The 72089-nt window shown below is 39.9% G+C and overlaps 3 protein-coding genes across 4 annotated transcripts; 2 read left to right on the top strand and 1 right to left on the bottom strand.

Moving 5' to 3' along the window:
- Window positions 1–18929: 18929 nt before the first annotated feature.
- On the bottom strand, window positions 18930–26410 carry LOC119655453 (geranylgeranyl transferase type-2 subunit alpha). Its single transcript, XM_038061356.1, has 6 exons — window positions 26252–26410; window positions 25949–26193; window positions 25714–25892; window positions 19931–20620; window positions 19444–19772; window positions 18930–19380 (listed from the first exon to the last, which is right to left on the bottom strand). The coding sequence occupies exons 1-6, from the start codon at window positions 26252–26254 to the stop codon at window positions 19240–19242; spliced, it is 1587 nt and encodes a 528-aa protein (XP_037917284.1). The 5' UTR covers window positions 26255–26410; the 3' UTR covers window positions 18930–19239.
- A 184-nt stretch (window positions 26411–26594) lies between these two features.
- LOC119655462 (T-cell activation inhibitor, mitochondrial) lies at window positions 26595–35446 on the top strand. The gene is made up of 9 exons (XM_038061367.1): window positions 26595–26743; window positions 26845–26986; window positions 27141–27267; window positions 33717–34005; window positions 34066–34286; window positions 34344–34435; window positions 34510–34754; window positions 34813–34944; window positions 35003–35446. The coding sequence occupies exons 1-9, from the start codon at window positions 26721–26723 to the stop codon at window positions 35226–35228; spliced, it is 1497 nt and encodes a 498-aa protein (XP_037917295.1). The 5' UTR covers window positions 26595–26720; the 3' UTR covers window positions 35229–35446.
- Window positions 35447–39231: 3785 nt separating this feature from the next.
- Window positions 39232–65642, top strand: LOC119656951 (ATP-dependent RNA helicase me31b). 2 transcript variants are annotated; one of them, XM_038063668.1, is made up of 7 exons: window positions 39232–39406; window positions 47643–47676; window positions 48431–48515; window positions 48599–48704; window positions 51957–52335; window positions 52528–53175; window positions 61034–65642. In XM_038063668.1, the coding sequence occupies exons 3-7, from the start codon at window positions 48445–48447 to the stop codon at window positions 61231–61233; spliced, it is 1404 nt and encodes a 467-aa protein (XP_037919596.1). In that variant the 5' UTR covers window positions 39232–39406; window positions 47643–47676; window positions 48431–48444; the 3' UTR covers window positions 61234–65642. The 2 variants fall into 2 exon arrangements, with proteins under 2 accessions (XP_037919596.1, XP_037919604.1); XM_038063676.1 differs by lacking the exon at window positions 47643–47676.
- Window positions 65643–72089: the final 6447 nt, after the last annotated feature.

Below are 72089 nucleotides of genomic sequence, written 5' to 3'. Positions count from 1 at the left end.
GAAAGGTTTCACTCAACATTACAGGAAAAACTAGTATCTATGAGGAAATTAGATCTAACTTTATTACAGAAAATACATAGGGCAGTAAGTAATTATAATGATAGATATCACTCTTCTATCAAAATGACTCCGAATCAAGCAGTACGGGCTGATCCTGCAATGCTTGAAAAGACTTTGAAGGAGTACAAGAATAAATATATAAATAAGCTTAATAAGAAAAGAGAAGATTATAGGGAGACTAGGAGAATTATTCCAGTTAAGAACTATAAACGTAATTACTATAAGAACGAACCGAGATATAGGATTAAAGAACTAGGTAGAGAACATCCCATTAATATAAAACGTCCTCGTAAATTTGCAGGTGATGACCTCAGTTTGGGTAGTTGCACTGCAACTTCTACTATTAGCAACACCACAGATAGACAGGAAATAGTAGAACATATCCAACTAATAGAAGAGAATTGTGAAAATGAAGTTCAAAACCTTAATAAATAAATTGAACTCAATTCTCATTTTAATAATTCGATTAAATACCTTAAAAATCTGATAGAGTCAGACCGAAACGCAATTAGTAAAACCTTTCAACAACTCACAGAAAACGAAAAATTATTAGTAAAAAAAAAAACAACTGAAAACAGACCAAATTTTAAAAACTCCGAATTTTGGAAGAGAAGTTAAATCAGATTATTGACAACATAGCAATGATGAAACATGGATTGATTCACTCTAGTATGCTAACAGCAACCGAAATTTTGACGACTAAACTGGACTTTTATAAACTCAAAAACGTACGAACCGGACTACTGAAGTATAAGGAAAACACAATAATTTTGGCCCTTAAAATTCCAAATTCTTACAAAATTGAAGAGTACAAATTAATTACATCGTTACCCACTACGAATAATTTACAAGCAATGTTAGAAGATCAGTATTTTATAGAAATAAATGGAACAAAATATGTTTATGATGCAAAATTGAATTATGAAAGGGAGTTGAAACCCTTGAGTAAGAGTATTACAAGAAATAATTGCGTACTTGTAGAAAATAATGGAATAGAAATTGTGAAGGTTGATGATAACACTATAATCTGTAAGAATCTTAAACAAACTAATATTGTTAATTATTGTGACGACAGAAACATACACCTAAATGGTAACTATTTAATCAACATCAATAACTGTACAATCCAGATACTAAATCAAACCGTTGGTAAAACAAATGTAAAATTTATTGACAGGTTCTTTTATAATGAAAATACGGATTATAATGTCACCAAAAACATTGATTTCAAAGAGATAGTTTAGAAAATAAGAGAAACTTGGAACATATCAATATTTTAAAATTTCATAAAAATATAAATTACCTATCTGGTTCAATTGTAAGCGCATTTTTGTTAATACTATTTATCATAATACTTACTCTATATCATGGACACAAAAAAAAAAAAAAAAATTGAAAATTGTTGTAAAAAGCTCGCAATCCAGTAAAATTACGGAGAATTTCAAGTTAAATAGGGGAGAGGTTAAATATCCGCTTGGGTCGCTTATCTCCCATTTACAGTTAATTCCGAAACATTGTAAACATTATTGAGTGCACCTGCATAACGGATGCACAAACGAGCGAGCATCGTAGGTATTAAGGTAGCAGTAAGATAATAAAAGGAGGAGTCTAGTTGGAACTGTGAGAGGATGAAGATCAATAAAATATATTAAATTAATAACTTCAAGTGTTATTAATTTTAGTTATATAGAGCAGAGAAGAAATTAAGGTGGATCCTGAAAATACCACATAGGATAATTTATCGTAATAGTAATGCCAACGATGACATATGACTCGGTAATGCGGACGAATAGAGCCAAACTCAGCACGGCAGCCAGATGATTACACAAATTTCAAATTTGTATATGTTAATCTTAACAAGTAAATGTAAGCAAGAAGACAATCTCTGGACTAACTGGGGGAAGGTGAAGAGCTGCTCAAATGGACTACGGAGTGGCCGCCCTCTCTTAATCCTCGTATGTGGCCTATCCACTGCCACCTCTGACTTCTCATCAATATATCTACCAGTATCTCGAAGCTCTTTGTTCGAAATTGTGCTGTATTGACGAGCACTTGGAGCGTTCAACCTCTGCTGTATAAAGTATTCCAGGTATACTCAATGTTCACGCTGTCAAAAGCCTTGTAGAAATTGACGAAGAGCAAATGAAGCGGGGATCTAAACTCCACACATTGTGCCAGGATGTTCCAAAGAATGTTAATGTGATTGGTGGCAATGGTTCAAGAGCGGAATGCAACCTGCTTACTGTCGATCAAGCTTTTGAGGTGTCCTTTGATGCGCCTCACTATTCTCCTTCTTCTTTAGCCTTTGTCGGTCATGGGCCTCTGCGATCATAGGCCTGATCTGGATGGAGTTGAGACGCGTATCAAACTATCGTTATTTCATCCGACCGTTTGGTCCTTCCCCATCAGCTTCGATGGTCAAACGGGTTTTGGCAAGTGAGTTCTCATCAGTAGGAAAGCGCCAATTGCTTCAAATGTGGGCAGTGCTTGCGGAAACGGAAGATGAGCAAATTCTTTCGTTGAAATCTATTCGAAGTATTCCCACCGTCTGCCCGTTGGAGCTCATCGATCGGTAAGTAAAGTACTGCTCTTGTCATTAACGCCACAGAAGTGTTCAATACCTTGTGTGCGTTGGTGTCGACTTTTGATAAGTCGATGGAGGTCTCTCTCGCCATCCCGACAAACCCAATTTATCATAAAGATCTTTGTAATGGACCGCTCGGGTAACAGCGATCGCTTTCTTTGCTTCGAAGTAAGTCGGCATTCTTGTGAATTTTTCCATTGGCCAATGTTTAATCGACGAGAAACTTATAATAGGAGGCGTTTCTTCTCACGGCCCTTCATCTGTACATCGACATTCCAAAGCCAAGTATTTCTCTTGATGAACCAATTTCCAGGTGTAGTGACCCCAAGGGTTACCTAGGCCATTCTTTGGATCGTATTTTTAGCTTGGTTTCACGATTCTTCGATATTTGTAGTGGTCGACAATCACGTAAGTGAGAAAACTTCTTCTTTTCTCTCACGAAATCATCACCATTTCGTGGTGAATCAGTATGTTCCTCACTTTGTTTTGCCGTCTCATGGGCTCATAGGGAACATCTTTGCAGTCAGTGACGATGATGAAATGCCTGCGTTTTACGAGGATATAGTCGATTTATGTTTTACTGTTCCCACTATAAAGGAAGGAAAGGAAAGGAAGGAAAATGAGACCATCGTTTCATAAATTTTGTATGGAAAAGTACAAGATTGTGAGTGTCGACTATACACTCATCGCACTGAATGTTGCCGTCTGCCTTTTCGCCCACATGACCACTAAGATCACCCGCAATGACAACATAGTCATTGACATGCATGTTACAGTCCTTTGTACCAAGTAATTGGCAAAGGCATCTTTCTCCGCGCCCGCATCCTCCGCGTCTGTAGTGCGTATGCGGTGAAGAAACAAATCGTGAGATCAGTTGTCATAATAGGGACCTTCATCAATCCGTCAAGAATCCGCTCGACTTCTTAGATAGGAGAAATTTTCAACGGTCTCAAAGTTGTAGTCTCCTATCTTCATTGTTTTCATTTGACCAGTGCGATTCGATGTCGTTCGTTCTTTTGGTTTTGGCGCTGACGTTGCCACCACGTACTGCCTTCTTGCCTTCATTAATGTGCAGCCCAAGATCTCGCGCCGCCTGCTCGATTTGGATGAAGGTAGACTGTACATCTCGGGTTGTTCTTCCCATCATGTCCATATCGTTAGCGTAGACCAGTAGTTGAGCGGACTTAAAGAGGATGGTACTCTCGCATTTACATTTGCATCGCGAATCACTTTCTCCAAGGCCAGGTTAAAGAGGATGCATGGTAGGGCATCTCCTTGTCGTAGACCGTTGTTGATGTCGAATGGTCTTGAAAGTGATCCTGCTGCCTTTATCTGGCTTCGTACATTGGTCAAGGTCAGCCTAGTCTGTCTTATTAATTTCGTCGGGATACCGAATTCCCTCATTGCCGTGTACAATTTTACCCTGGCTATGCTATCATTGGGGGCTCTAAAGTCGATGAACAGATGATGCGACTAGTGTCCATATTCCAACAGTTTTTCCATCCTTTGCCGCAGATAGAAAATCTGATCTGTTGTTGATTTGCCTGGAGTGAAGCCTCTTTGGTATGGGCCAATGATGTTGTGGGCGTATGGGGCTATCCAACCTAGTAAGATAGTGGAGAATATCTTATAGATGGTACTCAGCAACGTGATACTTCTATAATTGCTGCACTGCGTGATATCCCCCTTTTTATATGTGGGACAGATAATGCCTGATTGCCAGTCGTCAGGCATTGACGTCATAATAACGGGAATAATTGATAATCCATCTGCCCCTTGCCTCATTTTGCCAAGAAAGTTGCCACTCGGTAAGGATGCGTTGACGTTCTTCACGGGAAACCACCTCCCTTAAGTTCTCGTCCTTACGGCGGTAGATAGCTTTCCGCTCCTTGGCAAGGAAGGCAACGGGGATCACTCCCGCGATCACTATCGCAACCGGTTCGGAGACGGTGCGATAAACAGACGCCCCTCGCACAGCTCCCCGCCTCTGCACTTGAGCAAGACGTTTACGATGCACCTCCTTGTCAAGGGCATTAGCCCATACCTCCGCACCATAAAGCAGAACCGACTGCGTTGCCCCCATCTCTCCTAGTTGATATATGGCCCCCGACATTCGCCATTAGCCGACTCAAGACCGCGACTCCAGCTGCAGCCATGTCCGCTGCTGCTTTGATTTGTTCGAAGAAGCTCAGCTAACCAAGGTATTTAACCGCTGGTTTTGACTCTATAGTCAACTCACCGATCGATATGGGACGTAGGGTCGGCATTTTCCTTCTGGTCAAGATGCATACTTGGGTTTTTTCCAGCGCAAGGCTGAAACCGTGAGCAGTCATCCATCCCCTTACCCGGCGCATCAATATTCCAAATCTGATTTGCGTCTGTTCAACAGTGTGTCCGGCAACAAGTGCCGCAACGTCGTCTTCATAACCGACCAGGTGCGACTCTTCGGGCATATCGAGTCTCAGTAAACTATCGTAGGAAGCGTTCCAGAGGTCCGGCCCTAGGATGGATCCTGTGTGCCTAGCATATCTGCCCATCTTACGAAATTGAAGGCAAGCTTATAACCAAGTCCCCACGGGTCCTCATTCACCTCGTTAACAAGGTTCTACCAGCCGCGAGCTTTACTTTTATTTATAGCGCTGCGGAGTCTTCTTTTGGCTGATCTATACTGTGCTTTTATGACACATGCCTCCTCGTTGGCGTGCAAACGTTGTGCCAAACGGCGGAGCTTGTGACACTCCCTCCGTAGGTCGATAATTTCTGCCGTCCACCAGTACATAGAAGGTTTATCGCGCCTGGGGCCTCTCCGGGGCATGGAAGCCTCACACACCATCGTTATCAGGTTCATCATTGAATTTACGACACTATCAGCTGCGACACTACCACCCCCCGAGCATCTTCTAGCGCGGCCGTGCCTCCTCCAAGAGCTTCGATGAGCTTCCCGATGTTTACCGTCGCGGCATTCCACAGGCAGGGGGAGCGTCGCGTTGGTGCTCCCCGGCAAGTAACGTCAACCAATTCGAACGCGATGTACTAGTGATCACTTGCCGAGAGTTCTGCTAGGACTCGCCACCCGTTCGCCGATGTTGCCAGAGATTCCTACGCAAAAGTGATGTCAGGAATGCTTCCTTCGCAGCTTGGGCGCCGAAACGTTGGCGTGGATCCGGTGTTTAAAACTACGAGCCCGGTTCTCGCCGCCATTTCTGAAGCATGCCCCATTCAAGAGCCCTGTCATTAAAATCACCGTCTACCAGGATTCGTCCCTCAATGCTCGAAACGGCGTCCTCCAGAGCATCAAGCCGGCGTCTAAAGTCGTTCATCATTTCGTTTGGCGTTAGGTAAACACTAAAAAACGTTATCCCTAAACACCGGATCCAGACACACCCGTTCCCCTGGCCTTCAGCAAGAACACGAAGTCGAACGTCGTCTCAATCAGCACTAGATCAGAATTTACTTCCGCAGCGAACTCTCCTAACAACTGGTGAGCGATTGCTCTCCGATGCATGTTAATTTGTAAAATGCGGATTATGCCGTTCGCCCTCTCCAATTCCGCCCTGAAGATCGAATACCGTCCCGAGTCCGCAGTGTCTGCTACGCTCTCACCATACGGCCACGATCCCTGCAACTCTCGCTTTCCATGCAGGGCTTCGCTTGATGACCCACTGGCACTGGCATGCTGTCTTCCTGTCCGGACCCTTGCAATTTGCTGACGTGCGTCCATAGTCCAGACACCTGTAGCACTTAGTGGGGACTATCCACATTCGCACCTTGCATACTACCCATCCGATTTTGATTCTCCCGCTGCTAAGGAGTTTCCTCACATATTGCTCGGGGACTTCCACCACGGCGAACTTTTGGCCTCGAGCATTTACAGAGCTGATACCTACCCGGACGTTGGTTTCCTCTCGACATTCACGGTTCAGTGCCTCCTCTATTCCAACCTTTTCTGTCAGGCAGTCAAGATCCCGCATTTCTAGAGAGCACATGGGCTCTAGGCTCGAAACAAGAGCCTTCTCCCCCAATAGCCCCTTGACCGCTTTGCAGAACGTACTCTTGTTAGTCGTCTTTGGGCCTAGTTCGATGAGAACTCCGCTACTCCTTGTTTTCCGTATGGAAGACACCTCTGCTCCATTGTCTTCGGGTTTCATCCTGGAGCGGGTTTCACTAAGGACTTCCGCAAATGTCTTGCCTTCCGTCGGCTTAATGAGCAGAGCCGACGGTCTAGTCCTTCTTTGCTTCCTCGTCTTTTCTGCTCTTGGCTTTTGGTTAGTAGCCTCTCTGTTTTTGGACAGACGTGTCTCTGGCGGCGGAGTTAGTTGTTTCTTTTTTTCCTTCTTCGCCTTCTTTTTTTTGGGCCCTGGAAACTACTTCGATAAAGCCTCCTTCGGGCACGTTGTCCTCTTTCTCTTTTTTCCTCAGTTCGCTTTACAAGGGGGCTATCTGCTGTTCATTTGGCGCAAGTGACGTTCTCAGCGGGGAATGCGGCGGTTTCTGCTCTCCAATCGTCTTCATCTGCTCTCCACGTTCGCCTATAGAAGGAGATGCGGTCCAATAGTTCCTCCAGTTCCATCAGCCCGTTTTTGACGCCTTTGATGACGTTCCTCTGGAGAAACGTTGCCGACCGCATACGCTTTACCACTGCTGCGCATTTCCTGATGAGCCTTTCCTCTTCGGTTCTAGCTAGGACGGTTGACTGCATTTCCACTCGGTTTGTGTCCGAATCCATCTGCTCAGGACTAGCGATTCTAACTAGGCTTACTTCCGGAACAGGGGCACTACAAGGTATTGGAGTTGCCATCTCCGCACAGTCACGGAACTTGAAAACAAAGAAAAGAAACAAAGGCTTATTTTGACGCATTCGAAACATTTCACTCCCCGAAAGAGCACAAATGTTGAAGGAATGCAACAAAAAGTGTACTGCTTTAACAGTAAATAAAAATCTTCCAAAAGAACTGTTTTCCACTTCGAGTTCGCGGAATTTTCATCCCATGTACAGGGTGCGGCAGCATAACTTCCTTTTTTAAAATGTGCGCCACTCAGTTAGTTGATGTCATAGCGGAGCGCTAGTGGTCTCGTTCAAGAGGGGATACTGTAAAGTTTTGTCCCGATATGGTTCAGTCGCCATCATGCGTTGGAATAGTGAGGAGCGTGCCTTTGCCGTTGAGGTTTGCTTTTCAAGCGGATGTTCGGTTATTGCAACACAGCGTGCATTTCGGAATCGCTTTAATTTAGCCCCGTTGGCTCCCGTCCCAGACCGCAAATCAATTGTTACATGGGTCACTACAATCAGACAAACTGCAAGTGCGACAAAAGGAAGAACTGGAGTCCCTCGGCCCGTTAGATCACCTGAGAACATTGAAGCAGTGAGAGCGTCAATGTTGCGATCGCCACGGCGTTCTGCGCGCAAACACGCATCTGTCCTTGGACTATCCGATCGTTCTGTGAGAAGAATTCTTCGTGATGATCTTCATTTTCATCCCTATAAGATGGCGATAATGCAGGAACTTTCAGAACGTGACTTCAATTCTCGGATGAACGCGTGTGAGCTTCTTCTTGATGTCGTTCCCGAGGGTGATATTGTTTTTTTTAGCGATGAAGCTCATTTTCATTTGTGTGGGTCGGTTAACAAACAAAACATGCGCTACTGGGCTGACACCAACCCTCGAGAATTGCATCAAAAGCCTTTGCATTCACCCAAAGTCACAGTGTGGTGTGCAATTTCCTCAGCTGGAATTATTGGTCCCTGGTTTTTTGAGGAAAATGAGGTTACAGTGACAGTGAATTCGGACCGGTATGTAAACATGCTACAGAATTTTTTTTCCCACGGCTAGAAAATTTGGATTTGGGGACACTTGGTTCCAACAAGACGGTGCAACAGCACACACTTCAAGAGCATTGATGGCTGTTTTGAGGGAACACTTTCCAGAGCACCTTATCTCAATTAGAGGCGATTTGGAATGGCCGGAAAGTTCTCCCGATCTGTCCCCTTGTGATTTTTTTCTATGGGGTTTTTTGAAATCCCGTGTTTATGTGAACCATCCAAGAACCCTACAAGATTTGAAGACCAACATCCAAGAAGAAATTGCCAACATAACACCTGCTATGCTAACAAGAGTCATGACAAACGCCAGAAATCGGTTTACGCAATGTATGAAGAATGGGGGACGTCACCTAACAGATTTGATCTTCAAAACAATGTAAATAAAAACTTTAGACATGTACCTACATTATAAAAAATAAATAAATATTTTCCGATGCATACAATAGTTTTTATTGAGTTTTGAAAAAAAGGAAGTTATGCTGCCGCGCCCTGTAGCATTTATGTAAGAAAAAATTGATGGGATGATGGGGAAACCAGCAAATAAAATTTCGATCGGCAGTGCCATCAAAAATGGACTGATCAAAAACTGATGGACTGACATGTTTAGTATAAGCAAGACAAAAAAAAAACATTTTTTTGCATTCTTTTCAACATTCCGAAAGCATGTTTCGACCAACTTCGACAACTGCACTACACTCAACTTATCGTCAATCCCGCCGGACTGGCCATTTTTGCAGTTGCTATTGTGTGACTTCCGAATAATTCGGGTCTTTAACAATGTTTTTGTCGTCTTATTTACCAGGAGTACTTCATCAGTCTGCCATAAGTCATTCCATCAAAAATTGACTAATGACAAACTGATGGACTTACGTATTTGTGTAAACAAGACGACGAATAACAATTTCGTTGCATGCTTTCCAACTTCCGAACCTTTCGGAAGTCATGTTTCAATTAACAGGACCATGACAACTGCACTATACTCAACTTATCAGCAGTCCAGTTAGATTGACAGATTTTATTTAAAAATTTAGAACGATCAATTTGCCATGATTTCGTTATTCTGACTTACATCAGACTGATGACATTTTGACCGTATAAGCTCAGCCTATGGCAATGTCTAATGTACTGATGAAAATTTAAATTTTTAAATAAAATCTGCCTACAGTCGTCATTGTGTTGTTAATCTAAACATGATTTCCGAATGGTTCGGATCTGTAATCTGTAAAATGTATGTAAGAGAAATGGTTTTTGTCGCCTTGTTTATACAAAAAACGTCAGCTCATCGGTTGACTGGTTCGGGTTTTTAAATGCAAGCAACAAAAATGTTCGCCTCTTAATTATTAAACAGGCCAGCCTATCAGTTTTCCATCGGTCCTGTCCGAGCCCTTTTAACCGCGAATATGATTGTCAAAAAGACGTTCTTCATAATATGGGACAGCAACCGGATCGGACGGTAATTTGAATGTTCTGCTGGACTGTCGTTCTTTTCCCATATAAGAATGGTCAAGCTTTCTTGCCAGTAAGATGGTGTTCTACCCTCTTCAATAATCCAATTGAAGAACACACTGAGCCACAGTGTTGGCTTCAAGTCCTTCGCTTTCCATAGCTCAGCCACGATATCGTCAGATCCCGTTACTTTCCTGATTTCATTCGTTCGATTCCTTCCCTGTAGAAGTGGAGGATGAGCAAATTCTTTGTTAAAATCTGCTTGAAATGTTTCCGCCATCTGTCCGTTACAAGTCGCCAATACCGTTCTTGTCATTAACGCAACGGAAATGTTCACTATATTGTATGTGTTTCTATCGGCTTTTGATAAGTCAACAGATGTATCATCCAGCCGCCGTTGTATACGGATCATTCTGTTTTTTCTTTTGTTTTGCCTTGGCAAGTGTTTAGTGGAGTAATTATAGTTTCAAGCGTTTATTTCCTTTTTTTGTGGTTCCACATCTGACACCGTCAATCGACATGTTGTTTTACACGTAAATTATTAACTTCAGTCTTGCTGCTACTTAATTTCTGTCAGTTAGTGCCGCTGGCCCTACATGGATAGTTTTTGATATCAACGAATAAAAGTTAGCCATTTCTGTTCCCAACGTGTCGATTATAAGTGGAAGCCGCTGTTTTGGATCATCAACATCCATCAGTGGCTCTCAAAATCTGCCTTGAACATGCCTCAAAAAGAGAAAAGGATAGTATCCCCCCCCCCTCCTCTGTGTGCCTGCAAGATGACGAGGCCGACAGCTTCAGCCCCTGTTGAAATGGTCCCCCAAAACGAAACGAAACAGTCACTTACGACGAAAGCATCCTTAAAAAGTCCTTCCTAGTGTTAGTTGACAAGATTTTTCGCCCAGACAAAACCAAGGAAAGCCTGGATGGTCTCTACTCTTTCGAAGCAATCAAAAATTTCAAATTAAATGATACCACCCACGCTAAGAAAATCGAGGTCTTGCGTTTTCGTGTCAACCTTGATACTGCAAAAAATCTGAACGATTTTGTCAAAGAGGAAAAGTTTGAAAAAAAGGCTTGAGAGCCTTTATTCCCCAAAACTATGTTTATCGCTTCGGTATTGTAAAGAGAATTCCAGTTTCCTTCACGGAGAAGGAAATCCTCGAAGGAACCATCTCCCCAATAAAAGTTGTAAAAGTGCAACAATCAGATAGTCTCTAACAAACTGAATGATGACGAGCTCAAATGCAGCTATAATATTTTCCGCAAATCGCTAATAAATAAATAATAAGTAATTTGGAAATTGTAAAGGCAGCAAATGGTGTAGACCCTTCAACATAATATGCAAAGTCTACGAGAAAACAAAGAGTCTCTTGAGTATTATACTAACAATCTTAATGCCGATACAGTTAAATTGGTAATTTTTAACCATGAGGAAAAAAGTAGTAAATCGTTCATTTTTGGTTTCAATACGATTGTTAAATTTAGACCAGATCTGTTTTATGGTGCCGCAATCACCTTCAGACACTACATTGTTTTCCAAACAGTCCCATATCAAACAGACCATGACTTTATCATAGCTTGCACTAAAAACCTAGAACCCAACATCACAATTATTTCCGTATATTTTCCTCTGTCAACCAATATATCTACCTTCGCTACTTCAGTTTTTGGAATAAAGATCAAACATTGTTCTAGCTGGTAGTTTCAATGCACGTTCCCAAACATGGGGTAATACTATCAATCCTACTGTGATTCCTCCCTGGAACAGAGTTCCAAATTCTTAATAATGCAAAACCTGACTGTTGTCCATATTCCAACAGTTTTTCCATCGTTTGCCGCAGAGAGAAAATCTGATCTGTTGCTGATTTGCCTGGAGTGAAGCCTGTTTGGTATGGGCCAATGATGTTGTGGGCGTATGAGGCTATCCAACCTAGTAAGATAGTGGAGAATATCTTATAGATGGTACTCAGCAACGTGATACTTCTATAATTGCTGCACTGTGTGATATCTCCCTTTTTATGTATGAGACAAATAATGCCTCACCGTGAGCACAAGTTGATGAACCACTTGGTGTAACTGGTCGCCTCCATATTTAACCAATTCGGTTGTAATTCCATCGGTTCCTGGCGACTTATGATTTTTTAGCCGATAAATTGCACGGACTGTTTCTCCTAAACTTGGTGGTGGCAATATTTGTCCGTCGTCTTCAGTTGGCGGGACCTCCAACTCGCCGATGTTCTGATTGTTCAGTAGCTCATCAAAATACTCAACCCATCGCTCTAATATGCCCATTCTGTCGCAAATCATATTTCCTCCTTTGTCTCGGCAGGGTGAGCATCGAGGTGTATAACGCTTCATCCTGCTGGCTTGTTGGTAAAACTTGCGCGCCTGGTGCGGTTGCTCCCTGTACTTTTCTAGTTCACAGACTTGTTGGTTCTCCGACTGCAGTTATTGCGGCATCCATTTCCCTCTCATAGGTGTCGCGGAGGGTTGTGTTGTGGATGGCTTCAGTGTTCACCCTCAACTGATTGTCAGAGGGGATTCTAGGTGGTATTGTTATTCGACCTCGGAGCACCACGCCAACGAGATAGTGATCCGAGTCTATATTGGCCCCCCTATATGTTCTGACATTCATCAAGCCTGAGAGGTGGCGGCGTTCGATGACACGTGGTCAATTTGGTTGAAAGTGGTCCCGTCTGGAGAGGCCCACGTATGTTTGTGGACCGCTTTCCGCGCAAACCATGTACTTCCAACAACCATTTCGTGTGACCCTGCTAATTGAATAATCCGCAGTCCGTTATCATTTGTTTTTTCGTGTAAGCTATGGGAGCCAACGTATTGCCTGAATACGGGCTCCTTCCCTACTTGGCTGTTAAAATCCCCAAGTATGATGGGACAGGCTTCGAGGGTTCGTTCTACTGCCTCGTAGGAGGTATCCTTCTCCGACTCTGAGTCTCCTCTGTAGGGGCGTGAACGTTAATGAGGCTTATATTTCTAAACTTGCCTCGCAAGCGCAGAGTGCATAACCGTTCGCTTATGTTTTCAAAGCCGATAACAGCAGGTTTCATTTTTTGGCTGACTAAGAAACCTACTCCGAGCACATGGTTTACTGGATGACCGTAAAGCCACCTTGCACATTAAAAGTAACTCTTGGAAGCCAGAAAGCTGGTGAAACCCACCTCTAAAATTTTTTTCGACAAAAAGCAACGTCGCTACAAAGGCTTTTGTGCCACATCAAATACCAAAGAATTTTAGCTTATTCAAGTGGGGAGGCTAAACGGAGGAAATAACTCCATCCTCAAGCCTTTCAGAATTCTGGACCTTCATCAAACGAATCCGGAACTCCTCGCAAGAAACTCAACCAACATTTTCATGGAATGACGAATACAAGGGCAAATACCTTGATAGGCTTAGGGCTCATATCATCCACCATCGCGGCTGCCTCCGTCCAAACCAACTATGGCTAGTGCACCCCAACCTTTGTCACTTGCGGTGCCACTGGGATGGAGGGTCATCCGTGTAGTTCGGATCCCAAAAAGAAACAAAGATCTCACGGACGTCCGCAATTACAGACCAATATCGCTAATCAACATTTTTATCAAAGCTCAAAGTTGGCGACTGTCCCGTGTCCACTGTCAACAGCCCAGGTTACATTAACAAGAAACTGAACAGCTTTGCAGACTCCCAACTGCCACGTTATGCTGGACTCGCAAGTTCCACCCGAAGCATGCCATCTTTGCCATTATTGGCGAACCTCCCCCAAACACCGAAGAATGATTCTCATTGCAAAAGAAATCATCAAATTAAAAACCTAAAACAGGAAAGTTTTTGAGCTAAAAATGTTTACACGCAAATCAAACCCGATCGAACCCCCGCCAAGTCTACCAAAATCCAAACCACATTGGAACACCGCGCCCCAACTAATTAACAACTCAAGATGATGACTTCCATCGGCTTGGAACTGATGCAGCACACTCGACGGAGCCCGAAGGCGCTGCTATTTCTGCTCTTTTGTTTGTAAAACAAAACCTTATTAAAATCCGTTCAATGTCTGCCTGTCTGAGTGAGAGTGAGTGGGAGGGGTGCAAAGTGAAGATTTCTTTAACGGAGCCATTCTCAGAAACTACCCACCCGAAAAATCTGAAAAAAATCCTGAAGCTGGCTCTATATGGTCCCCAGACCTCAAAATACTCTCCATATCGATATCTGTTCAAATTAAGTTAATAATAGTATATTACCATATTTTTGGGAAAATTGAGCAAAACCCCCCTTAAGTTTATCTCAGAGTTATAAAATTTTCACCTTGAGGCAGTTCAAGTAGTTTGGATTCCAGGGCTATCAATGAACTAGCACACCAGGCTGCCAAAAGAGCTACCCCTGCAGGCACACTCACAAACCTCCTCCCGTTCTCTCTAGATGGACTGACAACAATCACCAAAAAAGTCATGGACACTTGGAATGAGGAATATCAACAAACCTCTAGGATAAAAGAAAAGTTCTTTGCCTACATCTTCCCACGAATTCTAAACAACCCTTGGTTCTCCACGCTAGAACTAAAATCAACAAGGTCTTTCTGGTCAGGTTAAGTGTCTTAACCGCGGACCGCTGCGACGCATGCGACGAAGTTGAAACAAGGGACCACATCATCTTCGCCCATGGCACTCCCTGTTCAGATAAGGGAAATGTCTGGCTGACCTTGTCAATGGCATGAAATACGATAATACAATTAAACTAACATCTTTCATTGAGGACTCAAATGTTGATACCTAATACCACACAGCATACATCAGATTCTTCAATCAACCCTCAATCAACCATTTGGACAGAAAAAAGAAACGCCACTTTCCACCTACTCAGCTAGTAAATCAATATGATATCACAACAGGCCGAAATAAAAACTCGTGCTCACAAACGGATATGGATATAGATTATAGCAGTCACATAAATCGAAATCGACGTCGCTGGCGTTATAGGCATAACCGGCCGGGACCGTTCTCCGTGATTAAGAAAATCATATTGACGCTGCGAGTCACACCAAATTCAAATAAGCACTAAATACCTTTAAAATGGAAAGCTAGAGTAACAGCGATAATTTTCTTTGTTTCTCAGTTGATATTCTTGTAAATTAGCTAATAGACCAGTGTTTTATCGTTGCGTTTCTTTTCACGGAACTTCATTTGCACATCGTTAGTACCTCAGTTAATGAACCACTTACCAGACTTAGTCATCCCGAAGATTGTATAAGCCTCTTTTGCGAATTGGATTTTTTTGATTTCACGATTCTTCGATATTCGACAATCGCAGAGATGACTTCTTCTCTTTTCACACGAAACATAGTCGATTTGCGTTTTGCTGTTTCCACTAAAAAATGTAGGAAGATGAGATCATCGTTTGGTAAACCTTGTATTGACAAGTACGTGATTGGCTGCAAAATCGACTATATAGCACCCTCACCACATTCATTGCGTGCTCCAAACCATTTCCCATGGCACCTGTTGCTGTCTGCCTTTTCGCCCACATCACTATCAAGAACACCCGCAATGACCATATAGCCATCAACAGGCACTTTACAGTTCCTTGTACTAAGTAGTTGGCAGAAGGCATCTTTCCCGTCATCGTACTTTTTAAAACTGATCATATTTCTGATATTAGGTGAAATATAGGGCTCAAAACGCGTGACCTGAAATGTGAAAAAAATCACAATGGTGCATCCAAACGAAATCTAGGCCTCAAAATACATCACATTCCGATATCTTCTTGAATAAAGTTAATAATAGTATATTTTAATCGAAATTCACCCGAAAACTAGGTCTTAGGTTCGTCCTAGAAGTGCAAAAGTTGCTGCGTTTATAATTAATGCATATTTTTGGGAAGTTTCTTAAAAATCCAACTATTATTATCAAAGTTATCGAAGTTTGTGTATTTCACGTGAACTTATCGTACTCTAAGACGTGTATGACGTCACCATCTTATATAATGAATTCATATGAACGGCGGAGTCAGAGTTTGGAAGTACATATGTCATTGTCAAATTGTTGAAATTTGGAAATGTCAAGGAATATTTTGAACTGGAGGTAACATATGTAGATCAAAGCATATTCGCAGACGGTTCCTAACATTTCTAGTATATTCCATCCAGCTATGTGTATCGCTGGTTTTTGCGGAATCGTCAGTACTGGGATTGAGTCGCAAAAGAGTGAACTCCGAGCTGCTAACGGCGTTAAGTCTATTGCGCATTGGAAACCACATCTTTTTACATTATAGGCAATATAAACCGATTACTTCACGTAGAGACGCAACTTGCGGGGCATGTGATGGCATTGCACAACTCATATTCCTTGTGATCGACATATTACCGAATGTTTCAATTCCAAAATGCGTCACCATGCAGGGTGACAGTAACGCAACACGCGATAATTACATCCGCGGCGTCTTCGATGGTATGGCCATGTAAAATTCGCACTGATGAGAATCCACTTGCCAAGATTACGCTGAAGATCGGAGTCGACGGAAAACTTCCAAAAGTTGACCGAAACAACGATAGCTTGATGCGCTAGATGGTAATTTAAGGGATTTTTTTATGTGACCCTCGATATTTCAACCTTTTTTGATTTCGTTTTTTTGCAATTGATTTAGGCTACAAAATTGTTAATTAATGAATTTAAAAATTGTTTGGTGGGAAGCATAGCTCCATTTGCAGTAATCTGAAACCAAAAATTCAATCGTATTCTTCTTTTGTATACTTATCTCTATCGGCCGAACCTTGATTATGATTTTAGCTGGCAGAGATGTAAAGATAAATTTTCTAAAATCGGAGCTCCTTTTCATTGAGAATCTAGAGTAAAAATATGAAATTATTAACGAAAATACATAATCGTGGTTTGGACCAGAACTAAAGATATGTAAAAATTGCAGCCTGATCGGTTCAACCAATTTTTTGTTGTGCTTCCCACCAGTTGAAATTATGTGGTTTTGAAAAAAACCCGTTTAAAGTTTTCGTTTTGTAGTCACCATGCCGCGTGCTTTTCTGTTTGTTGTAACTTGACTAATATTTTGAATTTTAATCCAAAATTTCTTCACAATACTCCCAACAAAGTCTGCTTTCAAAATATGTATAAAACGAAAAATCAATTTCTGAAAATCTTCACACAGGAAAGCTTTTTATCATTGATGCCGATCCATTAATCGGTTACCATGGCGATAAAGGATTTGTTATTATATGAGGAATCATTTGTTATTTATTATTGAGGTAATTACTCAGTTAAGGTAGCTGCGTTGTGTTGTAGGCTCCCAATTTTTTCATGACTTTTCAAAAAATGTACCCTTCGCGATTAGGGGAAAAAATATAATTGGAGAATTGTATTTGAACTATTTATTAGATTGACCTGACAGTTTTTAGGAAATGATAGTGGTGAGAGCGATGTGATAATTCGGAATCGAACTTCTATATGGCCACTAAGTGATATTGAAATGATAAAACAAGTAACATCGATATATAGATTATGGAATATTATGGAAACTAAAAACCCTTATAATGGACAAAATAAATACAATTTGGCATTAACATCATGAAAATAAATATTTTGTTAACTCTAATTATCATATAATAGAAAACGGGCAATTTTGTCTAATCATACAAAACAGAAATACTCCCGTGCTATCAGTCTAAACCGAAACGTAACCGGCGCCCCGAAGAATCGGCTGCTGGGCGGCCGGTCAATAAAATGTTAATAACCTCTCGACTCCACCCAGTCCAAGTCTATAGCCGAGAAAAATGGCAAACTCGACCCAGGCGGCCCGACCTCCCTACTGAACGGGATAAAAGCTGAAGCTGAACAAGATCTTAATCTTAATTAATAATTATATTTTATTTTGACTTATCAGAGACTTTTGATAAAGGACTTCTCAATAATATCAGCTGTACATCACTCTCAAAACAATCAAACGGATTACCAATTATCTGGCTGACCAATAATCCTGCCCGATGTTTAGAAATAATTAGTCCAAACATTGTTATTGCCGGCTCTATTCAAATTGTGTCTATTAGAGCCCTCACACCACTTAACAAGATCTCGATTTTGACACTTGTAAAGAACATCTCCATCATGTGTGCATTGATCAGCGAATACCTGGACGGAAAGGCCCGTCTTCGTCAGCAAGAACTCCAAACTATAGGCTCCTATGGCAACTTTTTCCCACCTGAGTCAAGGGAGAACAAGCACCCGCTTTTCTTGTCCTTGATACGGAGGAATCTAGAGAAATCATTGCTCAAATAATAACAACAACCTACAAAAAGTGGCAATAAAAGTGATAGGAGTCACAAAAGTGTCGGTAGACCAACAGGCTTCCCTATACCAAGGACATTATTGACAGGCAACATGCGTGGGTGGATTGGCACCTGGCCCAACTGCTTACTGGACACAGTCCATGCTACGGGACCTATTTATACAACTTTGCATTCGATTTTACTCTAAATTGTGGTCTTAACTAGCCAAACACAATTCCCAGACGGAAAAAAAACCAAGATACTCATAAGTACCTCTAGATAAGACTTGTTGAGAGGGGAAGAAGGGACTTCAATTAAAAGGGATAACCGGGAAACCCACATACTTTTCACTTCGATTTCGGTTTTTGTACATAATTTCCACCCTTTTGATTTTCTCTCTACGGTCGTTCCAAATATTCCATTCCAAATATATAATATATTAGAGTACTTCATTCAAGACCGTAACGGTACACTACAGGATTACAGTACCCTGTAGGAGGCAATGTGGGCAGCATTGCGTTCGCCCGAGATTATTAGCCTGATTTGACTCAAGTACTCATTAATTCGCAGCTAAATCGATTGGTATCCGACGTCAAACCACGATACAAATTGCACTGCCACCAGTGAGATTTGAACCGCGACCTTTCATACGACAGTCTTGTGCTCCAATCACGAGCTATCCGGACACTTTCCAAATATATAATATATAAATTAGTTGCAAAAGTCACTTCACAGAGAAATTTATATGATTTCGTTCACAGAAAGATATAATATATTTCGATAGTGTTTTAATCATTAAGCTTACAAAGTGGACTATTTCATTTCTAGAAAACTTCAATATTATAGCTTAACAGTATATTTCCCAAAAGAAAACATAATATTCAAATCAGTTGTCGACTGCTTTTGTACCTGATCTTTTTACAAGAAGATTTAAAGAGGTCCGCAAGATATAGAGTGCTTTGAAGTTAGTGAAATATAAGAAAGACTTTCATCCCACTTAAGATAGTTTTCAAAGGCGTATCACAAGATTGAATGAAGGTGTTGCGGCTTTTACTCCTTTCAAAGATTTTTCATTTGATCTTCCAACCTTGTGGTCGCATTATTCGAGAATTTGTTCCCTTCCAATGATAAAACCTTCAAATTTGGTATATGCGGAATAACTCCGGGTGTTGAAAATTGGTTGTAAGATGCATCTAAGTTCTGGAAAGAGTGAATATATATTCTGTTAGCTTTTCTGTACTTTTTCTATCATACGGGTCTTACTTCACAGAATTGGAATGCATTGAATTTCGTTGCTGTCCTGTCTGAAAGGCAATTGTTCCGCAAGATTACAATTTTAGCAATGGACATATATTGTTCATAGAAGATAGTAGCAAGGTTGAGGTTTGATAAATCGATCGCGACAGTTAAATCGCCTTGCTCTATCCACTCTTCTAATACTTTTTCTATCGCCCATTTGCTTGCTAGATCGGCATAGTATCCTTGCCTTAGGTAGTCAATTTTTTCCAGTTTTTGTAAATACTCCAAAGATTTTGTGTGGTATCCTCTCCGATCAATTGCACGCATTAGAAGCGACGCCGTGAGCAGAGTCCCTTCGAATTAGAGAAAATTATAATAAAATATAAGTCACATATTTGTTATAATAAACATATGGACAAAGCCAACTCAATTACTTTTAATTCCAATTAATGATATCAAAAAAATTACTGGCAGTATAAATTAAAATAATCACCACCTGTGCGAAACTTACATTTACTATCAGGCTCATATTCCAGCAGTTGATTACATGATTCCAACTGATTTTTCAGTTCTTCAATAACGGCTGCACCGAACTCATATTCAAATTTCGGGCATTTCATGCCATAAAATCCATCGGAACACTTTTTGAGGTTGATGGCATAATCCTTACCGTCACTCATTCTACATTTAAATATATATTGTTGTAAATCAGAGGCACCTAACTCGAATGAATCCTCTACAATCCAAGCAACGTCATATTTGTTGCCTTTCTGAACAGGTTGCCATCGGTCCGGATTAAAATTGAAACCGAAATTTGTTTCTATTTCGCAGGTGCGCAGATCTATAGGTTTACTAAAAGAAGCAATTGCCAGATTTTTTGAAATTCGTATCGCTGCTATATCTAATGCTGGCTGCGAATAGCCTAGTAGCCATCTCTGATAGAACCAGGCGCTGCTATCGTTTGGATCAGTGAAGGCGGCAGTCAGAACCATTTCTAGCTCTTCTTTCAGTTTCGACTCACTGATAGGTCTCGCAGGACTCGTTTCATGGGGAAAAAGAAGTGGCAGTAATTTGCTCCGATAGTGCCATGATGAGTAGTTGGAAAAATTCTTATGGATTTTTTCTGTGCAATATTTCAGCTCGTCTTCGGCCGGCACTTTAGCTTTTTTGACAACAAAACGACGATAGTCCCAACAATGAACTGAAATAAGAAATAGAGGGAAATTGATTATATTTCGATTCACCTGTAAAAAGCTGTTGAAATAAACAAACTTTGTGGATGTTTGGCAATTCGTTTGTGAAAGGAAGAAAGAGTCACCAAGTCTGAATCACCCTAAAAATTTTGTTGTCTCAGGAAGTATGTGCCAACAACAATAACTAATAATCCGGAATAGCAAATATCCCACCGAGATACTGACTCCCCTTTAAATTCTCTCCGCGATGATGAAAAGCCTTTACCATGATTCCGAATCATAGAACATGGCAAGCCACTATACAATGCGAATCTTCTAAAAGCAAAATCATCAATCGAAGCAAGCCTCGAAACTGTTACTCACAGTTTCTACAAAATTGCTACTTCCAATTTAAACCTAAATTCTGGCAACCTGAAATTTTTTCCAGGAAATGGAAGTATATGGTCGTTAAGATTCCAAAGAAACGCACCCATCTTCAGAGTGACGATCGAAGAGGTATTTGCTATCAATAATACCCAAAATAATCCTGAACCCAATCAAAAAACACTTCAAAAGGATAAGCGAACGAAAGCAAGCTGGGTTACGTTCTAGATTATCCTGCACTGATTACATTATCACCCTGCGGATCAATGATTTCGAGAATGAGAATATTTGGAGTGCTCTATGCAGAAGGGTGTGTTCCGAAGAAATGAATAGCTATTATCAGTCTGACGGTGCACAATGTCTCACGCTGCATGGAGGCAAAATCTTGGAGGAATTTGAAGACTAAACCGAGTCCGCTTGGATTGCATTATGTCATGGATATTTGGCTGGAAGGCTTTCCTCACAGCCATCTACTATACTGATGCCATTTGTTCCTCACTCAACAAACCCAAAGTTCTCAGCCTGACCGGTCATTACACTCTCCTTATTTTAATTAACGAGAAAAAATCAAGAAATTGAAACAGTTTATGTAACTAGGAACGCACCGAATTTGATGTAGATCGGCGAATGTTAGTAGCGGCGAGCGAAAAGAAAAAAGTTCAGCACACTTAATTCAAAAAAATATACGATACAATGTATGGATTATGATAAATAATCTAGGCTGTTTACCCATAGTGGGAGTCAGGTTCATAGTGATATTAATGATTACTAGAAAATATATCCTCAAAACACGTTTTACTTTATGGTGCAGCATTAATATGGCAGTAACTCCATTCATTGGACTGGACATTGTCTAATAATTGCTAATGGAGGGATTGAGAGGGGGCTAAACAAATTCCTAACTTGGCATCTCTTTAGAGTAACACTATGAAAAAAATTAAAGGAAACTCTTCCTTTTTTGGCTACAAAATCTATTCTTCAGCGTTTCAGTAATGTTTTATAGAAAAACAGAACGTTTTGTAGAGAACCTTCTTTAATGTCATCACTTCATCAAACAGTGCTAACAAGTTCCTCCCTGATGAAGGGAACAAGTGGTTCCCGAAATATCCCCCGAAGTTTTTTATTATTTCAAATAATTAATCGTTGGAAACAACGCATAATTACACTCTCATAAATACAGCGCATCCTAAACACGCAAACAATTTCTGTATATACGGTTCAGAAACAGAGTTAGCTAGTAACTGGTAATTAATACATTTAGTAAACGATTTTCAGCTAAAAGCGTTTTAAAGAAATTTTCCAATTGTTTACATGCAGCAAGAACATGTTCGTTTTATATAGAAAGAAAATAGCGTGCGGTAGGTAGACAGTAAATCGATTTTAATAAGGTTTTGTTTTACACAAAAGCTCAAAACTTAATCTGAAATTCAGTAATGAGCACGAGGGATACCTCCTCACGTGTAGGAATGAACATACCTTAAAGGAATCTTCCGGCCAGATTAAGCATCCGGAATCACTTCCGGCCCCGCACATAAGAAAACAAGTTCAGCAACACAACTTCGAAGAATTTAAATGATTCCTATCTGGGGTCAAAAGTCATACCCAAAAACTTGAACAAAAAAACTTTTTTCCCCGCTGTTAGCAACAAAGAGAGCTTACTTCAGACACGATAATATGGCCTGCCTAGAAACGAATTGAGGCAGAAAGGGGGCGCCTGGACTGGATAGTAATGTCCAGCTGACCCATTTTGAAATCCGCGGAAAATGTATTGGGCACAAACTTGACTTTTTTTTGAGACATATTCGGTGGTACTCGACCAAACTGAAGACGAGCATGGAAGGCTGATCGAATTCAGAGGTATTTTCGAAAAACCCGATTACAGTACTGACTCAAATTCTCAGAAATACGACAACTACACAACAAGCGAAAATAAAAGCTACTTCATTGATGGCAGGAAAATGTCAGAGTACACCATTCAAATCTGTTTAATAGTCAAAGCAGGGTTATCAGCACTAAACTCCATTATATACGACAGCAAAAGCAATCCCTACAAGACCGTCGTCATGTAAATCAAGAATCCGTTGAAACAACGCAAGGAGTGCGAGTTTTTCTTTTCATAGACACTGACAGAGATCCTCTAACGCTGTAACGAAACGCAGTTTTATGCACATACATCCCTGGCCCTAAATATTAGGCACCCTATCAATCATCAATCATTTACATTATATAGTCCTATATTAGCTTCGCAAATTGTTGAGCGCATGTGGCGTTCCATTCGTGGATTAAAACGTTTTTGAGCACTGTTTTGAACGTAATTTGTGCCTTAGAGTGCCTAAAAAATGTTCGATGAGGTTCACATCGGGGAACTGGGCCGACCAATCTAACAAGACAATGCTATTTTCTCTAAACCAACCCAATACAGTAGCTGCCTTGCAATTGGGTGAGTTAACTTTTTATCCCAGTTTCTAACACATTTATATACTTTTCACCGTTTATCCGACCTTCACGAAAGACCATTTCCCCGATGCCACTAACACCCACATATTATATAACAGTTTCTTCCGTGCATAACAGTGGCCGTTCACAATCCAGATAATATTCTTCACCAACACGGCGTCTCACGAAGGCCGCGCTCGACGATTTTTACTCGTGCGAAAAAACAACAAGTCAGAATTCCGGAAGCTCGTGCTTCGGGTAGAAAGGTTTTGTGTTCATCTTATGTAAGAAAATTTAACGTACATTTCTCCATCCGTATATAGCTACAAATCCAACATAATCCTTCATATTTTCCCAAATACATACATAAATATTACAGCCATAGATATTATCCTCAACCTAAACAAACAAGCTACTTATTTCCGAATACTGTACATATATATGCATGTATTATATATAAATTGATCGTATCCATATTTCCGATTTACTTCGTGCACAAAAGCATATAGTATATATAGTATACATCTAGCTGAATTAGACACTACCCGCAAACTTCATTGGCACACTTATACTAAACATCTACATACACATGTCTGTTTGGAATAATTGAAATGACTAAAAAACTAAAACAAAATAATTCTTTGCTTCCCAATTCATATGAACTTACTTCGTTTTGGTGTTAACTTGATATGCGATGATGACGTCATACGCGTTGTAGAATGCACGAAATTCACAAAAAGTGACAAAGTTTCAACTGCTACGACTTTGTTAAAAATAGTTGGATTTTCCACAAACTTTACCAAATTGTGCATTATGCTATCCTTTACATCCATGCCACACTTGTGGGATAGACATAAGGGGGGTTGCCGGGTAGGCTTAGATTTGGTAGAGGTGCACTACTGTTTTTTTTTCAGATTTTTCGGTTGCATAGGTTCGCAGAACGAGACCTATTACACTTTTTGATGATCATATTTTGAGCTCTCACTCCCCTAGGTTTCACCCGATATAAAATATGGAGCAGTTCCGAAAAGTACTAATTGAGCCCTTTCATTTGATATCCGACATGGCCACATTTTATGAAAAAAAATTTTGCACCCTCTATTCACATGTATGGGGAGCCCCACCTTAAACGTAACACAGAATGGCGCCACTTGCTGTATGTAAAGGGAACAATAGATCACACGCTCTCACCAATTTTCGTGACAATCGATCTACCCGTTTCCGGATAAATCGGGTGTGACTGACAGACAGACGAGCAGGCAGACATCGACTCAATTCTAATAAGGTTTTGTTTCACACAAAATCTATTCACCTATTTCCGAATTTGGTCATAATTTTCCTAATTGCAGTTGCTCGTATGTAAACTTATTCGAAAGTTCAATTCGTCGGACCGCATAACATTCCTCAACATTTATGCTGTGCAATGTTGGCGTCGTCAAACCCATTACAAGCGATCCTTTTTTGCCCTGCTCCAAAAGCTGCGGTTGTTTTCTGGCTCCAAAACCGTTAAAATCCATTTCGGATCTATCTATCCTAATCGGACTTCACCAAAAAAAAAACAAAACGCCACGTGCTTGAACTAACAATAACAAATGCAAACTAATAACACATCATCAAGAAAAAACTCAAAACACCTGTCTATTGTGTAGAAAGAGGAATGATCGCGCTGCCAATGAGGACAACTTGCCCAAATTGAACAATTTACGGTGCAACTGACGCCCCTCCCGATCCACGCAGTGTAATAGGGGTAAAGACGTTGCATCGGTTCAGAGGCGTAACACATTATGACCGAACCCAGAGTGACGGCATCCCAATAAGGCACTAAAATTGACGACATCCCTTCGTGAAACAATTGCGAGGGATGCTTCTTCGACGATATGGTCATGTATGTATTCGCGTGAGCATTGAAGTCGATGGGAAACATCCAAAAGGCCTACCGAAACAGCGATGTTGATATGCTAGACCGCAATTCGAAAGCCTCTCGACTCCGCCCGGAGCAAACCTATGAGAGCTAAAAATGACGAATTCAATCGAGACAAGTCAACCCCGGGCAGAGAAGAAAAATATCAAGCACTTGTTACCGTTTACATTCGGTCGACGGGGCGAACATGTGTCCGCGAAACTACAGAATTTATCTACCAAAACTCCCACTTTCTTGCTTCTACTGACAAGCCTTCCCCTCCTTGAACACCAACCCCCTATTTGCACACAATGTCCCTCTTCTAAACTGCCACAGGTTTTATTTTTTTATCTAGGCTAAGAACAAAACGCAGGGGTATTATGTGGCTCTTCATATACTTACAATTTCGTTCGTCAAGCTTCAAATATTTATTGCACAAAGCAACTTCCCGTTCCCAATCAGGCGTAGGACAATTCTCTAGAATCCAGCAGCGATGATGCCACGCGCCATAGGATTTCGGATTCACCATTAGACATTGTTCAGTGAATCCCAAGTCTTTGTCGTAGAGAGATTGTTTAGCCCTGAAAATTTTGAAAGGATTACGAATTTTTCCATGAACAGTTCCTATACCACTCACTCATTGCCTAAACTTTCTGCCATTTTAAGAATGCACTCCTTCCGAATATTCCAAAGGGTATACACATCTGGATTCCGCGAGAGAATTTGCCCCGTAATTTGCATCATTTCGTCATCCAGCTGTCCATTCTTTCGTTTTTCAAAGATCCTTCCCATTCCTGCTCGGTAGGTTTTCACTTTGATCTCCTGCTCCTTTTTCTTTCGAGCAGCCTCCTCCGCTGAAGTACGCACCTTGAGTCTGCCATGCTGGAAAGCATTTAAGGTGAATAGATCACTTAATAAAATCAAATTTTGTCCAACAAACCATGATTTGATCACTTTATTACTCAGCTGCTTAGGGCGAATAGATAAAGGTGCAAACCAGTCATTGGAAACGTCATTCTGATATTACCCCCAAGAACTCTCCACTACCATAACTTTGTAGCTAGAGACACTCGTCATTCCTGTCCCAAAGCGCTTCCATGCGTGTGTTATAACTTCGTAAGAATTGTTGTTCTGGTAATGGAAAAATTCTCTTTTATATCAAAACAAAATAACCTCCTTTAGGTAATATTTAATTCAAAGAAACTTTGAATTTTGTTCGAAACCGACAACACTTAAACTTACAAGTCTCCACATCTTTATCTTCTCTACAAATGTCAGTCCTCACAAAAATAGAAAGATTCAATCAAACGTCAGAGAAATTGTCAGAACAAACACCGAAAAATCATTTCCTATCACACTTTTATCCCCATGTTTTCTTCCCTAATTTTTTTGTGATTCTAAATTTGAAAATGTTGATGTGTTTCCGTTGCTAGTAAAGTATCAAATTCTCATCTACAATCACTTTTCCCACCTTGACGTTGTGGTGCCAAGCACGTTTTTGTAATGACGTTCTATTTCTCACTTCCGACTCAGCTATCGAAGGAATGGCAGCTCAGGTGTTTTTAATCAAATCAAAGGAATGCGTAGCATCAGCAGTTCGGAAATAGCAACAGCTCTTCGTCCGTTTTATTTTGTTGTCCACCCCGATCTGTTTGGCCAACATCCAGAACAAAGGGTAATGACCTCTGACACTAGTCACGTAGCCTGAATCGTTCGTTATTTAACCGGAAAATCGTCTTTAGCTTTAGAGGCAATTATCACGTTGCTCTAGCTTTGAACAGATAACGCAGACAGCGGAGATAACGTGTTGATTTATCTTATGCTTTCAGTCAGTCAATGAAGAATCTTTGAAAAATCTCAGCGCACATATCGAGGCCTTGCAACAGAAGCGCTCTGGACATGTTGCGCCAAAAGAATTGCCATTTTATGTTCGTCATTCGGATGTCGAAAAAAGAGGTAAGTCGCAATTCCAGGTTTTGCTCTGCATAAGTTCAAGGGTTTGATTTCAACTAATATTCACTGTACATCAGTGGCAGACTGGTAACTCGGCTCGACGGAAGCATTGAGGCCCTCACATATCAAATTCAACTAGGGAACCTCCGCACATGAAGTAAGCTATCAGCCGCCCAGGGGGCCTCGCCATACTTTTCTCAGAATGTGGCCATGAAGAGTATGGGGCTCGACAAGTAGTTTTCGAAACTGGTCTTATCTCTGATATTATGGAGAACATAGAGGACTGCGGGCTCAAAATGTATGCTTCGCAAAGTGTAACAGGCCTCGCTCTCAGAACAAATCCAACAGAAAAATCTGAAAAAAGCAAAATGCTGGAATATAAAACTTAGGCTTCAAAATACATTCCATTCCGATATCTGTTCAAATAAATTTATTAATACCATATTTTAGAAATTTATCCGAAAACCTCCCTTAAGTTTATCCTAGAAGTACAAAATTTGGCAGCATAAAATAATACTCAATTTGGGAAAGTTTGAAGGACAACTATTATTAACACAGTTATAGAAGGTCAAAGTTTTGTATTTCATGTGAATTTATCGCAATTTAAGACGTGTATAACGTCACTATCATAACGTGAACTCATATGAACGATGGAGTTGGATATATCAATTTTATCTGTACACGAACGGAATAACGTGCATAGTAAATTTCTAACACAAGATGAACACGAAGCCTTTATACCCGAAGCGTTCAACTTCTGGTATTCCGACTTGTTTTGTATTAAAATATGGCATCTAAGCCACACTAAGTGCCTAAAAGTAGAGAGATAGAGTATCTTAGACTAACGGTAGATAACTTTAAGTCAGGGAATCCCTTTCACCAATGGCAGGGGAGGGGAGGGAAGGAAGTTGTTAGTTCAGGGAACCCCTTGCCATCCGGTCCCACCGCCGGTCAAATTCAATCTTCTTCGCAATAAGGAGACCCCGAACATAACACGACACCAGCTGCCAGCGCTCTTCAACATCTCTCTAACAATGTTGTCTGGAGAGAGTGTCTGCATAAAGCTGCTGACGAAACCCGCCCCATCTTTCGCAAGAGAAAAAAGGGTATTCACCGTCGCACAACACTTCATTGCAGAACACACAATCAGGAGATCGCGGCTTCCCAATCTTTTGTAGGTAAGAATGAAAGTCTCCATGCCTGCTTAGAAGTTGGATAAGGAAGTAATCAATCTCATCAGTTCAGCCATGGTAAGGGTGCATTGGCGTTCTTCACGGGCAACCACTTCTTACATTTTCGTCCTTACGGCGGTAGATAGCTTTCCGCTCCTCTGCAAGGAGGGCAACGAGGATCACTCCCGCGATCATGACCACTGTTCTGAGACAGTGCGATAAATCTCTGCACTTGAGCAATGCATTTACGATGCACCTCCTTGTGAAGGGCATTAACCCATACCTCCACGCCATAGAGCAGAACCGACAGCGTTGCTTCCATAGGGAGACGTCTCCTTGTAGATATAGGGCCACCAACATTAGCCGACTCAAGGTCGAGACTCCAGCTATAGTAATGTCCGTTGCTGCTTTGATCTGCTCGAAGAAGCTAATCTTCGAGTCGATGAATAAACCAAGGTATTTAGCCGCTGGTTTTGACTCTATAGTCAACTCGCCGATCAATATGGGACGCAGGGTCAGGATTCTCCTTCTGGTCAAGATGAATGGTTTTTTTCCAGGTTAAGGACGAATCCGTGAGCAGTCATCTATCCACTTACCGGCCGTGTCAAGCATACACAGCCGTCGGTATGCAGGTGGGAGCTCTGGGTCTCCTTTTCCCTTACTGATCAGCGCGAGTCTGGCCACCTTCCAGTGACAAACATAATGTCCTCCTTCAAGGAAGCGTTGAGCGACCCAAACAGCAAATCTGGCTGTTGGTGGAACACCAGTTTGTAAACTTCCGCCGAAACCCATCAGGACCTGGCGCCTTTTTATTTTTCGTAGTGATAAACGCTTCTTCGAGCTCTTTCATTGTGAAAAGGAGGTAATCCTCGACGCCTTCCGCGCTATTGACATCAATCCGAACAGGATGTCTGAGGAATATTGCCCGTACAATGCGGTCCATCTGGTCGGTACTTAGTATACAAGGCTTCCGCAAACTCCCGATTTTCTGGGTGACAAGCCTATAGCCAAGTCCCCACGGGTCTTCATTAACTTTCTTAATCAGATTCTGCTAGTCGCGAGCTTTGTTTTTATTTATCGCGCTGCGGAGTCTCCTTTTTGCTGATCTATACTGTGCCTTAATGGCGCATACCTCGTCATTGGCATGTAAATATTGTGCCAAACGGCGGAGCTTATGACACTCCCTCCGTAGGTCGGCAATTTCTGCCCTCCACCAGCACATAGAAGGCTTGCCCTGGCTGGGCTCACGCCGTCGTTATCAGGTTCATCACTGAATTTACGACTCTCTGGCATAGGGTCAGTTGAATTTCCATTAACCGGCGAGGAAATCTAAACTTATCGGCCACAGCCATATCAGTAGTAAATTTAAGAGTTGTCTTCGTAAAAAAAGGGATGCTGACATCGACTTCAAAAAGACCATCATCTGATGGTCGCTTATCCGTGTCCGGTGTCCGGATGGCTTAGTGTCTAGTGCGCTAGGCTATGCAACGGAAGATTGCGGCCTAAACCTGAATACTACTCGACTTGCTGTGGATGAATACCTGAGTCAAATTAGGGTAATAATCACACCGAGCGGAATGCTGACTGTCAGTGTGCGGTTATGGTCTTGAATGAAGTGTTCTAAGATGCTTCAACGATTGTTATTATCAACGCTCTCAAACTCTCAACTCAATATCTGCTTGTATCCAGAAAAGATGCTTGGGGTTGACCAGAACCACCCCAGGAGGGGTAGCCAAAAAACTTCTTAAAATAAAGGAAAGAAATCCCAAAACCTACCATTTGGTGGTTCAGAACCCGGATGTTGTAAATGGTCTCTCCTTGATCTATATGTCGTTCCGGGGCTTGTTTGACACTGTAATTCCCAATGTTATTCCCGCAACGTCTAATAAAATTCAGGATATTTCGTATGATTTGGGGGGCACCTGTGTGTCAGTTCGGTTTTAGCGGCTGAACTTTTTGCTGTGCTTCAGGCCATCAAGGTGCTTTCGAGATGCGTGAGGAGAAGGTTACTATCATTATATACTCTCTCCATACTTGTATATTACTCAAACAAAATACGCCATCGCATCACCTAGTAGGCAAAATACATGCCCTTGCTCCTGACCCCCTTTTTTAAGTCTTTAAAATTCTATGATGCCCGGCGCATGCGGGCTCTAGTTCTACAATTTTAGTCGAACCTTCCCCTGTAAATGTGCTGAAGGCAACTCAAGAACAATCCTATAGAGCGTGGGAAGAGTACTTTTTGGCGATATTACCTGTTAAAGGACCACTTTTCTCAAACATTCACGCTTCTTTGCCCATAATTCAACCGGAGGCTACGTGTACGCTTACAGTTTCCGAAGAAAGATTACTGAATTATCTTCAAACCAATTACACATATAACAAAATTTTTCTCAAAAGGTTTGGATACATAGATTTGGACAAATGTAACAGTTGGATGGTTAGAGAAACTAACGAACACATAATCTTCGAGTGTAAGGATTAAGTATAGATGGTATGTAAGATGGTATAGATGGTTAAGTATAGATGGTATAATAAGTCTTCTCACCTTTAGCAAATCTTTTTGACTAGAGATCCTTGCACAATTTATGACCTTTTATATTTCCTTGAGGAGGCTAGAGTAGTTATATATAATAATAATCGATGTCGCAACAATCCATATTGGATCAGGGCCTTGAAGTGTGTTAGAACACTTCATTCAAGACCGTAACGGTACACTAGGAGGCAATGTGGTCAGCATTGCGCTCGCCCGAGATATTACCCTGATTTGACTCAGGTACTCATTCACAGCTGAGTCGACTGGTATCCGACGTCAAATCACGATGCAAATTCCACTGCCACCAGTGAGATTTGAACCGCGACCTTCCGTATAACAGCCTAGTGCTCTAACCACTGAGCTATCCGGACAGCAGTTATATATAGTTTCAATTTTTACCACGACACAGCGTTTCCTGCATCCCCGTTCTTATTTCTTGCATTGATCTATCATTACCCCTCCAATGGTTCGCAATTGTTAGTAGAGTCGTGGAGAAGTACCTGATCCATAAGGTATTAGATAGTTCAGCGCTATCATTCCACTGACTTACGGCGTAGTATACACCACATATATACAAATATTAACTTCAATTTTGACTACTCATACTCAGTAGGTAGAGAATGTAAACACTTCCCTCATACTTCGTGATAGCATTCGAGAAGTCACATTTTGACCACATGCGCATTTATATTATGAAGTTATGTGAAGTGTTGGCTTGTCAGCATACCTAATAAGCAGTAACCACCCTCGAAAGATACGCACTTGCGAATGAATTTATCAAGCCCATCTGTCTATATTATGTCCCCAAACAAGGAGAAGGCATCAAATCAAATCCTATCAATAAGGTGGAGAAGAAAACTGAACTGCAGTGATCACCCCATACGATCAAAAATAGTTACAAAAGCTTTCACGTATTCACTAATAAATAGGTAAACACGTGTCGATCTCACACATATATTGGCAATTCTGTGCGGCTTACCAAAAAAAGCTGACTCGATTTTTTCTACATCTCATTCATGCTGAAGCCCAGAGCAATTTAATATCGTGCGTTTTCGTATGTTTTCCATTGCTTTGAGGGGAAAGGTACGGTAGCGATATAGTACCCAAATGTGCGCCAACCAGCCACAACCAGAGTACATCTAACAGGCAGTATCCAGACTAAATGGTGCTGTCTTGCAAATGTATTGGGAAAAGTTAACCGTACACATGGTGCAATCAAAAGAACTTATATATACGTGCAACCAAAGGCAAATCGATTTTCATTGTTCCCATCTAATGAAATGGAGCACAATACCTCGTATATCGTCTTGAGTTCAGTGGATGATTTTCTACACTTGGTATTGCCCAAGGGATCAACCAGGACTATTGTCAACTTCAAAGGTAAACCTATTCAAAAAAAACTGGAGAAGAGCCAGGAATATAAAAGGTTTCTTTGCAGGTCACTTTTCCCAAGGTCAGGTTAAAGAATATGTATGATAGAGTATCCCATTGTCTTAGACCGTTGTTGATGCTGAATGGTGTCGAGGGTGATCCTACTACTTTTATCTGGCCTTGCACATTGGTTTGCGTCACCCTAGTCAGTCTTATCAATTTCCTCGGGATACCAAATTCTCTCAAGCGGTGTACAATTTTAACCTGGCCAAGGTTAGTTGAAAAAATCCCCTCCTTCCTACAACACTAAGTATACAGGCAAGCCCTAGTAAGCAATTCCTCAGTTCAGGGGTAAGCGTAGATCAGTGTAAGACCTGTTCCCAGGTCTTGCAAACCTCTGTAATGGATTCTTACTGAATTGACCCCTGCATATTTTACTTCGAGAAATTTTACTCAACCGAAAGATTCTATTACAGGATAAGAACCATTAAAATAGCGAATTGTTATGTAGGTATCGATGAAGATTTGCGATACATAGAGGAGGAGAGGATTTGTCTATGAGCATCATGAAATGATTCCGGGGAATTTTAACAGCGGTATTGTGATCGTTGCAGAGATCTGAATACAACCTTTGACTCTGTTTAGATAACATCAAGAAGATTCTAGACTTCTCCACTTTCCACTGCTTTGTCTTTGACAGCATACTATTCGAGCACAATTGACATTGCCTATGAAAACATATCTACTGACTAAGGTTTTTTGTTACTGATGTTTTTATTTCATCCATTATATTCCAAAAAACCGCAAGAAATGATGCTGTGGGTTTGTTAGACAGAAAACATAATGCTTATTGCCGACACGATTACCCCAAACCAAACCAAACTCACAAGAACATTATGGGGCTTCCGAAAAATTCTGGACATTGGTGCCATCAAAGTAAAGGCGTTGTCAACGATTCTTCTTGCTGTCGATAGTCCATAATTAAATACTCTTCTCGTTGAGTCCTTGTTCAGGTTTGTTGTAAATGGTTTCATAAAATCAATGCAAAAGGGTCATCAGATACTACCTATTACATACAAAACGTGTACCGTGCCACCCTGTAGAGCTGCGCTTGGTGGACATTTTGGGTTCTTTTTTGCTGCTTTTGGTACAAGATAGTATTTTGAAATTCCTCTCCACTTGATATTCGACTCTAGTATTCCACATCAACCCAGTTTGCGGTAGTTTGAATCAACAAGGGCAAGTAGAGCAATGCCACGGATGCCGTGGTAATTATTAGTTTACAAGCCACATTTAAGAACGGGCGCATAAAACTTGGATGGTTAAAAGGTTACACAGGTAAATTGATAGATATTTTTAATTTCCCTCTTCAGATACCTTCAAATTAGTAAAAATTTCCCTTGGACGTAGTAACGACACCAAAGTTGTCATTAAACGAATTTTGGAATCCTGTAACCTTCCTACCGATTATGTAGACAAAATTAAAGCTGTCAGTAAAGCTGACGGAACTAGTAATTCGCCATTCGACGATCTTTCCCGCTTCTATGATATCGATGAAAATTCAAATCAGAATCCATTCAGAGACATCAACTTTAGTTCGGATTTTGTGGAGTTTGAGAAAAATTTCAGGGCACGTAAGGAGAACGAAGAAAAAACTTTGAAGTAATTAAGGTTTTAAATATACATTCAGAAATTCTAGATAATAATTGAACGAATTTTTAGAGGTTGGCTCAACAATAATGTAAGTACTGCGCACGAACGGAGCAAAGGCATCGAAGAGTTGAAAGAAGAAGTTTATAAGCAGCAAGAGGAGATCGTCAAACGCCTGGGACTGGTGGAAGTACGTTACGATTGCGGTTGGAATTTCGAACACTATCGCGGATGCCTTAAAACTCTTGAGCGTTTGGCGAACTTGCATGAAAAGCATATGCACGCTTTGAAAGGTTGGTCTGGCTGAGTAATAAACGAGACGAAATGTTTGAAAGGTGTTGTTTTTTCAGGTCGTGTTGTAGTTTTTGCTCCGTTCACAGGTGTAAGTCGAGAAGGCCATATCATGCTCTATACGGGCGACGTTTTAAATAATTGGATCGATGTAAGTAAAGCGGTTGCATTATTAATATTCATTTACTGATGAGTCATTTCCCAACCGGTATGTATTTCTTTCAGTTCATACGAAATATTCCGAAACATGATGTCTACTTGAAGCGGATCCCGGCGTATGAGATTGCCTTATCACAAGTATTGCGTGATATAAAAATTGGAAGACGGAAATTCATGCCGAAAGCTCAAGCCGGCGATTATGCTGGACACCTCAGAAAAGTTACCACAACATTACTTGATTATCTAAGCACAAAAAAGTATCCGAAATCCTGGCCGGAAAGCTTAAGTGAATACGAAATTGTAATAGAATCGTATGTATAAAGTACTTTTCACGTCTACAACCACCTCGACTAAATCATTGACTTGCAGAGAGGCAGGTCCTTTGATGGTGAGCCCCACTGGCCAATTTATAGCACCCTCAACATGTCCCGGAGTAATTTTAGTGGACTTTATTACAAACCATTTAGGCGAGGCCAAAGAAAAGACCATACAGTACGATAGGTAAGTATCTCTTACTAATCCCACTCAAGATGATAACGATTCCGTTAACATCCGACAGCAATAAATATATCGAAAGAGAGTTACACGGGAGATGCATCAATCAGCTCGAGCTGCAATCGTTAAATAAAGACGATTCAGTAACACCAGACAAAATGATCAAATGTTTAAATCGCCTACTTACGCAGGACTTGAAAAATTTAGTTCGTTTAAATCTGAATATAACGAATTATTATTCTGTTCTGTCGGACGGAACAGTTTGCATCCCTTGGGATTGGAAAGATTAGTTAGATCTTTTGGACATACATATGTAGTTTTTTTATAGAAAATTTATTTACAAATTAGGGAAAACAGTATTGAGATTTTCAAAAATTGTTTATGTATACAAAAATGTATTTATGTATACTTTGATTCGAAGGTTTTATGCTGTGACGAGAAAAAAGTGAAACGAAAAATGTGATAAAAATGGTCAATAATACAAAATATCATTCATTGTTTGTAGGAATTTTTTGTTTAGTGAAAATTAATGATTCATGTGTATCTATAGATTTAAGTAAATCCGACAATATGTATCGAAATTAGGTTGATGCGTATCTTTAGAGATACTTTTTTGCGTAGTTAGTGTTGGACTTACAATAGTAGATAAGTCGGAAACAATCTCATAAAAATAAACTGAAATCAAATAGGAAAAAGTGTTATTTTTCCCCAAGCTTCTAACACTACAAAATTTGTAATTTGCTTGTTGATTTCTGCAGCTTCCATCGCCCCGTAATTGGTGAACTATTCGAGCACACAGGCTGCCATAAGGTCAGTTGGGTTTCAATCAGATCGACCACTTTGTAGTCAGCAGTAGATTTAGGGTTTGTCTCCTGGATGTCCGTAGCAATAGAGGCGCTGATATCGGCCTTGAATTGGATCACCACATGATGGTTGTTTACGTTCGCTTTCGTGTTGCGTCCGCCACTTCTCGCAGGGTTGCTAATCAGTCTCCTGGCAGAATTTTTTATCGTTGCACCTGTAGTTGATGCAGATCTGCTACTCGTACGGAAATTCTGGAAATCCAAGACCCACTGACGGGTGATCGCACTCTCCCTGTCTGCGTTAATGGACAAAACATCGAAGACGTCGATCAATTTGTGTACCTAGGAAGCGTGGTTTCTTTCGACGGTGGCATCGAACTGGAACACATTAACAACGCTAGATGGCTTGTCTAAACGGAGTAAAGTCGCTGGGCTGGCCAAACTCCCGGCAGAGTTATTTATTGTTGCTCCTGTCTTTGCTTGCACTCGTATGGAAATTCTGGAAATCCGAGGCCGACTGACGGGTGATCGCACTCTCCCTGTCTGCATTAATGGACAGAGCATCGAAGGCGTCGATCAATTTGTATATCTAGGAAGCGTGGTCTCTTTTGATAGTAGCATCGAAATTGGAAGACATTAACAACGCTAGATCTGCTTTCGCTACCTTGCCTAAAATCTGAAAATGCAGTTATCTCCACACCAAGATCAAGTAAAGACTTGCCTTTAAGTATTCTCGCTGTGTAGCTATAGGGGAGTAGCACATGGAAAGTGGCGACCACAGTCACTCGAAAGCTCCAAGCCTTCATCAACACCAACTATTTCAAACGAAGGACTTAGGCGGCGCACAGTTCTGATAGTTGATAGGTCATACATTAAAGAGGGAAACAATTACATTGCTGACTGTACCCTGTTTTTATGGGAAGCGAAAAAAATATTATATTAAAAAATGTGACAAAAAGTATTAGTACTTTTATATGACGGAACTATGTTCAAGCAAAAAGTGAAGAATATATCACGTAATGTAACTGCCAATATTATTAGTACACAACGAAAAAATGTTTTAGGGGAGAGGAAGCTGAAGTGCGCTTAGGAGACGATGGAAAGATCAAAATATTTATCCCCACATAATACAGATAACACAAAGAAGACAAAGAAAATGAACTTAACCGAGTACAATAAAAGTATTGGAACAGCAAGAAAAATGAACCGATTCTAATTAAAAACCAACCAAATTGAGCTTAAATTTTAATGTAAGATAACAATGAATTGGGAGGATATAGAATCATAGGAAAAAAATTCGGTCCTAGCTTACTACAATGTCTTCCGGAAATCATTGTTTGAGGAGATGTGTCATATATGAAGCTGAAGTTCGAGAAAATGTTATAGATGTTCAACCAGGTTAAGATTTATGGATGGGGGGGGGGCTTATAGGGTCGGCGATGGTCATTATAGAATAACCACTGTGGTGTCAAAAGGCTTGTTGTCCTACTAGAAAACATGTTCTATACCTAAGTTGGAGTTTTGTAACAAATTAAAGCGCAGCACACTAAAGTGTACCTTCGTTTCATTTTCTACTCAATAAATACAAATCTATTCGCTTTGGACGTTTGGTTGCATGTATGTCGCGAGTTTCAAGTTTCATATCGACTTACCGAAAAAAACCCCAACCGGTTGTATTTGCTTTTATCAGACCACAGAACTGACTACCAAAAGTTTAAGATTTTTATAGCACATTGCCTTCTCGGTTATGTTCGTCGACTAACCGGTTTGTTGCTACGGGACGGCTATTAAATTTTACTACCCAACAATACTCTGTGTATGCTCTAAAAGTGAATCTATCTGTCCGTGAATGTTGCAACATCTTTTTCCAATTATGAAATCCGCGCACGGTTGTTTCGCTCGAAACATCTCACCATAGGACAATGATCTTGCCAGTTCTTATGTATTCCTCAGACATCTGGGTTGTTAGTAAGAAAAATTGTCAATACTTGGCCGCGTTCGGGAGAAGAATCCTCCGTATCCTCTATAACGATGAAATTTATGAGCGATACCACAATCGCCTGGTTGTGGATAAAATCCGGCTTAGCAGCTTGCGGCGGGTGGGGTAAGGATGATTCAGACTGGAAAGTCTATAAGCCCTGTCTGAGATGTAGCGATGGCGCAGGCCAACACAACAGACAGCATTTGGGTATATCGAATTGGTAGACATCGGCGCAAAATGTCTGGAGGTGTGCCCCATCTTCAAATTTGCTAAAAACTTGTTGCGCCCAATGGTATGACCCCTCAAAGTGGGATTCTTTTTAAAGCATCATGGCCAAGTTGAATTTTTAAGCCTATCCCGTGAGGAGGACGAAATAGGGAGGATGTGTAGAAGAAATAGAATGGTTATATTTTTCTAACTCCGTTAAAGGACTGCGGCGGTCAACATCCCTTTAAACGATAGCCCTATTCCCGCAGTGGTAAAGGAGGTTCTCTCTGCCAAATCCCCCATCTAGTGGAATATATGTTTATATGATTATGGAAAAACTAGGTTTGACGACTATAGAACCGGACAGTGAGAGGGCAAAAATTATATATAGAAAGAATGTGCGCCGTGCCCCGTTGCGTAATTTATTTGAGAGTGTATAGGCCCTATAAGGCAGACCTAGACTGGATACCGGTTGTTACGCCATTGACGATGATGGCCGACGAGTGGATCGCTCCAAGATCACTCGGTATAGAGCAGTAAAGGAGTGTAAATGTCCTAGGATACCCTGGGACGAGCTGAAGCACATTTCGGGTAACCGCGAACGGTGGCGGGTAGATGCGGTTGACATGCTACCCGAAAAATAAATAACCATGAGTGAGCAAAAATGAAATCCGCAAAACTGGGTCGTTTTGAAAAACTCTGAAATTGTTGTTTAATCAAAAGAAGTGATAATAGCGCTGGAAAGAGAAGCGACCGTAAAAGCCAAAAAATGGGGAAGAATACTCATGGAATGGTTTGGTGCAAATAATGACATGATGTGGCGCATTCAGCGGAAACTGAAAAGTATTAGTTGTCTTCAATTGGATCGGTTTAGCTATTTACCTGTGAGTTTTTGTTTACCCCGAATCACAAAATGTAGTGAAAGTCTTTCCTACCCAATTTGGCAATACAAACAGAATCAGACCTGCACAAGCACAGTAGAATTCATTGATCAAAGTATCTGGCAGGTTACCACGACCCTGCTCCCGCAATTTCCGCGATAAATTCCATGGAAAGCTTGCAGTTCATTTGTTTCAAAAATTTCGTAAAAAAATTCATACACCCCACGGACCCCAGATTCAATTTTTCCCGCTACCAACATCACATAAGAAAAATCACGTCGTACAGTAGTTCTCTCTTTGAACACGGCGCGCCGTCATCGAAGCAAGCGCTATCATCGGGAAATCGTAAATAAAAAAACTACCGTTCAGCCATGTTGAATTCGAATTCCGTATTTGTACACAAGAAAGTTCGGTTGTGTGGCTGCCGCGGCGGGTGTTGGTGTTGGTGTGGTTGAGAAATTTCCCCTTTCTGCTCGGATTTTACTTCATTTTGCTTGTGGCATCCGTGAATAAAAAAACAAGGCGACGACGACGACGACACAAGAGGAACAGAATTCAATTTTTATAGAAGGAGAATAAAGGAAGAGGAGAGAAAGGTAAAACTTGTAAATTATCGCAAATTTCGCAGGGACTCGTATACTTTGCGTTGATTCGAGCTTCATGTAATTTTGCGCCGGGAAAGTGTTAGATTTCCCGTCGAACGGCGAAGAGACGCGAGAATTTCGGGTGCGTAGAAAGTTTTTGTGTGGAAAATTTCTGTCCGTGAGTCCCAGTCGCCGCCGAGTGAGTGGTGTCGCTTCGGTCCCGCCTGGGGACAGTTTTCTAAGCCTGTCGCGTGAATTTTCCGCGTGGGATTGATCCGCGATCGGGAAATTGGACAGCGGAGTCTCGCAATACGGTAGCGGTGGCGGTGAGGTGCCACCGTAGGCCATTTTTGTCTTGTGCCTCATTTCGGCGCTGCTGGGATGGCGAATTTGTTGCATTTGAACGCGTCGCTGGGAGTTCTGCACGGTTAATTTCGGTGCGGGTACGAGTGTGACAAGCGGAATTCTGTGCAGGCCTAACGGGACCGGAGGGAGCTGGGCACATCGTGCATTGGCCCCACGGACCTCGTTTGTCGTCGACGGACCCTGTGGACCGGTCCTGTGCGATCCGTTTTGAGTTGGATGCTTTGTTAGTGGAGTGTCTGGTATCGGAGAAATGGCCTACTAGCGGGTGCCGGTTGCACTGTGAGTGCTTTGGAAGTGTTGTCTTTTGGAAGCGGGCGGACGGAGGCAGCGGCTCCATGCTAGAAGTGAAATTCAGGTGACAGCGACAATTTGGAGTTCGACTCTGTGCAATTATTGGCGCTAGTTGGCGGTTCTGAAATTTGTCTGGCGAACGCCGCTCAATTTACTTGAGACGAGTCGTGGCGATCTAACTGTAAATATTTCCGATTTTGGAGCGATGCAAGCCACTCCGGAAAATTCGCCAAGTGAGGTGTTCGTCGTGGCATGAGGTGGGCCAGTTTTTCGTGCATTTTACACGGGACTTTGGCTGGACCGAATTCTTAGTCCTTTTGCGGGAGAATGTCTACCAGTCCCAGGTTTCCGTGTTTCCATTCGTCTTCCGTTGCTAAGCAGTGCTTTTTGGGCTCATGGAGTTTGCTTCATTTCCATTGCTAATTGTTCTGTGCCCCGCATTGTGAGAGATAAATTGTTTTTATAGAAGAGGAGAACTGTGCCATGGTATTTGAGCCGGGTAGGCATAAAATTGCTTAAGTGAAACTGAACGCCAAAGGAGACAGCCTAGTCTCCTAGAATAAAATGGTAATATCTAACACGCGAGCGTTGAAATGTTTATGCCAGTTGGCCAGCCCGCTCTGCACCGCATATTCAAGCAAGCTTGGCAGTTCGGACAGGATTTTGCTTGCATAAACTCGAATTATTGCCTCAAAGGTTTTATGTTCTCTTTTTTCCAAAACTCACTGAGGATACAACATGCAAGGGAAAAATATAGAATTTCATATGAATTTAAATCAATTACTGAGAAAGGTTAAATTGATTTCAGGATGATACGATAGATTGGATGTTGGATACTATTCGGCTCAGATAATAATAGGTATCTAAGGAAACCAGATACCTTTGGGTTACCAATATTGCATTCTATCCCCAGCCATTATAAGTTGTAGCGAAGTTGCAAAAATGTGGATGAATTTCAACAAGTTTGCAAGTTGAGAGTTTTGAGCTGGCAACATAGTTACACTAACTGTAGCGTAATCGGCGCGTACGAAGTGTAACTGGCGTTAACATGTGGCTGGCTTTTTGTGAATTGATCGTAAATAATGGTTGGCCCCAGCATAACAGTAACCTTATACGGTCAGCTTCCCATAAACAATTGAAGGATGGATGAGTCAGTCTATTGTCACTCTGACATAACTGACTGGTGCCGAACAAATGGGAATGAAGTACAACAGTGAGTCGCACCTATTATGCAGCGAACCAGAAGCCGGCAGCCCAGATCCAAAGCTCCAAGGGGCGGCTACGTAGAACGTACGGATAACAGAAGAATTCCCAGGTGCCTACTCAAGGGTAAAATGGAAGGTGGAAAGACCACCTGGATTTGGAGGATGCGGTCGCTCGACCTAGAAGAGTAGAGGCGTGGACTTTGTCAGGTCAATGACCGACCTAGCGATCGACAATTGCCTTCCAGCACTGCAAGACGTTGCAATGGAACTTGACAATTTTACTCTTATGAGCTAAACTTTCAAACGGTTGGATTCAGAAAACTGAAGCGAGTTAAATAAAATATAACATTTATATACACGTTAGAAATTGAAAAAATAGCTGCTCGGCGCTCTAAAACTAGAGAAAACCTCATATGCGTGCTTCGGAAGTCCCACATCCGTTTTGCCAAAGGAGAATACTAAACGCTGATGTAATTTTATTCGATTTGCGACCATGCTTTCCTGTTTGCATTTTTTTGCTCATTCACCGCCGTAAACAGTCGTCCTTCGGCGCAAAGTAAGGTTGCTAATTTGCCGACGACACGGGTGTTAACTTGATGTTAATGTAATTCAAACTCGGATGTTTTGTAGCGTAACGTGATAGTTGCTCATAAATTAGGGTACTGTAGTGACAACCAACCTATCACGACATCCATTTTCCCATCGAATTCTATTCCTGCCAATATTGTGACACCACCGTCCATTTGACGTGCCTCTCGTGCAAATGCATGTTTTGGATATGCCTTTGGTATTGGCGACTTATATTTAAATAGTTTCCACTCGCTCGGCTCGCCAAAAAATACGTAGGATATTATGTGTGTCCTGTCTCTGCGCTGATTTATCGCGCTATTACCACTGAATTTAAAACAATGTGTAGAATTGCCGCTTTTCTCGCTCGGTTATTGCCTCCTGCGTGCATCTCGCTATATTAAGCGGGAATCGTGTAATTTTCGAAATATTTATTCTATTCCTAGTTTCCATTTTATTATTTTTCAAATTTAAAAAAAAAATGTTTAGAAAACGTTGAGTATTTGCTCCGTGATCCTCTTTCTAAAGTTGTATAGCAGTTATTGACTATTTGCGGTTTCGTCCAGGGCAGAGGCAACTCAGATGCTGTCTCATTTGTGCCTTAGGAGCAGTGCGATGGAAGTAGTTACAAGGGCATCCTTATACACATGGATAGCAACTATTTTCTAATTAACTAGTATCACGTCGTCGCCCTATAATTAAAAATTCGCTAGCCATAAATAGTAGCATAGATCCATCATATTTTACCGTGTATCTCAGCTCTGTTGAACATATTATTCATTCCACATACCTTCTCGGTTAAAGAGTGTGTTACGATAAGTCGTCATTTTCCACGTGCTTGTGGGTAATTTTTAAAATCTTCGTGGAGCAGGTCACCTCTTGCTCGTTTAACTGTTCAAAGTATCGTCTTCCTACTCCACAATTGCCATCTAATCTTCAGACAATATGAATAAGGTCGAAGATGTTAGCGTTGGGGGGATCATAGGGATTAAGTCAATGAAAATAATGTTTTCGACATCCGCTATATCCAGTGAAGCATTGAATCAGGTTGTATGTTCCTTGTCCGTATTTTGATCCCTACACTACACTTTCCATTAACAGGGATAAGTCCATAATTCCTTTCCAATAACAGGGAAGGTCTGAAGGTTCGTCCGTCTGTCGTACATCGCTCCCATATTTTTTGTTATGGTTTACGCTGTCTAATTTGAAAGTTTATTGGCATCTCATCTGATAAAATATCCATGGGGATCATTTTCTCTCATCTGCTAGAATGACCAAGATTAAAATTCAATAAAAAATGTGTAAATGCATTAATTACTTAGTATCCAATTTGATTGTCCGAATGGCTAGCCTGTCGTATCGGAAGGGTTGTCGAATACCAGTCCACTCAACTGTTATGAGTACCTCAAGGCAATAATCGTGCCGACTACACTGCCTCTGTAGGGTACCGTTACGGTTTTGAATAAAGTGCTCTTACATTTCAAGGCCCACATTCAATTGGATTGTGGCGCCAACCATTATTGTTATTAATCTAGATTCTGTTAACTGGTTAAAGGATCACGATTTTAAATTAAGAAGGAAGAGAAAAAACTAATGAAACTAGATTATGGAATTTCATCGGAATCGGGATGATTTTCATCCCGAATGCAGTGTTTTCCTCCTACGGCCCTGTATATATATGGCTTATTAATTGCTATGGAAATGGCTGTTCCCTTAAATTGTCGCACCAATGATTATTATAATTATGAAACGAATTGCTAATTTTACTCCTAATGTATTTCCCAATGAAAAGGAAATAAGCGTTTTCTGACAACTACTTATTCCTTCAAAACGGTGGTGTTTATCTTGCCGTCGATATTCTCACATGACTAGTGAGTATTGCTGGAATGACGTCCCTGGGGCTTTCAATTTTGCAATGATAGATTTGGCCCTCGTATCGAAACATTTTTTCTTACAGTTTGTGGGAATCACAATCTTTTTCTTCTTCTCTAAGGAGGTGCCCCAGCTCAGTTGTGTGAACATTGACGCTACATCCAGCGTGTTCGAAATAATGCACCCCGCTTCGGTCTTCCAACTCTGCCCCAAACGATGGCCAATTAGATATAATTTCGTAGAGTGTCTTTAGGCTCTTTAAACTGACTTCTGGACTTGGCGAATGGAATATAACTTCCTCTTCAGGGAATTTCATGAAATCTTTCAATGTTCTGTAAAAGATTGGATACTCGCCAATATGGCACAAGTTTACCGCACCTCGTGCCATGCTACGGACTGTTCCCCACTTTTTACCACATTTTACATTGTGTATGAATAGGCATCGAAATTATATTTTCCGATAGTCTCGCGCAGAAACCAACCGAGCCAATCCTGGCCTTGGTGGCCAAATTGACTATATAATGTAACTAGAAAGACATTGTCGATCATTGAATAGAGCTGATGGATGAGCAGATTCGTTTTGCTAGTGTTTATTTCAAAATAATCTTTCATGCTTCCATGTTTCTGAAGAATGCCTGTCATTACTTAGTGCGCATTAATGTGCTTTTATGCGTCATTCAAGGTCTCTCTCCGTTTTTGAGCGAAATACTGAACCGTATTTGCGGAACGTTTTTGCCAGGACTGGTCGAAACCCAGGGGGATGGCGACAAATAACGTTCAATATCTAACATAAGTTTGTGATTTCGGTCAAACTGAAACAGAAATTCTGGGTAGTGTGTATGGATGTCAAGGAACACATTATATACCTAATAAATCAAACAGAAAGTCATGCGCGTTGCAAAGGAAGACTTCCATGAACATGCATTGGTTACGTTGCCATGAAGTTGTCGGTTTCAACTCTCTCCCATACGCAGCTAAATAATCACAAAACTTTAATCAAAATCAAGCAAAAGCCGTTGTGCGCGAAAATAGGCTGGTAAAATGTATCTGCTGTATCCACGTTTTTCCTAGTTGGGACGCAGACTTAGCATCAGTACTGCTCCATTTGCCCCCCTTTCTAAAGTTTACTCCGTTAGAGGAAATAAACGAACATTTTTCTTCAAAGCTTGGATTTTTGAAGGTTTATTCATAGTTAGAGATCAATCGATGGTGGATTATACACAGTCGAACTTTTGATCTTTTGAGAAGATGCACTTGGGACGTCTACTTTATAAGGACCCTAGTGCGTCACATCAGATAAGTACGTGAGAGCAGGTGGACAAGTTATTGAGAATGAAAATCTTAGACTTAGGTGTAGTGAGTTGGAGAAGTTGGCCGTATTACTATTGTATACGTCTTAAATTGATCGAAGAGAATCTTTGTTGTCGCCAGTCAATTCTTAATTATCAAAAAATTAGATTTTGTTTAGGAATTTGAGAGTCCTGAGTCCGCTATCCACTTGATGGCGGACCAGACCAGTTGAAAACTTATTCCACGGTTGAGTTTTGAGCCACGTAACCGAAGTGGCCACAAGGTGATATTTGCTGCTGCTTGGGTTCTTTGGAAGAAAGATTGCCAACTTTGGTTGTGTTGGAGAGAAGAATCCTCTGAAGAATTTTTGGCCCCCTACAGGAGGATGGACGGATGAACGTCTGGTTGTGGACAAAATCCGGCTCAATAGTTTGCGGTGGGCGGGTCCTAGTAAAGTCTATAACGGCACTATCTAGAAAAAGAAGATGTTGCATACCCTGCCTGGAGCTCAGACAGCGTTTAGGGATATCCAATTGGTGGACCTCGCGCAGAACTGAAATGCTTGGAGTTCCTTATTAAGGCAGGTCTAAGCCGGATACTGGTTGTTGATGATGAAATCAATACTCTTAACGTGGGCAATTATGAAATTCTGAATATTGGTCTTCGTCTTTTCTCGAGAGTGGAGATCTTATTTCTAGAGGAGAAATTTGACGTTCGTCAGCTTCTGATAAAATAGATGGTCCTAACGTTTGTCGCTTTCATTGCGGTCTGTGCCCATAATAGCGTCATTATTTTGCTCCTCAACTAAAAGATTTATGATAATAACAGATGTCATCTGACCATAATTATGAGGTCCTTTTTTTGGCATCATGTTTGACAGTTTTGTGTTTGTCTTCCGAACCTTTGAGAATTGGTTGGTTGCAAAACCCGAGATTTTGCACATCGATTTCGTAATCCTCTGTCCACTCTTACTAGTGATTGTTGTAGAAAAATAAGTAGGGAGTTAGAATACCACGTGCTTTTAGCGATCGAAACGAATCAAGGGTCACTAGTCCGCTACACATTAAAAACACAATTAATTCCAGAACACAATAACTACAAAATATTTATCATAACCTAAACAAAACAGCGGCTATCGGTGTAAACTGTATTGCTACGAGGCTTTTGCTTAGTGCATTATTGGGTGTGTGTAGGAGGCAATGTTCATTGCGCTCGCCCATGATTATTATCTTGATTTGACTCAGGTCTGACATCCCGTCAAGGAGCAAATCTCTCTGCCACCAATGAGAATTGGATTCACAGATACACATCGGCAAGGAGACTGTGAATTACTAGATGCACCCTACGTATAAGAAAATGCGAAAATTGTATCGCGAGCAGGTCGTCTTCCTCAGCGGTCTTGACCCATCCAGGCAGATGTACGTCTGCCTTGATTTTCAATTTGATTTTCCTATAGTTCTAGGATTGTCCGTGAAACACTAGAGTGAAACACGTTTTTTTGCGATTTGTGAAAGGACATCAACGTCTGACAATGTAAGAAACAAAGATCTCATAGTTATTTTATATATGTATTCTTCCTGTATACTTCCCTTTCAGTGAATGACGAGCGATAAATTTCTAGGAAAGGGTTCCAGAGTTAGCAAATATTTTTGTTATCCGTTCAGTGTGATTTTGGATAAGGGTTCACAAATAATTATTTTGACAGCCGCGGCTGGATAAAAAGGCACAGTAGTCACTACTCTTAGGTATTGCATGGCTCGCAATTGCTTCAACCTCTTTCCCCCATTCATTTCTGATGAAAATATGAAACGTAAAAAAACTTACACGGGCTCATTTCACCACTCATATTACCCACACATTTCGAGCGATAAAATCTGGATATTTTTGGATTTTCTTTTCTAGACTATGCATGGTAGGTTATCAGTTTTATCGCTTATATTTCCGATTTTTTGCTATAGGTGTAAGAGGTAGGTAGGTTGGAGTTAAACGCCTTGGATAGGCTTGCAATTTTTATTTTTGTTAATGGTTTAGATGTTATTGATATTTTCACATCTAGAAAGTACTCATTACAACAATAATAAGCGCATTAACAACTTCTACTACGATTAGACCACGTGCTAGCTAAAAACGTTACTATGTAAGATGAAACTTCGGCTTTTCATAATTTCATGTAAAGTGAAAGGTGCATTTCATTATTTAAAAACAATTACTTCTTGCCCTAAAATGTGACTAGTTTTTCCCCGATTGAATCTATCGTGAGATTCAGATAAGCGCTGTACGATTGACTCATGGCGTCCCAAGTTTTGATAGGCTCTATAAATAGGTTTCCTTATCAAAGCAGTGAAAGTATGGCTCGTTGAATATGCCCTGCAGAGTAATGCGTTTGGTTTGTTTAATTATGGTGATTTTTGAGAAGGCAATTGGCTAGTAATAAGTAAACCTTTGCTTATTCTTTTTATGCTATGTTGGTTGAGAAAAGTATGTATAATTTCTCTGGGCGGAAATTACAGGAACTCAAAAACATGATGATATATTTTCGGATTCCCCATCATTTGACTGTTAAATGAAAATGTCCGATCTGACAGAATTGTTCCAAATTAATTGTTACCACTGATAAATTTCATGTGCTCATTCTCATTTTCATTCTTCTCTTTCAGTCTTCGAGAACAAAAAAACATCATTAATCCGAAGGTGAATGAATGGCAATTTATTCGCCATAAAGATGCAAATGCAACTGGATAACTTTTCCCTCTAAAACAAAAATTAAATAAGTTATAAGACATAACGGACTTAAGGAAGAAATCGGTGAAGCGTTTCGCTAATATTGTGATCAGACGAACAATATAAATGCATTTATCTAAGAAATCTTTGAAAAAAGTTGTACATATAAACACGGATCTAAAAAAGTGGGGCAGAAAAAGCCTTAACTAATGCTAATTTTAGCCAAAAAGAACTATTTAAAGACATTTTTTATATTTAAAATAATTTTTTATTTATAATTTTGGTTATTTTTCTTAAACCCTCTTAGTTGTTTAAGTCTCAATCGTTTCAGAAGGTGTGAAGATTTTCGCGAGCAAAATAAAAGAATTCGACCAAGAAAACTAACACCACATCGTGCTAACTGAAGTGTATTTTAAACGAAGATTCCGAGAATAAGTTCAAATCGTTCAATCGTTAACAAATGATAAATGCACAGTGATTTAAAGCAAAAAGGAGAAAAACAATTGAAAAGACAGATAAATGAATGAAGTTAATATTTAGCTGCAGTAGCAAAGTGTCGGAATTCCCGCGCTGTGTATAAACAAAACAAACATAAAACGTGAAACGAAATTATAGAGAGAAAGTGGATTAACGTTAGTTTTTTTCTAAGGACTATATATTTTTTTTATTATTAATATTATTGAATTGTAAAAAGGAAATAAGCAACGTTTAGACGATTTTTTAGCTTATTTTTTCAAAATGATGACAGAAAATATGAACGCTGCCAATCATCTGAATATGAATTCTGCCAATCATGGCAATCCCAAGAGGTGAGTATGCGTCCCAATGCAGTGCCTTCGTGCGATTTCTTCAGCATAAACTCATGGTAATCAAATATAATTTCATCTTTCAGTATAAACAATGATAAGACGGTTGCTACAGCAACTTTAAATAACGATGACATTGGTTGGAAATCAAAACTACAGATTCCTCCAAAGGATACTAGACCTAAGACTAGTGTAAGTATTGCGCATATTTTTTTTTTTTTTTTTGCTTTATTTTTGTGTGAGAAATTACGAACACACTGCCATCGCTTATTGTTAGCGGGCCTGCCAGGCATATCAGTAAATGCAATGTCTCTCTCACTATTGGGTAAAGATCAGATTTGTCCTCTAATATGGGTGTAATAAAAACGAGATTTTCAAAAACTAGGAAGTTATTTGAAAATATTAATCGAGGCATAATTATATTGAGTGGAGAAAATTCCGTCTGTTGAGTATACAATGACCCCTGCCCCGTTAAACTCAACGTGCGGTGATATCCCACACTGCATGCAATTTCGTCGTCTATACTAAATCTAATCGTGAGTGGATCTAGAATTCAAACTTATCAGGGAAACTGCGAAAGTTATATTTAAGCGAACGCCAAGCTAAAATGGGAAGAAAATAGAATAAAAAGATCAGGTGGCTGCCACTATATGATCCCTAGGCTCCGAAATGCCGTCCATACGGATCTGTCCAAATAAAGTTAATAATAGTATATTACTGTAATTTTTAGTAATGTGAGCTATAATACAGAGCATTATTTTACCAAGTTTAGTGGAAATCGCACTTTTAACTTATAATATGCCGAAGTTGTCGCTTCTTTGCAAATTTAAGACTTTGTCAATATCACTTGAAAGTGGAGATTTTCACATAATATGTGTATGCATCTATTACGTGCTAGGTTCTAATGAGACAAATGCACACTGAAACATTTTTATATATCTGAAGCGTCCGACTTCCGGTTTCCCGACTTGTTATTTATTCTTCCAAATCTATTTGGTCGCCTTCTAAACTAATCTTCTAACTTCTAAAATCGCCTCAGTGGTCTTTCGAATTTCGGGAATAGCCGGAAGTCTGTTAAATCACACATCGGATTTTTGGAGAAAGAGTCAGGGAGAACGATTACAGTGTGAGAAGGTGCATTATCGTAATGCAAAAGCCAAGAATTCTCTGCCTACAATTCAGACCTCTTCTTGTGAATAGCTTCACGCAACCGAAACATAACACTCAAATAATAATCCTTATTGACGGTTTGCCCAGATGGAAGGAATTCTGAATGGAGAACACCACGATAATCGAAGAAAACTATTAACATGACCTTGATTTTCGATTTGCTTGGTGTGTTGTCCATCGGTAGAGGTTGATAGTCGTCCGGAATATTCTTCGTCTTCAACAATTTCACAACTTCCAACAAAGTATGGTATCCGAAGGATTTCTTTGTCAGTCTGAACATTTTTGCAACCGAAATTTCATTCCAAAGACAAAATTTAATGCATTGGACGATTTCTAGCATCGCACAAAACCAAGCGTAAATCAAAAAGTAATGAATGCTTTGACATGAAATTTGCCGCAGTGACCTTGATACCTTAGTTGATTGTATACTTAAGAAGGGTACAATAAGTGCCCGAAATACGTATATATAACTAGCATATTTTTTATTAAGGGAAGCGTGGATAAAATTGACGAAATTGAAATTGATATTTTTAAAGGTAAATTTAAAGGTGTAAGCAGTTGATAAATACACAAAAAAATAGATTTTTTGACATCTGTAATATAGACTAATCCCTTAAATGGTTAATACCAACATTTGATTTCCTATTTCCAATAGAATAAAGTGGAATATTCGTCATGTGTAGGAATTTTTGTTGCACTGCGAGCAATTAAACTTGGTTCAATCAAGAAAGGAGGGCATATTTTACATTTCTCAACAATATTATGCAGCGAATTTGATGCTTCTCAGGCTTTACAACATATATCGGTGTCCTTGGAACATGCCTTCGTTACTTTCGTGGTTTTCTAAAAACTCCGGGAGCCAGATTCAATACGGTTTTCGAGCTACGCTTTACAACCCAGTCCTGTTTAGCGTACTTCAAACGTATTCATCTAGAAGGATGGTGGCAGTTTTGAGTGCAGTTGCATTAACCAGAATGTTATTCTTTCTCTTTGCTACGCTTTTTAAGGTTTTGTGTAAAACCAACCCCTATTAGAATCAATTCAATATCTATTACAACCGATTTACTCGGAAACGGCTGAAGTTATTGTCACGGAAATTAGAACATGTGGTTTTTGAGTTGGGTTACATCCATCGAGTGGCATCATTTTGCGTTGTGTTAAAGAGAGGCTCCTCCCGTGCATGCGAAAGAAGGGTGTATATTTGAATATGGTCGTGTGGTTGATGTAATAAGGGCTTGATAAGTACTTTTCGAAGCTGGTTTTGTCTCTGATATTGGGTGAAACATAGAGGAGTGAAGGCTTAAAATATATGTGCCGCGAAAAGTGTAACAGGCCTCGTTCTCAGAAACTATCCAATCGAAAAATCAGAAAAAAATAACAAAAATCTGGGCGTCAAAATACATTCAATTCCGGTATCTACTCGAAAGTTAGTGATGGGGATAGTATATTACCTATTTTAGAAATTTACTCGTATATATGTACAGGCAGCAGAATAATAACGTAGCACACAATTTTGGAAAGTTTGAACGAAATCCAACTATCCTTGACAAAGTTATGGAAGGTCAAATTTTTGTACTTCATATGAATTTATTGTAGCTGTGTAGGACATCACCATCATATAAAATAAACTTATATAACCGGCGAGCGCATGTCTTTAACATGTTCGTGTCTACATCTTCAAGTTTAGAAATACAGAAGGAATATTTTGAATTTTTAGCTATGTCGCATAGAAAAGCGTGCGTAGTGGTTCCTGACATAAGACAATCACAAAACCTCTATACCCGAAGCGTCCAGCTTCCACTTTGCGATGCTTCTCTCATCGCCCCACAGAGATCCCTGAAGATCAGTTTGAGCACATTTTGAGAACAACAAACTTCACAGGATAGCTGTCTTAAGTCAGATACGTGAATTTTCATGCTCTTCGCCTTAGCTTGCAAGTCACAAGTTTTGATGGGGTATAGTCGCTCGTGCTAACGTTTGGTGCCTAGTGATCGAGACATACTTGGTTAATTTTTTTCCTGATCGTTTTTCGGATAGACTATAACCTATCTGCAACTTGTGCTACAGAATACATGATAGAAAATGAACTATACGAAAGTGGTATTCATAATACCTACAATAATTTTGGTCCCGTATCTCTCTGTAAACGATAATTGTAAACGTTTTGATCAATCCATCTTATATTTGCACTTGGTTTGACATTTTGAGGTTTCAACATTTGTAAAAGATAATTGATTGATTAATGACATTAGATATTCATATTTGCCTTTTCAGGACGTAACGGACACACGAGGAAACGAATTCGAGGAATTTTGCTTAAAACGTGAATTACTTATGGGCATTTTCGAGAAAGGTTGGGAGAAACCGTCACCAATTCAAGAAGCTGCTATTCCGGTCGCGTTAAGTGGTAAAGATATACTGGCACGGGCGAAAAACGGTACAGGAAAAACTGGTGCTTATTGCATTCCCGTACTTGAGCAAATTGACCCGTCTCGTGATGTTATTCAAGCATTGGTCATCGTTCCAACGAGAGAGTTAGCACTGCAAACTTCGCAAATTTGTATTGAATTGGCGAAACATTTAGATATTCGGGTTATGGTGACAACTGGCGGCACCAACCTTAAGGATGACATTATGCGAATTTATCAGAAAGGTAAACGGAAAGTGAAATTGTTGCTTGTGTTTTTTAGGAGCGCAATATTTTATCGTGATGAATTTCCTCGGATTCCCCATCATTTGATTGTTAAATGACAAAAACCGATCTGATACGGCTTTGATACTCAATGTAGACTTGTGTAAACTTTTGATTGGAGGTAATGATTCGTGATTTTTTGTTCCTTTTCAGTACAATTGATCATTGCAACTCCTGGCCGTATTCTGGATCTAATGGATAAGAAAGTGACAGATATGTCACAGTGCAAAATCCTCGTATTGGACGAGGCAGACAAACTATTATCACTAGATTTCAAAGGCATGCTGGATCATGTTATAATGAAACTGCCGAAAGATCCACAAATTCTTTTGTTCTCGGCAACATTCCCGCTCAGTGTAAAGAATTTCATGGAAAAACACTTACGAGAACCATACGAAATTAATCTTATGGAAGAGCTGACACTCAAGGGTGTGACACAATACTATGCATTCGTACAAGAACGACAAAAAGTGCATTGCTTGAATACGCTGTTCTCGAAGTTACAAATTAATCAATCGATTATCTTTTGCAATTCAACGCAGCGTGTTGAATTGTTGGCGAAGAAAATCACAGAACTTGGCTATTGTTGTTATTATATTCATGCCAAGATGGCGCAGGCGCATAGAAATCGTGTTTTCCATGATTTTAGACAGGGGCTATGCAGAAATCTAGTCTGCTCAGATCTGTTTACACGTGGTATTGATGTACAGGCTGTGAATGTTGTTATTAATTTCGATTTTCCACGTATGGCTGAGACTTACTTGCATCGTATTGGCCGTTCAGGGCGCTTCGGGCACTTGGGTAAGTAATGTAGTTTTCATTTCTTTGTCGTTTCCGGAATTAGGTTGGCGCTTTACGATGGAATGTTTGAATGATTTTATAGAGTTTGATGATGATGACAAACACGGATTCCCCAATCACTTGATAAATTAAGTGAAAATCTTCCGAACTGAGATTGTTACTTCAAGTTCGTAAAATCTTAGCATTTCCGTCATAAAGTCTATTTGTTACTTTTTTATTTGTAGTATAGATGAATACTGTTTGCTTTTCACGTGAGTAATCCATGCGAGTAACGTTAATTATTGGCACTGCGCTGATTTGCTCTGTTTTCATGTTTTGGTTTCGACTTTTCTTGGTCTGTGTTTTCAGGTACTTTTTTGAAATAGTAATCTTTGATGAGTTGCAGAATTGTCCGAGCTGGGTTGTTCGGTCCGTAATCGTACCTACTTTTGTCATTCGTATTTCCTTTTGGCTATTTTCTTCATTGGCTTATTTGTGTGGAAAGGATACAGATCCTGAGAGCTAACGCAAATCCTTCCACTTCAGCAAAGGTATCCGCAGCATACAGTTACTTGAGTGACAATGCATATAGGCATACCTATTAGAACTCTTTATCATCGATAAGAGAGACAAGTTGAAGGTTGCCTACTTAAGATTTGGTAGTGTTAATCTGAGAGGATTTTTTGTTGAATTTAGGGAATGTGCATGGTCGTCCGTTTAAGCATTCAGTTATCAGACCATTCACTTTAGTATGATACATTCAGAGTCTTAGAATGCAAGAAATTTGCACAAAAGTGACAACTTTGCCCTATTATAATTCTGTTAGTAATAGTACGATTTGCACCTAGCTTGATACTGTCATGCTCTATAGTATAGCCTATATTATTGTAAGTTGGTGATTTCAGGATAAACTTAATGGGGTTCCCAGTCAATTGCTAGAAAATATATTTACAATCAATAGGGTTATATACTATTATTATTTTGGGGCCTAGATACCATGTGCATGGACCACCATATTTCATTTCATATATTTGGGTTAGGTAGTTTGTGAGAACGGATCCTTGAAATAATTGATCCCTTTCGGACATCCGGACTCCTCTCCTTTGCAACCAACCAAACTAATATCAGTTTCGGAAAGTACTAATTGAAACCTTCCACCAGAAACCCCATCGTTCACCTCCTTTTGGATATATGGGGATCAGAATCGAGAGCAAGTGGGCAAAATGTTCCAATGGAATTTAAGCGTGTAGTGGTTGGAAATATAATCCTTCTCGGTGAGTCGACTCTTCGACTCGTCCACATTATTGAGTCCATACAAAAGGGACAGCACTATTTTTACCTCATCTATAGCAGTAGTTGCAGCTATCGAGAAAATTTTCGCTGGAAAAATTAAAAAGCAACTCATAACGGTAAAACTCATCTAAATTAAGTTCACAAGATAGGGGAGATATCACACAGTGCAGCAATTATAGAGGTATCACGTTGCTGAGTACCATCTATAAGATATTCTCCACTATCTTGCTAGGCCGGATAGCCCCATACGCCCAGAACATCATTGGCCCATACCAAAGAGGCTTCACTCCAGGCAAATCAGCAACAGATCAGATTTTCTCTCTGCGGCAGGCGATGGAAAAACTGTTGGAATATGGACAACAGTTGCACCATCTGTTCATCGACTTTAAAGCCGCCTATGATAGCATAGCCAGGGTAAAACTGTACACGGCCATGAGAGAATTCGGTATCCCGACGAAATTAATAAGACTGACTAGGCTGACCCTGACCAATGTGCGAGGCCAGATAAAAGCAGCAGGATCACTCTCAAGACCATTCGACATCAACAACGGTCTACGACAAGGGGATGCGCTATCATGCGTCCTCTTTAACCTGGCCCTCGAGAAGGTGATCCGTGATGCTGAGGTGAATGCAAGAGGTACGATCCTCTTCAAGTCCACCCAACTACTGGCCTATGCTGACGATATCGACATCATGGGAAGAACCATCCGAGACGTTCAAACTGCCTTCATCCAGATCGAGCAGGCGGCGCGAGATCTTGGGCTGCACATCAATGAAGGCAAGACAAAATACATGGTGGCAACGTCAGCACCGAAGACGAATCAACCAACAACATCAAACCGCACTGGTCAAACACAAGCACGAACAAGAATAAGGATAGGGGAATACAACTTTGAGACCGTTGAAAATTTCTCCTATCTAGGGTCGAAAATCACAACCGATAACAACTACGATGATGAAATCCGCGCACGGTTGTTGTCAGCCAACAGAGCCTACTTCAGCTTACAAAGACTGTTCCGCTCGAAACGTCTCACCATAGGGTCAAAGCTCTTACTGTACAAGACTATGATCTTGCCAGTCCTCATGTATTCCTCGGAAACTTGGGTTCTTAGCAAGAAAAATTGCGAACTCTTGGCCGCGTTCGAGAGAAGAATCCTCCGAAGAATTTTTGGCCCCCTACATGAGGATGGACGATTCCGTAGCCTACACAATGACGAAATCTATGAGCGATACCATAACCGTCCGGTTGTGGATAAAATCCGGCTCAATAGGTTACGGTGGGCGGGTCACTTAATCCGTATGGATGAAGATGATCCCACCCGGAAAGTCTATAAGGGCAATATCTATGGTAGGAAAAGAAGACGAGGCAGACCCTGCCTAAGATGGAGCGATGGCGTGGGCCAGGACGCCAGACAGCTTTTAGGGATATCGAATTGGTGGACCTCGGCGGAAAACCGGGATGTCTGGAGTTCCTTATTAAGGCAGGCCTAGACAGGATACCGGTTGTTGCGCCGTTGATGATGATGATGATGATGATGAAGATAGTTCGGTTTTTTTCGTGGAAAATATTACAAAATGCAACAATCGGTATCCGGTCTAGGCCTGCCTAAATAAAAAACTCTTAGACACCCCGGTTTTACGCCGGGGTCCACCAATTCGATATCCCTAAAAGCTGTCTGGCGTTCTGACCACTCCATCTCAGGCAGGGTCTGCCTCGTCTTCTTTTTCTACCATAGATATTGCCCTTTTAGACTTTCCGGGCTGGATCATCCTCATCCCTATGAATTAAGTGACCTGCCCACCGCAACCTGTTGAGTCGGATTTTATCCACAACCTGACGGTTGTGGTATCGCTCATAGATTTTTTGATTGTTGTAATTTCCTATCTTTAATGTTTTCGTTTGACCAGTGCGATTCGATGTTGTTAGTTCTTTGATTTTTGGCGCTAACGTTGCCACCATGTTCTTCGTTTTCGGATTGTGCTTCCCATAATTCCAATATGTTCAACGTGGGCCAGAAGTTCGATGGACTTGAAGAGGATGGTGCCTCTCGTATTTACATCTGCATCACGAATTCCTTTCTCTAGGGCCAAATTCAAGAGGACGCACGATAGGGCATCTCCTTGTCTTAGACCGTTGTAGATGTTGAATGGTCTCGACAGTGATCCTACTTCTATCCCGCCTAACAATATAGGGGAAAATATCTTATAGATAGTATTCAGCAAAATGATACCTCAATAATTGCTGCACTGCGTGATATCTCTCTTTTTATGTATGGGACAGATAATGCCTCGTTGCCAGTCGTCAGGCATTGATTCGTTGTCCCACATCTTGAAAATCAGTTGATGAACCGCTTGGTGTAATTGGTCGCCTCGATATTTAACCAATTCGGCTGTAATTCCATCGGCCCCTGGCGACTTATGATTTTTAAGCCGATGATTTTCATGGAATGTTTCTTCCATGCTTGGTGGTGGCAGCATTTGTCCGTCGTCTTCAGTTGGCGGGACCTCCAACTCGCCGATATTTTGGTTGTTGAGCAGTTCGTCAAAACACTCAACTCATCGCTCCAATGTGCCCATTTTATCGGAAATCAGATTTCCGTCTTTGTCTCGGCAGGATGAAAATCGATGTGAATAAGGCTTCGTCAAACTCAACTTCGTAAAACTTCCGCGCCTGGTGCGGTTGCTCCCTGTACTTTTCGAGTTCACAGACCTCTTGGTTCTCCCAGACTTCCTTCTTCCGCCTGTGAAGTCGCTTTTTTGTTCGACATAGTTCTCCTATCTAGGGTCGAAAATCACAACCGATAACAACTACGGTGATGAAATCCGCGCACGGTTGTTATCAGCCAACAGAGCCTATTTCAGCTTACAAAAACTGTTCCGCTCGAAACGTCTCACCATAGGGTCAAAGCTCTTACTGTACAAGACTATGATCTTGCCAGTCCTCATGTATTCCTCGGAAACTTGGGTTCTTAGCAAGAAAAATTGTGAACGCTTGGCCGCGTTCGAGAGAAGAATCCTCCGAAGAATTTTTGGCCCCCTACATGAGGATGGACGATTCCGTAGCCTACACAATGACGAAATCTATGAGCGATACCATGACCGTCCGGTTGTGGATAAAATCCGGCTCAATAGGTTACGGTGGGCGGGTCATTTAATCCGTATGGATGAGGATGATCCCACCCGGAAAGTCTATAAGAGCAATATCTATGGTAGAAAAAGAAGACGAGGCAGACCCTGCCTAAGATGGAGCGATGGCGTAGGTCAAGACGCCAGACAGCTTTTAGGGATATCGAATTGGTGGACCTCGGCGCAAAACCGGGATGTCTGGAGTTCCTTATTAAGGCAGGCTTAGACCTGATACCGGTTGTTGCGCCGTTGATGATGATGGTGATAGTTCTTGGTAGATCTCTGCGCGTGTTCGCATTGTTTGAGACTGCAACATTACTTGGTATGCAACATTCTTCCGTTCCATTGCAAACTTACATTCTTCGTCAAAGCCGCCGTTCCGACTTTTCTTACGGCTGGGGCCAAGTATCTTTGTAGCCGTATCAATGATAACATTCTTCAGGTCGTTGTGAAGATCATTTGTTGATACTTCATCTCCAGGATCTGCGGTTATTGCGGCACCCATTTCCCCCTTATAGATGTTGCGCAGGGCTGTGTAGTGAATGGCTTCAGTATTCACTTCCACCTGATTGCTATACTAAGAGTGTTGTAATTCGAGCTCGGAGCCAACGAGATAGTGGTCCTAGTCTATATTAGCCCCTCTATATGTTCTGGAATTCATCAAGGCTGCGAGGTAGCGGCGCTCAATTAACACGTGGTCAATTTGGTTGAAAGCGGTCCCGTCTGGAGAGGCCCATGTACGCTTGTGCACCGCTTTCCGCGCAAACCAGGTACTTCTGACAACCATCTTGTGCTATACTGCTATCTGAATAATCCGCAGTCCGTTATCATTGCTATCCCTATGTAAGCTATGGGAGCAGACGTATAGCCTGAATACGGGCTCCGTCCCTACTTGACTGTTGAAACCTCAAAGTATGATTTTGATATCATATTTGGGACAGATTTCGAGGGTCCGAGCAACTATCTCGTAGAAAGTATCTTTCTCCGATTCTGCAGTCTCTTCTGTAGTGGCGTGAAAGTTTATGAGTTTTATATTTCTAAATTTGCCTCGCAAGCACAGAGTTCAAAGTCGATACAGGCAGGTATCAGCTGCTTGGCAGCTCCATCTATGTACAGTGAGCACACATTCCATGAGAAAATGCGCAAATCATTATTCCGTTGTCGGATTCGTCGTTTTAAAGTCCATCCTGTCCGAGGCTCCTTCTGTCACTTCGTAACGTTTGATTTCCGTGTATGGTTTTCAGCTCTGCCCAACCCCCGATCTGTAGGACCAGTTGGAACAATTTGCCCCATTTTTAGGCTCGGGAGACTCGCCTTCATCCTTTTGCGTCTGCAGCTTTTCATTAAGAAAGAGCTCCCAGCGGTCACCATGTGGAGCTGAAGATAGGGTTTGATAGTAGAGCTGTTGGTGTTAGTTCAACAGGCGTTTCCCAGGTTTTATGCTCCATCGTAGGTACCAATTCACGTTTCGCCACCCGCATTGCTTCTCCAAGCAAAAGCGAAATTACTTTTGCCATTAAAGCAACCAAACGGAATAAATCCGCCTTCTTTGACGGTCTCTCTTGCCAAGCTTTTCCGTGTAACTACTGAATTCATCGCAGAGTAGTTACTTCCGCTCCGTTATAAAAGTTGTAAAAGAATTAGAAGAAGGACATTACCGTTAAGGTTCCGAACAAGGACATCTGTCTACAAGGCGACAGCTTGAGGAGCATGTGGGTGTTTTCTGTTGTCGCAGAGATATTAGCTAAAATTCTCCTAGAATAGATTAAGTATGATCGAAGAGAACATGCCGGTTTCCACTCTGGACTCTCCTGTAGTGTCGATTGTATCTGCGATATTATGTTTAGGAGCACTTTCCGGAGAAAGCAGTAGCTATTATTAGAGCAACATATAATAATCGTTGGCACGACAATCCAATTGGTGTGTTAGAATGCTTTATTCAAGGCCGTAATACAATTACCACAGGATTACGGTACACCGAAGGAGGCATTGTATTCATCATTGCGCAAGCACGTGATTATTAACGTGATTCGATTCAGGTATTGATTCACAGCTGAGTCGCCTGGTACAAATCCTGCTACCACCAGTGAAATTTGAATCGTGATAACTCGCGCATGAATCAGTAAGTCGTCCGAACATTGAACTATAAAAGCGTAAAATGTCACGTGACAGGGTTTGGCAGGGTTGTATCTTGCCGCCGATACTTTTCGTCTCGTTATGAATGACGTTCTTCGTGCTATCTTGGTTGGATGACGTAGAGGGATTTCATTAAATCCTCCAAATGATGATGACATCTGCTTGTTCTCTTACCGAGTCATGGGCCATGGCTAAATGGCTCTAGATTTGGAAAGAGAGGCATTTGGAACTATTTCATCATCAACATCAAGTTGAGACTGGTCTACCCCGATGTTTTCTCTTTTCTGTTATCTGGAAGTAGCACATTGAAAGTGAGCGTCACTGTTGCTGAAAACCTCTAAACTTACGTTGAAACAATAATGAAGAGCTTGTTCCACGTACGGGTCGGATACCAACGGATGTGTTGATAAGAAAGGAAAAGTGATAGCGGATGAAAGGTGTTTTCTAATAATAATAATCATTGGCGCAACAATCCAATTGGACCAGGGCCTTGAAGTGTGTTAGAGCACTTCATTCAAGATCGTAATGGTACGCTACAGGATCATAGTACCATATAGGAGGCAATGTCGCCAGCATTGGGCTCGCCCGATATTATTTCCCTGATTTGACTCAGGTACTCATTCACAGCTGAGTCAACTGGTATCCGACGTCAAATCACGATAGAAATCTCACTGCCATCAGTGAGATTTGAACCGCAACCTCCAATACGATAGTCTTGTGCTCTAACCACTCAGCTATCCGGACAAAGGTGTTTTGGTAGTGTTTTAATAAACATATTTTAGTTTCGGCGTTAATTGGAAAATACTAAAGTAAAAGATCGAAATGTGCAAACTAAAAGTGAGACAGGACTCATTTCATATCAAAAATTTATGGTGGTACGCCTCAGGTATGTGTTCAAGCAAACCAAATTTTCTGAAATTGTCCCGAAAATTCCCTTAAGTTCAGTCTAGGAGTAGGAAAAATTTTTGCAACGGCAGAGGATGTAATACTGGAAAGTTTCGTGCAATCCGGATATTAAAGTCGAAGTTAAAGTAGTTACGCTATAGAAATAGGAGAGAATAATTGACATATAAGTGAAATAATTAAGTTCCATATGTGGAGGATTGACTTTTCTCCATTCCTTTGTTGTGCCTGTGAACTGCTGCCCAAGTTTGTTTGTTAAAAACGACTTTCATGGAGCTACTTTTCGTATCAAGTAATTGAAAATGACATTTTGATTCCTCAAGCAATAAGGACCGTTGAATAGCAAACTGTGTTCATTTAGTCCTAACAATTGATTAATTTTAAATTTCCAGAGTCTAAAAAATGTTCCTTCCATTTGCAGGCATTGCTATCAATCTAATTACATATGAAGATCGATTTGATCTACATCGCATTGAAAAAGAGTTGGCCACCGAAATTAAACCAATTCCCAAAGTGATTGATCCTGCACTTTACGTTGCCACCTCGTTGCCTGCCTTGGGAAGTGGTAATGGCAGCGACATGAATAATTCGATAAACGACGAGGGTAATGTGAGCAAGTGAAAAATGGGGCAGGTTGAACAATGGAAGTGTCCCCGAAATAGTTAAGTGCTACAAGTGTGTATGTGTAAGAGTGCGTACGGATGTGTATCTGGTTTGTATGAAAAATGTGTGGAGTGTGTTTACGCGTTTTGAATTTATAAACAATGAAACCATGAATGATGAACAAATTGTGTATGAATACATCGTGTGTGCTTGTGAAATCTTTCTTTTTGATCGATAATCATGTAGTGATGAACATTCGAATGATATGAATTACGGGCAAAATGAAAGTGTACAGAAAATGAACAATTACTGAAAGAATCGTTTGAATATGAACAAACAATGGAGAAAAGGAAATGCAAAGCGGTGGATTAATCGCGTGGGTTTTTCTGTTTCATTGCAAACAAGAACGAAATACAAAGCGCAGGATGATTAATCGTTTTTATGCTTAGTATAAAGAGAAGTCGATTTTAAGCTGAAATTCAAATTAGGAAGGAATCAGAAGTCATTTTGTGTAAGCTTGACAAACAGCCGGTGAAATAACCAAACCAGAATCAGGTTTTAATGTTTTGTAAGGGTGAATCCTTTACATCATCGCCCGCAGAAAGTCGCACTGAAATTAAATATATACAAGAATCCGATAGCAAGTACCAGGCAAGGAGCCGCGAATATGTAAAGGATCTGCCCGTAAACATTGAAATGTTGAAATAGAAGGACCTATTTTTTGGAAATATTAAACAAGCGAAATTATATAGAAATAACAACCGAATATGCAATAGAGATTGAAACGAATCAAAAGTAGGAAAGAAACATTCAAAGTAATAAAATCAACAAGTCCAGCAGCAAATTGTATATCTCCCATTTCTATTTCTTGCAATATTTTTAGCAATAAAAAATCTTCAGAAAACTTTCCGATATATCATTTAATTTCAATTAAAATCGATTGGTGGTAACTTGTTTTTTGTACGTTTAGATACTTTCGGAAAACCCTGAACAGCAAATGTGAGCGAAAGAAATTTCGTTTCTTTATTTTTCTCGAGAAATAGAACATATTCTGTAGTCAACATTTATCAACTAAGTATTCACCTTAGACTGATCGGTTTGAAGTTTTGTTAATATTAAGAAATCTTGTCAGAGCGATTTAATCGCCTTTTTCAAACTGAATTTGGGGAATAATACAATTCGCAAATCCAACAATCTTTAAAAAACATCGAAAAATTTAAGAGTTTTCTTACTTTTTTGTAATTTAAACAATTGGAGAAAGGTTGAGTTGTCAATAGAAGTACGAAACGAGAGGGAAGGAGTTTAAGGTTCAAATCAATGGCGATGGTTGTAGTCTTATGCTAAGCCATCTGAAGGCATTTATAGAAAAGTACAGTAGAAGTGAAATTGTAATAGAGCTTCACTACAAACATTACGAATACACGAAGCAAGGCATAAAAAACCAGCTCCAACTCTCTTTATTTTTGTTGAAAGGAAATATTCTTATTTTCATTGAAATTTACTTTACTTTTCGTGCTTTCTCTTTTGATTCTTTGTCCCTACCTTCAACAACAAAAACAATGAGAAAGACTGTGACTACATTCGTCTTTTTACTGTTTTTGATAGAAAATTTTATATATAATCTGGAGATGTGAAAGAAATAGCATTGAAGGCTTTGAGTAGCTTCCTTATATGGCCGAAACGAAAGATTCAAAGGATACTTCTACGAGTTCGAGTGCAATAATAACAAAATTGTATCTATCCAAACTACAAGTACTTGGAATATAACGCATTTGATGTGGTTTCTTTCACATTTCGCATGTATCAAAATCAACTTTCTTGAAAATTTGGGAGAATAGTGTGAACTAAAACAAAAAATAAATTATACAATTAAGTGTAAATAAGTAAGTGATATAACGACTTAATGTCCGTATATTTGTCTCTTTTTGCGAGACGTGAAAGGGTGGATAGGGAGGAAATAATGAAAAATAACTGGGAAAATGAAATGAGAATGAATAAGGAAGTCGCGTAATGAAAAGAATTTTTTTGATGGGTTGCAAATAAGAACTTAGGTGACGTGACCTCTTTCCTTTTTGAGGAAAGGAAGGTTAGAACAAGTTGAAAGTGATCGATTCTGTTTGTTCACTTTTTTCGAATTACAATTATCATTCGTTACCAAGTTTCTGATTCTGCAGCTTTGGTTGTTTTAGATGTAAGGAGCGACTGTAGTCATTTATTATTTTAGTTGTGTTTTGGTTAATCAAGAATTTCCCCTTGAAGTTATTCGTTTTGTATAAAAGACCTGACTAGGATTTATAACGGTGGTTGCAAATATCATCGTATTGTCACAATACGTAAAAAAAAGAAAAAGATTGGACAATTTTTCCATCAAATCAATTTTTGTAGAAAGTTAAGATGTTCCTCCACACGTTATAAATCCTGCTGAGCCCACGGAAACTACATTATGATACACCACTATAAAGCTAAACTTGATGCTATGAGTTAGGTTTGGAAGCACTTCGCCTATCGTAATTTATATGCTTTTTAATTTTTGAAAAATTGATTCAGCTCTGTATATTGATTGACGATCTGAAAACCATGATAAACCTTCTGTAATTGTCGAAACATTGCGGTTAAGTTAAAATTTGCTATGGGGGAAATTGGAATTTTTTCGGACCGAAACTATAACAAGTGGAGCTTCGACAATTATATGCCTTTTGCAATCAACGATAAACAATTGCAAAAATTATTAGAATATCTCAAAGATACTTTCCTGAGCCTCGGAAAATACTCGATAACTATTCGCCAATTTTGAATTGGAAAAAAAATATTGGTTTTGTCTTCTATCTGTACAGGCACAAGTTTCTTTGGTTTGTACCAGTGAAAAGGGATTACTTTCTTTTTCATTAAAAAGGAAATAATAACTTACAAAACTTTAATTTATCTTTTTACTTTGGAGAGAGTATTTTAAAATGTCCATATTTTTTCATAATTTGAGGTAATCTTCCCGGTGAACTACGAAATAGATTGTTTAGTTTTCGAGATGTTATGCCTTGCCTCTAACATTCTTCAACTTTATGTTGGTCATATCTCTCCTCTTCATCAAGACGCTTCGGGATATTCTTGAAAATTTTCGATAAAATAAATTGTAAATGGAAGTGGATTTTGTTCAACTTTGCCCACACAAATTTTTGTTTACTCCTGAAGATCTCCGTGATATTATATTTCTTTTTCTTTAATTTGCTGGGATGTAAGATCACATCTCACAGCGTTGAACGTGTTTTAGCAAATCCATGGCGTTTTTTCGTGTGCTTTAAATGGAAAACTCGCCAATTTACATTCGCCTCCTTTTTGTTGTTGAATAAGCCTTATTCCAACTGACATTTGCTTTTGGTGATTTCTTATTCTCAGGTAGATAGCGGTAACTAATGTTATTCTTGTGAATTCCATCAATTTTTTTAATTAAAATGCTCGTCACCGCTTCACAATACCTAAATTATACCAGCACCATATCCAAATGACTGATATTTCAAGGTTGTTGAACTATTACAGCAACAACAACGTAAAGCGGCGCTTTCATCATGGTTACCAATATAGTGTGCTGCAAGTCAGATTTAAGCTGCAGGAGCGGTTAAAGAACAATCCGAACGAATATATATTTTGTGAGAAGAGCTGGCTTTTGGTAATTGTTCTGTCTTGCCTGCAGCGTGTCAAGTTGCAAAACTAGCAATATTTGTATGCTACAGTTGTCCAGTTAACAAAAGCGGAGTCATTAACTTTCGTACATCCCTCAGGCTAATTTCAAGCAGTAGCCCAGTGAATGACATTCGGTCGCTGGTAATTTAAATTCCGATAATCGACGTTACCACTCTTTCTACAAGTCATTACATTTACATTCCATATCTGATTAGATCCTTTTCGCTAACTTAATTTCTACATTGTTTGTGAAGGAACACTTACGCCCACCCACAATATTCATGATTAAATTATTTTCAACAGTCGATGTTGACCACATTCTTCCTCGTGTACGGTTTGGTCGTGAGTGAAGTGGTCTAACATACTTCAAGGCCTAGATCCAAATTAAAATGTTGCGCCATTCCCTGCCCTAGTGTTAAATTTTCACCGATTTCTCTAAACCGTTCATCCTGATACCATTTCTTCTGATTTTGTCGCGGTCACTTTAGCAAAAATTGCAGGATTTGAGGCATTTTCAGTTATGTTACGGCTCTCGTTCCTCCTCTATATTACTCCGCATGAAAAACAGTGGTGGACACATCCTATCCGTCTCTCAATCTCACGCAACGATATCCCTGATTTTGTCAATGCTAGCTATTGCCAATTGTTCATATTCATGTGTCAGGAGTACATCACCTCACATTTAGTCTTTGACGGAAGTTACGTCTGAGATTGAGTTACGATGCCTAAGCATTAACGTCTTTTTGGCCTATTTGGAGAATTTTTGTTCTGCTCAAATTAAGCTCATCAAAAATATAATGAACATTGCGGCCGAGTCATGGTCACAGTACGTTCCGCCCATCGCTTTATATATTGTGTGTCGTGTTTCTATAGCAACTTTGTTTGTGCGAATCCATGTATTACCAATCCACCAGAAAGTTACAAACTATCAAGTGGAGATTCATAAAATAACATTGTAAAATTGGTTTTACTCTTAGCTGGAAAATTCCTATTAAAAAGCAAATATATCACATTACACGAATGGAACCAATACTTCTTCTAGAAGTTGGACAGAACGCATCTGCGACCTTGACTGAAAAACCACGCTGAGCATCTAGCATCTTTTTTGTTCCGTAATAGCTCACGGCTTGCTTGGGTAGTTCTGTGTATAATCTCCTTGCTGCTAACCTTTATGTCCATCACATGGCTATTAATGTCAATATATGTTAGCAAAATATTTCTTTCTGCTAATTTCTGAACATAGTTCATATTTATTCTGGAATTATATACCAATCTATTTGCTATTTACTGTTTTTGAGAGCATTGGGAAGGATATGGGTGAAATGATAGCAAAAGCATAAAAAGGTCTTCTCATTTAAATATCTTCTGAGAATATCTACGAATCTTGCAGCCTAGTCTTGTAATTTAAATTTGCCGCATAAATATTTTATAGAAAAAAGTCATAACTGTATTCGGGAGCTGCGGAAAGGCAGTCTTATGAACTTGAAATATTACGAACAGTGACCAGGTCTTAACATCAAACTAGACTAGCCGTGAGAAGGGAAGAGGGTGAATCTCCGGCTCTGGAGTTTTCTTGGGAGCCCGACATAGAAATTTTTAGTAAATCTGGCTATTCAATTTTAAATTGAACACATTTTAAAAACAATATTGACATGTTCAATACCGTTCATTAGCCAAAAAGTAAAATTTTTCTTAACATTTTATTATGTAGACAGGTTTTCACTGTCATCATCGGTGATCGAATGATTTTTTGAAGCATGTTACAGTTTAAGCCGAATCGGCCTTTCAACTTGATACTGATACGTTTTGATGATCTCTGTCGGTGTTCTTATTTTAAATAGTACGTTGTCATTTAATGCAAAACAAGAACGTGTGTTTATCTTGCGATATGGTTTGGAACTAAGAATGTTGAAAAATATGAGGATGTCATGATCTTGTCTTCCATTTATCATATCTGAAACTAAAAATGTTCTATATAGGTAGAGTGAGGTGGAATAGTATGAACTTTGTAATAATTCTAAAAGCGGGAATGTCAGTCAGGGTAACGCACATTACTAGACGCATATGTGAGACATCACATATTAAATGACTGTAGGGAAGCGTTCTTCAATGTCACCTGGGATGATTCGTTTTTGCATTTCTCGTATGCAAAGTTCCGCCTAAGGTTTTTGTTTGCACTTTTTTTAGAGGCGCTTCCAAACTCTATACTCATCTAATTATCCCTTGAGGAAAACGAAAACATAACACATAAAAACAGAAGTCCATGTGAACACTACAAGCATGGTCATGTACCAGCCATAAATTCGATTGTAATGAAACGTATCAAATACCGAACATAACTGTAAGGAAAAGGCAATTTGGCGAGAAACACTGATAATCTTTTCGGTGTTTGCTCGGCGTTGCTTTCCAAGTTCGAGCCTGCGGATATCACCAACTACCATTAAATAACAAACCTAGTAAATACCTAATCAAAATCTTCATATCTGATGTTGGAAAACCGAAGAGAATTTTAACAAAACAATGTATTACCCATCATCCACGCAAATTAATGAAACAAATCAACCCAAAAACAAAGCTGTGTACTTATCAGAATTAAAAAAAAAAGAATTAAATGAATCTAGTAAACAAACATTTCAAAATTAGTAAAAATTTAAGTTAAACGAAATCATGGAAATTTGAAGTACACACACTCATCCACATACATTGAAAATTAAGTGAAAAGAGGAACATATTTGTAAGAAAACAAAAAATTAAGGAAAACAAATGTACCTGTTTTACATAGAAAAACAAAAAAAGTGTAAAATATAAAAATGGAAATGCTACTACGAAATGTGAGTGGAATATAAAAAATTAATTGAAATGTAAAATGAAACATCAGATTGACATGAAGGAGTGAAATTCCAAGATAAAATCTTGATGAAAATCACAAATCAAAATTGCATAAATGAAACGAATAAATAGAACTCAAAATTCGTGTAAACGACCTAATTTCCAAAATGATTCCAATGGTCCTTTGAAAATCCGAAAATTTCTTCTACGGGACATTATGAATTAATAAATTGAATTTACGCGTTTATCAGAAGGTGGCAGCGCCAAAGTAAAATAATTTTTGCTACATCGGACCCATTGGATCATACGGTTTCTCATGATTTCTAATTAAAATTGAATTTTTCAGACTTGTATTGCAGCAACTATGCAATTTTGATTTAAGTTTTAGTTTCTTCGAGGTTGTTCTATAAACTGTGATTTTCTCAAGATTTGTCCCATTACAAGTAGGAAGGGAACATCTCTTTGCTAGTAAGAGTAAGCAAATGAATCTAGTAACTAGTGAAAAGTTACAAGCCGATTGAGCCAGCCAAGCTTTCGCTGTATGCCAGGAATTGGGTTTGAATTGCACTTCTTTTCACCAAATTCTATTTGAAGTCGTTAAAGTTGATAAAACTGTAAATAAGCTAACCAATCTAGCAATCATTATCAATTGTTCTTTCGTGCAAACGGTGATTCAATACTGACAACGAAGCAAATCAATCATACATAGTTTCGTGATAACTGCCTTAATATCGAAATGACTATAAATTTGCGTAGAATCTAAATGCGTTGACGCGTGATGGAGTGGTATTTGCCATGTCTAGGCTTTGAATTCTTGAAAGACAACTATTAAAGAGTCCAACTTCTGTCCTTTTTATTAATATTCCAGTTACACATTTTGAACCATTACTATTTTTTGTTTAAATCGAAATTCCACGAAAAATCTTAATCCGTCCAGAAGAAAAAAATATTTTATCGAAACTGAACTCCTTGGCTCCTCAATGCACCTTTTTGCTCTGCTGTTGTACTTTTAATTCAGAAGGCCTGGCTGCTCAATAGGTACAATTACAAGAAAAAAAACAACCGACCGACATACTGCCAGTGAATGTAAAGTTGTTTCGAAAGAATAAAAATTTAGTTTCAAATATATAGACACTTTGAGTTCTGTGAAAGAAACAACATTTGAAAATTAATATCTTCAAATATTCACACGGGAAATCCAAACAAAAGTTTGCTGCAATACAACCGCAATATCAGTAAAAAAAATTATTTCCGCACATACTAGTTTTCAACATTTGAACTCGACGTACGGCGGTGATGAAACGTACGTTTAAATGAAGGAAAATAATTAAAATGAGTGAAGAAAAGTATTCTCTCTCTGACGGGGATTCCAAACTAAATCCCCACTAATTTTCATCCAGTCTAGTGTAAGGATCTTCATCAAGAACAGATTACAGCTAATGAATTTATTATTTATTTTTTCTCAGTTTGTTAATTTCAAAGTACAAGATAACTACGACGAATGAATTTATAACACTAGTTAATTGTTTATTTTGATTTTGTTAAATGAATTTTCAAAAGTGCTTTGTTTCCATCTAAATTCTGAGAGACTTCCCTTTAGTGAGAAGAAAATCAATGTAGAACAATACACAGCAATGTATGAACAACATGAAACGAAAAAAGGAATAAAAAGATTGGATGAAACTTTCGAGTATTTTTCTGATTCACAAAAAGCTTTCAGCAAATGGTACCATGTGTCTGCAGTTGGCATATCATTAAAAGGTAGGTTTTTTTTTAAAAATTAAAGCAGTGAACGACATTTCCTTTGCAAATGTCGATATTTTTGAAGCAATTTTTTACATTCCTCGGTGCAAAGCGTCCGCTTTGATTCGTTTTATTTTCTGATCTTTATCCTTAGCAACATCGGAATATACATTTTGTTTGTAATCGATTCTTCGATTTCTTCGTAGAGCTATAACCCGTATCGAGTCTTGGCTGCTTCCCATCACTTCGTTCTAACGATTGTGTTCTATCTTCTTTTTCCAATGATGATCAGTGGCAATCGGACTTTTGCTAGGAATAATAATGATAATCGTTGGAGCAACAATCCAATTGGATCAGAACCTTGAAGTGTGTTAAAGCACTTGATTCAAGACCGTAACGGTGCACTACAGTACATTTTAGGAGGCAATGTGGTCAGCTCTGCGCTCGCTCGAGATTATTACCGTGATTTTACTCAGGTACACATTCACAGCTATGTCGACTGGTATCCGACGTCAGGTTATGATACAAATCTCTCTACTACCAGTGAGATTTGAACCGCAACCCTCCATACGACAGCCTAGTGCTCTAATTACCGAACTATCCAGACGACATACTCGGAATACCGGAATAAAATTGTTTAATGCTAATCAATCTTAATTACTATCTAGAGTTCTTTATAAAAGTAATACAAGCTTTGAAATAATAAAAAACTTGTTTCTTTTGTTAGCAACAAGTCACTTATTATTCCCGAAATATCGGTATTTGCAAGAATAAATATCTACACCAATGAAAAAGAAACAAGTTTTTTATTATTTCGAATAATTAATCGTTGGAAACACCGCATAATTACACTCAGGTAATACCAGGTTGCCCGTAGAGGATGGTAGAAATTCTAATGGTAATAGCACCATTCGTTTGAGGAAAATTATACCGTAGAATGGTCACTCTTTTACCATTACAGAGTTGTGGCGTTTTTCGTGAATAGTATCAAAAAGCTTGACCTGCCCAACAAAATCACAATTTTTCAATCATTTAATCTCAAATTTGACACCATTTTCGGAAACTACATAAAGTTTCATATAAATGGATATTTTTTTTTCAATTGCAAAGGTCACCGTCACTTAGATTTTCTTCGTTTAAAAAAATATCAAAATCAATTTTTCATCAACATTTCAAAGTGGAATATTGTATAAACCTTAATACTATATGTTAGCTTTCGAATATAACTGTCTGGTACATTTGAATCCATTCACTCATGAGTTACACATTTTTAGTACTTATAACCCATATCGAGTTTTGGTTGCGCGAATTACCTCATTTTAATGATTGTATATGGTTTGTCGTTTCCAAAAATTTTGCTGATCGCCTTCGAGGGAAAAAACCGCAAACCTCATTTATTTGTAAGGATTAATTTTTTTAAATACAAAGTCCAACAGGAGACCCAGTTCCAGGCTGACCTTAGGCAATCAGTGTTTTAGTATTGTATATGTGCATTTTTACAACAATGACTGATTTAAATTTGTAAATAAAATCTGTCAAGACTGGCCGCACTAATGACAAGTTGAATGTGGTGCAGTTGTCATTGCGTTGTTAATCGAAACATGACCTCCGAGTGGATCGCGTCTTTAAATGCGTGCGATAAAAATTGTTTTTTGTCTTGTTTATACCGAACACGTCAGTCTGTCAGTAAGTTAATCAGTTCATTTTTGATGGATTGACTTATGGCAGACTGATGAAAATACTGAGCGTGTAAGTTCAGCCATAATACTACAGTGGTAAAGTTACGCATTTTATGGAAACGGCAATATAATTCCCATTCACCCCGTGGTAAGGCTCGCTGAAATGCGTTTCATTTTCCGCTAGGAATTCCCAAAATGACCACATTACTGTTCTGCGCCAAGTGCTTTTGGAACGAACCACTTGTCGGCCATCTTGGGAGAGTGGTTTCCACTGCATGGCAATGCAATCATCGCCCCTCCTTAGAATTTGACCTCTTCAGTACCACTTCCTGTGGTAGTGGCCTGTGCCGACCAAGTTCTTTGTTCGAAAAAGTTTCAGCCCAGCGTACTTCGATGATAACAATGCTTGGAGCTTTCGAGTGACAGTGGCAATTATTTTCCATGTACTACTGCTATATAGCGAAACAGAAAGAACACTAGCCCAGAACTCAGTCTCAAATTGATGATGATATTGACATAGCATTTTCGGATTTTAGACAAGGCAGCGAAGGCAGATCTAGCGAGAGAACAGGGAATCATAATTTTTGTCTGAACGAACATTACTTCACTTAGATGTTGTCTTTGCTTGGCATAATTAAAGTTTGCCTATCGGACACAACACTAAAATCACCTTTCCACATCAAAGCCAGCTGAGAGAACACATTCGCAACTGATATTCGATATCAGCAGTCGATAGTTCCCTCGGCGCTTGCATTATTAAATATTACCGCTGACCCTCATTCCAATCCAAAAGAAGTCGGAATGCCAGAAGCCCGTGCTTCGTGTATAAAGGCTTTGTGTTTATCTTATGTGAGAAACTTCTACGTACATTTTTCCACCCATATATAGCTATAAATCCAACATATTCCATCATATTTTTCCAAACGGACATATTACCTTCATCCTAAA

The sequence above is a fragment of the Hermetia illucens genome, chromosome 1 (genome assembly GCF_905115235.1).
Source record: "Hermetia illucens chromosome 1, iHerIll2.2.curated.20191125, whole genome shotgun sequence".
NCBI classification, from domain to species: Eukaryota; Metazoa; Arthropoda; class Insecta; order Diptera; family Stratiomyidae; genus Hermetia; species Hermetia illucens.
This window is presented reverse-complemented; position numbering and strand designations above follow the sequence as displayed.

Coding starts and splice junctions, on each gene's coding strand:
- LOC119655453 (XM_038061356.1), bottom strand. Junction 25,893..25,948: donor GCAGAAAGTTTAGGCAATGA/GTGAGTGGTATA, acceptor CAAAATTTTCAG/GGCTAAACAATCTCTCTACG. Junction 19,773..19,930: donor ATATGAGCCTGATAGTAAAT/GTAAGTTTCGCA, acceptor TCTAATTCGAAG/GGACTCTGCTCACGGCGTCG.
- LOC119655462 (XM_038061367.1), top strand. CDS start 26,721: ATGTTGATGTGTTTCCGTTGCTA. Junction 27,268..33,716: donor TTCGGATGTCGAAAAAAGAG/GTAAGTCGCAAT, acceptor TTCCCTCTTCAG/ATACCTTCAAATTAGTAAAA. Junction 34,436..34,509: donor TTTTAAATAATTGGATCGAT/GTAAGTAAAGCG, acceptor TATTTCTTTCAG/TTCATACGAAATATTCCGAA.
- LOC119656951 (XM_038063676.1), top strand. CDS start 48,445: ATGATGACAGAAAATATGAACGCTGCCAATCATCTGAATATGAATTCT. Junction 48,705..51,956: donor ATACTAGACCTAAGACTAGT/GTAAGTATTGCG, acceptor TTGCCTTTTCAG/GACGTAACGGACACACGAGG. Junction 53,176..61,033: donor AGGGCGCTTCGGGCACTTGG/GTAAGTAATGTA, acceptor TTCCATTTGCAG/GCATTGCTATCAATCTAATT.